Below are 72,089 nucleotides of genomic sequence, written 5' to 3' on the forward strand. Positions count from 1 at the left end.
AATTTCCTGTAAGTCATGATTACTTGATACTAATCGGTTTCTCTCACTTGCAAACGATGTAGGGACTGCAAATGGCTCGCAAGTTGAGAAGGAATGGAGTCGTGATGCAAGTTAGGAATGGTGATGGGATCGCTACTCAAGCCGTCGAAGTCATGTCTTCAGTTTATCTTCAAGATTTATCTTAGAACTAAATAATACTTATTTCATTCTGAAGTTGTGTAAAACATTATGTTCTGGGTTATGCGACGAATATTCTTATAAGTTTTAAACAATGCTTATTCAATTTGTTATAAGAATATGGTTTTGGATTTACCTCTATTATTGGTGGTTTATTCATAATGAATCTTGAATATAATACTTATAACATTCTAAACATCTGGAGAAGGCTGATAACACCACTTAAGTGTGGCACTGCTTGGTCATATCGGAAAATAACATAGGCAAAAGTTGCATATAGATGGAGTATTGAGATCTTTTGGTTTTGAATCAATTGAAAAAATACATAGTGATGTATGTGTTCCGATAAAAATACCAGGGAGCGTGAATACTTATACTTCATTTCACTGATGATTTGAGTAGATATGATCTACTTGATGAAACATAAGTCTAAAATATTTGAAAGGTTCAAAGAAATTCAGAATGAAGTTAAGAATCATTATGACTAAAGATAAAAGGTTCTTCAATCATGAAGAACTATATATGAGTCATGAGTTTAGCAAACATTTGAATAATTGTATAACATACAGATCTGCTTTTATTATCTTGGGGATATGCACTTGAAACAACAACATATACACTAAACAGAGCATAGTCAAATAGTCTGGCAAGACAACACCATATGAGTTATGGAATACTTGATCCGGATAAATGCTAATTTGTAGGTTATCCCAAAGAGACAATTGGGTATTCCTTCTACAAAAATTTTAAGGGCAAAGTTGTTGTCGCAAAGAATGAACGCTTTCTCGAGAAGGAGTTTCTCGCAAAGAAGTAAGTGGGAGGACATTACAGCTTGACGTGATTACTGAATCTTCGACGAAAGTAAGCAGGACTAATGAACCGAAAGTTGTCTGGATAACTAAACAAAACTTGCTACACCAGATGCACAAACTCCAGTCAAGACTGTAACTGAATCGGTAGGCCAGGAAGAGTTATCGAACCTTCTGAATAATTTCATAATGAAATATTCATTTTAGAAGAAGATGAACCTGCGTATTACAAGGAAGCTATGGCGGCGGCCATCTCAAAAGAATGACTCAAATCCGAAATAAAGTCAATATACAAGAATCAGGTTTGGAACTTGGTTAAATCCTCCAGAGGGTGTGGAACCCATACAATGTAAACATATCTTCAAGAAAAACAGACACTGATGGTAATCCTACCATCCATAAAGCAAAGCTAGTTGCGAAAGGGTTTTCGCAGATTGTGAGAATCGATAATGATGAATCTCTCTTAGTAGCAATGCTAAAGTCCGTGCGGATTATGATGGCAATTACTGCATATTTCGACTACAAGTGATAGCACATGGATGTCAAAACTTTCTTGAATAGAAATCTCCAAGAGAATGTATATCCGATACAATCGGAAGGTTTTGTCGATCCTATGGATGTCGTAAAGGTCTGCAAGCTTCAAAGGTCTATCTATGGTTTGAAGCAAGCATCAAGGAGCTAGAGTCAACGTTTTGATGAAGTGGTTAAAAGAGTTTGGCTTCATTAAAATAATGAAGAAGCTGGTGTATACAAGAAGTTTAGTGGAAGCTCTATAGTTTTTCTAATCATACATGTAGATGACATATTATTGATTGGACATGATTTAAAGTTTCTTAGCACACTAAAAAATTAATTGAAAATATGTTTTTTCATGAAAGACTTAGGTGAGCAGCTTATACATATATTAGACATATAGATCTATAGAGATAGATCAAGGTGTCTAATTTTGCAAAGCCAAAGCACATACATTAACAAAGGTTTTAAAGAAGCTTACAATGGAAAACGCAAAGAAAGGTTTTTCTCCTGATGTCACATGGCACAACACTTAGCAGAAATCAATGTCCTAAGCCAGTTGATGAAGCATGTTAAGATGAGTGGATGTGCATAGTTCTGTTGATCACTAGCCGGATGTTCATAGTTTTGTTAGTCACTAGCCGGATGTGCATAGTTTTGTTGATCACTAGCCGGATGTGCATAATTTTGTTGATCACTAGCTGGATGTGCATAGTTTTGTTGATTGCTAGCCGGATGTGCATAGTTTTGTTGATCCCTAGCCGGATGTGCATAGTTTGTTGACAATGTTTTTTTTGTAGCCTTCTTGTGCATGTACGGTGTTCAAGAAGTTGGAGAAGAAAAATTTCACCGTCATGCATTGTTGGTTGAAGTTGAATGGGAAACAGAAGTGGAACGTATACATAGCCAAGACCGCCGCCCAAGCCATCGAGGAAGAAACCGGTCACCCAACCGATCCAACAAAAGAACCATCCAAGAAGGTTAGAAGAGGGTTTCGGGGAAATAAGTGGGAGGAGGAGAGGGTGAAGCGAGAAGGTGCGGGGGGTGAAGATGACGGTGAGGTTTGAGGACATCTTGACCAAGAAGTAGGAGGCATACGTCAAGCGCTCGGACATCTAGTAGAAAAAGAAGACGGAGAGGTTCAAACTTCTGATGGAGGCGACCGAGAAGAAGCTAGAGCTGGAAGAGAAGAGGGCCATGATCGAAGAGAAGAAGGTCATGCCCGAGGAGAAAAAGATGATGCTCAAAGAAAAGAAGGTGAAGATCACAGCCGATACGGAGGACGCTAAGATGTTGTCATTGAATGTGGTGTCTTTGGATGTCGATGCAAGGATGATCGTGCAAGCTGTCCACTACAAGATATTGCAGCGGCATAAAGATGAGTTGGAGGCCGCGGACAAGGAGGAGGACGTAGCGGCGGAAAAGGAGGCCGAGGCAAAGGATTCATACGCGGCGGCGATGGCAGCGACACCTTGAGCGTGAGTTTGGAGGCTCGGATTACCGGTTCGGCGGGGCAGAATTTTTCGCACGGATTGTCGAACTGGTATTGTTTTGTGATTGAGCTTGTAAAAACTTTAAGCATACTTGTCTCTTTTTGGTTGTGATCAAACATGTGATCGAGAGGGCACTATGGATCAGACTTTATTTGAATATGAAATTGCCCTTTACTGCCGGATATATACAGGATAATATTGGATGGTCGCCTCTCGCATTCATGTCCGCGGACTGCTGCCGCTGTCTGTGGGCGAATGCCGGGGCAAATTTGCAGGTCAGCGTTGGAGACTCCCTTATAAAATAAAATGACTAGCTGGCCTAGTTGTGGATTGTATTACATATTTTAGAGTGAAACTCGGAAAAATACATGGATGAAATAGGGTATATTTGCACCCACCTAAAAATATATTTCTCAGTGCCAAAAAAATCCAAAAAAGTTGCACGCGTACATCTTCACATTATGTGCGCGTGCAGATAGTTTCGCGGAGAGGCGGCCTTTTTCGGGCCTTTGCAAAAATACAAAAAAAAGGGGCTCATGGAACGCTATTTTCCAGCACTAATATTTTTCTTTTCTGCAGATGCAAAATGAAAAGATAAATTTTCACAAAACTTTGTGTCATGCACATATTTTTACGGAGTTATACGCATGATTTTTTTCTGATTTTTTTGACATTTTAAAACCCATTTAAAATGCGTTAAATAAACGGGTATAGATGCACCTAGTTTCAGGACGTCCTCACTCATGGAACTTTTTTCTTTTTTGACAGGAAACTTGTTGCTATTTTGTGAAGAAGAAGAAAACCGACCTCGGCCCGGCCCCGACCACCTTGTGGCGTAAGAAAAACTTTGTCTTGCTCTCCAAACCAAAATCCCTCCGTATTAACACCCGATTCAAATCAAACGAAATAATGCCTCTTCCACCTCCACCGCCGGATGACAGGTGGGCCCGCGGAGGCTCCCGACCCCACGACGCAGCGACATAGCAGGCGACAAAAACGAAAGCAAAGCACTCCTTGCCGGATTCTATTACTTGCCGTCCTTGTCTCGTCATATAAATAGCCACGACCAACACGGGTCAAACCACCCAAGAAAATAGTTGTCGCCTCCCAATCTCTCCTCGCGTACGCACGTACCTCGATCGACCGACCTACCATGGAGACGGGCATCGGATCCGTGGACGGGCCCAAGGGGGCGCCGAGCGGCGCGGTGGCGTGCCCGGCGACGTTCCCGGCGTCGGCGCCCACCTTCGTCGGCTCCCCGCACGCCACGCTGGGGCGCCACCTGGCGCGGCGCCTGGTGCAGATCGGCGTGAGCGACGTGTTCGCCGTGCCGGGCGACTTCAACCTGACCCTCCTCGACCACCTCATCGCCGAGCCGGGGCTCCGCCTCGTCGGCTGCTGCAACGAGCTCAATGCCGGCTACGCCGCTGATGGGTACGCGCGCGCTAAGGGCGTCGGCGCGTGCGCCGTCACCTTCACCGTCGGCGGGCTCAGCGTGCTCAACGCCATCGCCGGCGCGTACAGCGAGAACCTCCCCCTGATCTGCATCGTCGGCGGGCCCAACTCGAACGACTACGGCACCAACAGGATTCTTCATCACACCATCGGCCTCCCTGATTTCTCTCAGGAGCTGCGGTGCTTCACGCCGGTGACGTGCTACCAGGCCGTCGTCAACAACCTCGACGACGCCCACGAGCAGATCGACAAGGCCATCTCCACGGCTCTCAAGGAGAGCAAGCCGGTCTACATCAGCGTCAGCTGCAACCTCCCCGCCGTCCCCCACCCCACCTTCAGCCGCGACCCCGTCCCCTACTTCCTCGCACCAAGGTTTGTATGCTCCCTTCGTTCTTTTCTGCTTTTTTTTTCTTGATGATACGTGTCGTGCCATGATCGATCATGCGCTGCATGCATGCATGGGAAGATATACATGACGGATGAATTGACGTGTGCAATGCATGCAGGATGAGCAACCAGATGAGCCTGGAGGCGGCCGTGGAGGCGACGGTGGCATTCCTGGACAAGGCGGTGAAGCCGGTGATGGTGGCGGGGCCCAAGCTGCGGGTGGCCAAGGCAGGCACGGCATTCGCGGAGCTGGCCGACGCGAGCGGCTACGCGGTGGCGACCATGCCGTCGGCCAAGGGGCTGGTGGCCGAGACGCTGCCGCGCTTCCTTGGCACCTACTGGGGCGCGGTGAGCACGGCCTTCTGCGCCGAGATCGTGGAGTCGGCGGACGCCTACCTCTTCGCCGGCCCCATCTTCAACGACTACAGCTCGGTGGGCTACTCGTTCCTGCTCAAGAAGGAGAAGGCGGTGATCGTGCAGCCCGACCGCGTCACCGTCGGCAACGGCCCGGCCTTCGGCTGCATCATGATGAAGGACTTCCTGACTGAGCTGGGAAAGCGCCTCAAGAAGAACACGACGGCCTACGAAAACTACAAGAGGATCTGGGTGCCGGAGGGGCACCTGCCGGAGAGCGAGCCCGGCGAGCCGCTGCGCGTCAACGTGCTCTTCAAGCACATCCAGAAGATGCTCACCGGCGATAGCGCTGTCATCGCCGAGACCGGCGACTCGTGGTTCAACTGCCAGAAGCTCAAGCTCCCCGACGGCTGCGGGTACGTATTCCGATCAATTAACTTGCATGCGGCTTTGCTAAGTTGATATGAGCAGCCTTGTGATCCGTGCGTGCAGGTACGAGTTCCAGATGCAGTACGGCTCCATCGGGTGGTCGGTCGGGGCGCTGCTCGGCTACGCGCAGGGCGCCACTGACAAGCGTGTCATCGCTTGCATCGGCGACGGCAGCTTCCAGGTGACGGCGCAGGACGTGTCCACCATGCTCCGCTGCGGGCAGAACAGCATCATCTTCCTCATCAACAACGGCGGCTACACCATCGAGGTCGAGATCCACGACGGGCCCTACAACGTCATCAAGAACTGGAACTACACCGGCCTCATCGACGCCATCCACAACGGCGAGGGCAACTGCTGGACCGCCAAGGTGACCTGCGAGGAGGAGCTGACGGCGGCCATCGAGACGGCGACCGGGGACAAGAAGGACTGCCTGTGCTTCATCGAGGTGGTGGCGCACAAGGACGACACCAGCAAGGAGCTCCTCGAGTGGGGATCAAGGGTCTCCGCCGCCAACTCCAGGCCACCCAACCCGCAGTAGACGACACTAGTAGATCTTGATTTTGATGATTTGAGCGAGGCATTTTCGATTTAGAGTCCAACGTACGTTTGATTACTAGCATGCGTGCATGCATGCAAGCTTCGCATACTATTTCTAGCAGGGTCGAATTAATAAGAGTGATTATTAATAAAGTTGGACGGTTCTTCTTCCAATTTTTTGTGCTTTTTGTGCTGCTGAGAGTTAAACAAATACGTTTGACAATCTTGTGCTCTTTGTACTTGAAATCTTCAAGTAAAACTTCTATAGACGTAGCATTCCTCTTACTCTTAAAATACATAGGGCTCTTGAGATCTAAAAAAAACAATTGATTCACAAAAGTATAACTTTCCGCCCAATTGCACTTTTGAGAAAAGCACGAGCAATTACCATAAGAAAAAAAAACTAAGTTGTACAGATGCTCACTTTCATGCACATCCTACTCCTATATGCCCACTGAGCAGATCTTATATTGACGGGACATCTCTCCCACTTAACGGTCATTGCCAGAAAGACCGAAAAAAAATAAAAAATGTGATCATCGGTGTAAGTATAGGACTTAAACCTTGGTGGTCAGTTCGCTTATACTTATCTGAATCAAAAGGAAAATCTATATTGTAGCGTGCCACCCAAGCCTTCTTGTGCTGCGGCACATAGTGATTCGTGTTGTCCTCTAGAAGATCTTTTGCCCCGAGAGGTGTGTTGTCACATTCTCCTCATCTCAGGGAAGCCTTCTTGTGCTGCGGCACTTAGTGATTCATGTTGCCCTCTAAAAGATCTTTTGCCACGAGAGGTGTGTTGTCCCATTCTCCTCACATCAGGGAAGCCTTCTTGTGCCGCGGCACCTAGTGATTCGTGTTGCCCTTTGAAAGATCTTTTGCCCCGAGATGTGTGCCGTCCCATTCTCCTCACTTCATGGAAGCCTCCTTGTGTTGCGGCACTTAGTGATTCGTGTTGCCCTCTGAAAGATCTTTTGCCCCGAGAGGTGTGCAGGTGAGGGTTAGTCCTTCTTCTCCATCATCTCTGTGCCCCACGCCTCTCTCTCTCTCTCGTCGGGGCTGATTTTGGGGTGGTGGGTCGAGCCATCGAGGGATGCGACGGCTTGTTGGGTCTATTCTCTCTTCACCAGAGAGATAGACAAAATAGGCAATAAGTTGAAGGAGCTGTGAGTGAGAAAATATTGGAATAAATGGTCTTGGCATGTAGTCCGGTCCAACCACAACACAGCTAACCCCCATACTTCCTTCTTTTGTTCGAGGGAGGCCATACATCTTTCTTCTTTGGTTGGGTCTAGGTCAGAAAGTTATAGGCGCCGTATAGGAGCAGTAAGCGCACGGTTTTTGTGGTGGTGGAGGGTGCATGGATGGCATGGGGTGAGGAGGAGGGGAGTGGCGCCGCCGGGAGGCGGAGGCGCACGGTGAATTGGAGCGGGGCGTGTGGAAGAAGGGAGAGGGGACGATGGTGCTCGTGGTAGTGTCTGGCTGTGCCAACGGCGTGCTTGACCGAGAGCCAGGTCCATATCATCCTGCCTAGTTTCCTACTGGTAGTCATTCTTCTCCTGCCAGTTTCCTACTTGCCATAGCACTGCACGCAATTCATTCAGAGTAGCATCAGAGTTAGGAAACATGTGTTTTGTGGCACTGCAGGCTGTTCATTCAGAGTAGCAAGAAGATTCAGATTGTTTTCTTTGTGGTACTACATGCAGTTCATAGAAGAGATTTTCACTCATAGTAGCAACAGACTAGCTCAGCCCGTGCGGCGGCACGCCGCACCCCATCGATATGTTATGTGTGTAAATCCTATTTTTTGCTCATGTAATGGAAAATATGGATGGGCAACATAGTTGGGCGTTGCCAATGATTGGAGACGGAGAAAATAAAGGTAGATTAATTTTACTTGTGGATTGTACAATAACTTTTTCCCCTTGTCTTAATAGTTGTGCTGATTGTTATGTTTTGAGGATCGCAGATATGGGGTATGTTGAATGAAGAGGTCACTCTGTGGATAATCCGAACACTATTGGTAAAAGAAAACTCGCTTTCGAAAAATAGACGTCTTGGTGAGGGGAAATATAGGAGTTGTTACATTTGTATTGTGAAAGTACATTTGTAGTGTGAAGGTACTCGTATAGGATGAGAACATGTTTGATTTGATAGAAGATATAGTTGATCGGACCGATGTGTTATATTTGACGGGAATACACATAGGAAGTTGTGGAGAGAATCATATGTTCACTTGGTTAGATGGCTAATTTGAAATGGAGGGTCTAAATTGGGAAAATAACGATTTTCTTTGATGCATAATATACCTTATAGTGTTGAACTACGAAATGGGATGATAGAAAGGCATGTAGATATGCTATCGCAAAGGCTGATTGGAACTAATTTGAAATGATATCTTAACTTTGTCATCTGGTTTGTGTTTGTTTGTGTATAAGTGAATATAGTCTTAAAGATCATCTGGTTATATAATAGTGTACTTGTGTGAATAATATGTTTATTGATGTGTATGGATGTTTTCTAGTTATTTTTCTGCTAATAGTCATATATCTAGGTTTACAAAAAATAATAAATTTAGTCAATTATTTTATTGTAAAGTTAAGGCAGTAGATGGTACATTTAGAGAAATACAATTCTTGAAGGTGATCCTGAGGTGGTTTAAGCCTGGTACATGGTACTATCGGATGGTATGGGCCGGTGTGGTGGGTATATGGAGTAGTATAATGTCTCAGAAATTGTTAGATGGGATTAGTACATCCATGTTGAGCCAAGTAAGTTCAAAAAACTGTGGATCCAACTGATGTACTTTTTAAATCAAAGGCGTTGCATATTTCTTTAAATCGAAAGCACTGCATATTTCTTGTAAACTCCATGTATGTGGTAATTTTACAATTTCTACAAATTGAGGATGGTAAGAGGAACGATTTTCAAAGTTTGGTCTAAGCCAGTCCATGCGTCCACTTTCTTCCCTAGATTTGTGTTAACCTCCCAGCATTTCTCGTGTAAAGCGGTTAATTACTGACCCTCAATACTCCCTGCGAACCGAACCCCAAGGACAAAATTATTTTCTGGTTTTTTATAGCTTATCACATAAGCCATGTCGTAAATTATTTTTCTTGTTAGCTTGTACTTCCTCTCTTTTTTTTACTCTACGCGTAAGGAAGGGCCCAAGGAAAGGCTTAGCAAAAATAAAAGATATACTCCCTCCGTTCGAAAATAAGTGTCTCAACTTTAATATATCTTTATATTAAATTTAGTATAAAGTTAAGGTACTTATTTTACGACAGAGAAAGTACAAAGGAAAGAATTGACCCGTTAAGTTAATTTAGGACTGATTTACCATCCTGGTTTGCATGGATCGGACGAATAGATGGAGGTAGTTTGCATGCAGCTGACTGGGAGTATTTAAAAAAAAACTACCACAATTTATTAAACCGTGTCTATAAACTACCACTTTACAAATTTGTGCCAAAACTACCACTTTTTCTGTAACCTTTAACTAAAAACTACCACGTCGACTAAATGCCTGATTAGCAAAAAATTAAACCCAATTATGACATGTTAGGCCCACTCATCTGGGCTGATATGGAATTGAGTTGTTTTTGTGTTGACCCTTAAGTTACAGATGAACATTTTATCGAACACTTCTTGATGTGCACCGGCGCCTGTGACCGCCCGCTCAGGAGCTCGACGGCCGTGAAGGAGGAGCTTGCCGCCGCCGACAGGATCTCTATGGGCTCGCAAGAGGAGCTCGTCGCCGTCGGCAGGAGCTCGACAGCGGCGACCGGGCGCCGCCTCCACCTGTCACTCCGCGCCGTTTATAGCCTGAATTCCCTACCCTACGTAAGAGCTCGCATACACGGGAACTCTCCCTCTCTCTGCGCATTCACCCGATGGAGTAAATAAGAAAATCGTCGAGGAAAGAAGAGATCGCCCAGGAAATCTAGAAGGAATGAATCGCTTAGTGAACTCAGAGTATCATTTTATTTTTGCTGTGTATCATATTTTCTTTGAAAAGCTTCTAGTATCTATTCAAGTATGATTTGCTATATACATGTAAAAGTAACGTATATACTCAAAAAGGCTTTCGTCCCGCTTTATATATAAAGCAAAGATCCACAGTGCCCGGTACAACCGCACACACCCATCACAAACACACACACGCACCCAAGGCAGGATACATAGGCGTTGAGCGCAGCAACACACACCCTAGCACTACAAGAGCCGCCGGGGGCTTCATCCGAAGAAGTGAAGCCGTATATGACGAACTGTGGGCTCCAAGGCGGTGCCTTCAGGAAGGATACGGCACCGGAGCGTCGCCACCGCCCGATCCGAGGATCAGAGCGACGACGCCTTCAAGAAGGGAGCGATCTTCGCCGTCGCCAGTCCATCCGAAGATAGAGAGGTTTTCACTCCGGCCAACATTCACCGCCACCGAACGCCACACCCGGCTACCACGCCGCCCACATGGCCGTGGTAGCCGGGCAGCACCGAGGCACGAGCTCTGCCCATGAGCACCGCGCCACCACCATCAGGACCGCCGCCCCGGAATCCAAGACCTTGACACCGAGTCCTCCGAGCCCCACCGCTACCCCCACCGTAGAGACGGGCGGAAAGGATCTGCCTTTCACACCCCTGGTCGGTCCCAACGCCGAGACCCAATAGGCCGGCCACAACAAGCCTCCATCGAGCCGTCCTGCTACATCGGGCGCGAGACGAGCGTAGTCCTGCCGCCGGACGCGAGACGGGCCGGTCCTGCTGTCGGGCACGAGACGAGCGCAGTCCTACTGCCGGGCGCGAGACGAGCCGGTCCTGCTGCCGGACGCGAGACCAGCTCGGTCCTACGTCACCGGGTGCGAGACGGATGATGGACCGCAGCCGGGAGAAGGCTAGCCCTCCGGTGAGAGAAGCGAACGGACGCCGAGGAGAGGGGTCGAAGGCCGATACAGGTAGCCTACAGACGGCCGACGCCAGGAAAATCTGGCCGCCGCCGCAATCAACCTGCCACCACCGCCGCCGCCATCAGCAGCAGCTAGCGCGCCGGCGAGGTCCACGGACATGGCCACGACCACACCAGGTCGCAGCCCGCCCCCGCGCCGCCCGACGCCCACATGCCCGCCAGACCAGAATGGTGCTGGACGGGGCCGCCGCCGCCAAGCACGCACCACCGCCCCGGACACCAGCCGAGGCCACACCGCTGCCACGGACAACCACCGCCGCACCCCACGGCGCTGTCCGCAGTCCTCGCCGCCCGCCGCCCGCGTCGCGACGCAGATAGATCTGGCGGAGCTGCGTTGACCCGCACCATCCGCCGCCACCGGCCGCCCAGCACGCTCCGCCACCACGACGCCCGTCGCGCAGCCAGCAAGATGCCGTCGCCACACAGCTCCGGCTCCCCGCCACGCCGCAGCGCCCGCCGCCAACGCCGCACCCCAGCCTGGTCGCCCGTCCCGCATCAGGGCCCCGCGCGAGAGGACGAGATCTCCCCGCCGCAGCCGGCGCCAGCCGCGCTTCGCCCGGCTGCGCCCCCCGGCAGCGGCGAGGGAGGGAGGAGAGGAGGAGGGGGCGCCCCGGCGGCGGCGGCGGCTAGGGTTCCCTCCTGGCCGCCCGTGGGGGGACGCAGGAGGGTCGCGAGCGAATCCAAAGTAACGTCTATATATTGTCAAGGTGTCAAGGGGGTAGCGGTGGGGCTCGGAGGACTCAATGTCAAGGTCTTGGATTCCGGGGCGGCGGCCGTGGTGGTGGTGGCGCGGTGCTCATGAGCAGAGCTCGTGCCTCGGTGCTGCCCGGCTACAGTATACCCTATCTTCCACACCTAGTGACCAGTGTTTAAATGCTCACAAAGTTCGGAAAAAAAGGTCGTCCATCGATGAGCAACTACCCACACAAACGCTTGTGCGCGCTACGCCAGCCAAGCCCGCAGACCCGCTGTGGATTTCCCTGCAGCTCGTCGCCGGCGGCGCGACGACCTTGAAGTTTGAGATGCTCTCGTACAGGCTCTGGGTCCCGTGACGACGTCGTCGTTGGTCAGCTCCCGCGACGTCATAGTCAGGCGCATCCACGCATGATTGTCATTCTCCACTGAGTAGCCAAACCCGAGCAGGTCGTCCATCTTGTGCACCCGCCACCGATCCCTAATCGACGGCCGCGTCCAGCAACGCGCGCAACACGAAGCCGCTGAGCACCCACGCCTCCAATGCGTTCAGGTAGAATCGCCCATTAGTCGGCGAGAACGCGTGCGCCAGCATGCCCAGGGCCCGGCGAATGCCCCGCCGCCTCATGGTCGCCGGCGTAGAGCCCGATAGCGGATACCGGACGTCGAATCCGCAAAGTTGAGTGTCGCGGCGACCGACCACGCCGCGAACAGCAAAGAATCGCCCGGGCAATGGTCGTTTGAGTCCGTGACGACGGCATACTCCAGGCCGTGGAGCACACGGCGGCACGGCCACGACGGCGACCCCGGGAAGCAGCGGAGATTCCTCCTATCCGGATCTTGCCTATCCAATCTCATTCCGCCGTTTCCCCAGCGCACCGCCAGCTCCCGCCCTCGAGCACAACCTTGACCGAGGTAGACCGTGGACCTTGGCATCATGAGCCCCGCTACCTTCTCTCTCTAAGAACCGGATCGGCTCCGACAGGTAAACGGGGCGAGAGCCGCGAGACAACAGTTGTCTCCGCAGGACTTGCGAGGAGCGGAGCTTCGCAACGGCCGGAGGCAACGACTAGAGTGGCGGCGGCGTGATAGCTCCAGCACCCAAGACGGATCACAGGAAACCTGCACGCAGCCACGCAGGCACCATTGAGCGGGCGACCTCTCGCCCCCAGGCTGCTTCGCCTCACGACGTATGCCATGTGCACCATCAAGAGTTCAATACCGCCGCCCCTACAGGCGCACCAGATGCATGAGCCACCTCCACGCGCAGCAGGAGCATCGTCCGTTCCACCCCCGCCACAGCCGCTTTCGTTGTAGCCGGGGCGCCGAGGTTGTGGCCGCCTGAATATACAAACCATCGGCAGACGAATCATTATAGAGATGTAGACCCAACCCCTAAAAAGATCAAGCACACAAACACGTAAACACTCAATAATCATACAGGAAGGGAAAAAAAAATCAAGAGAGAAGCAAGCAGATAGACCAAACCAACCAGTAACTACATGGCAGACAGGATGACGAACTAACTGCATGGCGACGCCGACGCAATGAGTGAACATCGGACAGTTGGCCACCAACGGCATCGTCTCTCATTAACGCACGATAACCTTGAGCAGCAGCTCGGCTCCGGCCATTACACACCCAATTAATGACGGCTGCTCGAACCCCAGGATGGCGGCCTGGGTGACCCAGGTCGCTCTCCGGCTCCGGGCAGAGGCAGGACGAACCATGGCAGCAGTCCGTAAGGCAAAGAAAACCAATGAGGAGAGCCACCTATATAGCGTCTCCGAGGAACAAGAGACGTAAAGCAAATCAACCTCAAGGATAGAACGATCCAGAAAATTGGTTTCTAGACGTGAGGCAAGGGCGGCACCGCCTGAAAGCCCAACACACGTCAACCTCTAAACAGAAGTACCGAATAACGTAAAAACGGATGTATCTAATACTAAAATGTGACTTAATATATTCGTATTTAGATAAATATAAGACAAGAATTTTGAAACGGAGGGAGTAACATCGTATGATGACCAGACTATCCATGCAACACGTGGATGGACACGCAAGAGCAAAAACTCAAACGGCATGCAACAGAAAAAAAATTGCAGTTGAATCAATTACGGCGACATGCAGACGCACATGCAGTAGCCGGCCCACGAACCACGGGGCCATGCAGCCGGCCACAAGCAAAACAGCAAACAGACAAAAACGATGTGACCAATCAAACACGCCGGCTTTCTCAAAAAGAAAAATGAAACACGCCGGCATGCATCCCATGTGCGGGCAGAAAGAATGTCCCCAGATCACAAACTAAATGCTAGGTTCACCCTGACCCTTACACGCCCATGTCCCCCCACAAAAGCACGTGGCATGCTCCGATTGGCTGACTTTTCACTGATAAGAAAAAGTCAAAAAAACAAGGTAAACTAAACCTATTAAGAATTTAGAACATGTGTATTGTGGCACTGCATGTAGTTCATTAGGAGTAGCAAAGAGATTCAAAACATGTGTTTAAATCACAACTTCAGAAATAATACAAGCATGGATGCTCAAAAGTTGCTAGTTTCTGCTTCTTCGCTTGTGAGATGACGATCTACGTTATTTTTCATCGGCGGCGGTTGCTGTTCTGGGGTGCTTGTCCTATGGGGCCTTAGCACGACGACTTCCCGACTGTCTACTGCAACAAGTTGTGCCTGGCTCCGGTGATGGAGGGGCGATGACGGCGGCGCGCCTTCGGCTCGCTTCGGTGCTTGTAGTCGTCGCTAGGTGGTCTACGGATCTGGATGTAATTTTCATTTCTGGTGTTCGTTGTACTGCCATGATTGAAGATGAATAGATTAAAAGTTTTTCCAAAAAAAATATGCTTCACTATTTTTACCATTTTTACCATGTTAACCATTGAGTGGTTGTCAGATTAATTTTTCACATAACTTCAGCATGCTTGTAAACCCGTAGTTTCCACAAATATGCTTGCTATCCTAGACAAGGCGGTGGGTTGCCAGTTTTCATAACACATGGTTATCGTGTTTAATCAAGCATAGTCGTCGGGATGTATCGCAATTCTTTTTTTCTTTCTTTTTTTGCGGGTGGGATGTATCGCAATTCGCACATGGTTGCCATGTTTAAGCAGGTTTAGTTGCCCTGTTTTAGGCAGGGTGTAGTTGTCACATATACAACACCTGGCTGCCAAGTTTAATAGAGGTAGTTGCAACATTTACAACAATTTTTACGGTCCAACTAGGCTTTTTGTGTAAATGCATGGCAAGTAGGAGAGATTTATAGTTACAGCTAGGTGTTTTTTCTTTGTGGAAAAACCCATAAAAATGTAGACTGTTTTTTCTTTGTGGCAAAACCCATAAAAATGTAGACTTCTTTAATCTGGAACATCATGGCAAGTAGGCACAATTATACTGACAACTAGGTCATTTTTTTTATCTTAGCAAACTAGTCCAATGCAAACCTTTTTTTTATTTCTCGAACATCATGGAAAGTAGGCGCAATTTTTTTGGTAACTAGGGCATTTTTTATCGGGCAATTTCTTTTTTTTTCCAAAAAACTTCCGATCTATTCATCTTTAATAATGGTAGTACAACGAACACCAGAAATAATAAAAATTACATCATGATTCGTAGACCACCTAGCGACGACTACAAGCACTGAAGCGAGCCGAAGGCGCGCCGCCGTCATCGCCCCTCCCTCGCCGGAGTCGGGCACAACTTGTTGTAGTAGACAGTCGAAAAGTCGTCGTGCTAAGGCCACATAGGAACAGCGCACCAGAATAGCAACCACCAGAATATCATTGCAAGCAGACACAATATTTATGGTAATTAGGGCATTTTTTATCTTGCAAAGTAGTCGAGTGCAAACTTTTTCTAAACTCCAAATATCATTGCAAGTTGACACAAATGTTTTTGGTAACTAGGGCATTTTTTATCTGGCAAACTAGTATAATGCAAAAATATGTTGATCATGTATTAAAAAATATTAAATTTGTATTAGAAAAATGTTAAACATGTATTAGAAAATATTGTTGACATATACACGAAATGTAAAATGAAAAAAAATAAACAAATAAAACCAAAAAAACATGAAAACCAAAAAAAACAAAATAAACCAAAGAAAAAATAAAAATAAAATCAAAGAAACAAATGCAGAAATAATGAAAAAAAGAATGAAAACAAAACAAAAAATCAGAGAAGAAAAAAAGAACAGAAACAAAAGAAAACGAAAAAAGCATTAAAAACGAAAGAAACAAATGAAAACGATTGAAAAAAGGGAGAATAAAAAAGAAAACAAACAAAAGAAAAACGAGAAAAAAGAAGAAAAAACAATAAAACAGAAGAAAATGGAGAAAGAAAAAAAACCTAGTGTAAAACCAGGGAAGTCGATGTTGTGCCCATGTAATTTGACACAAACTCGATGTTGTCTCAGTACCTATCAGTGCGACGAAGCTACCAGGTTCGATCCCTGACGTCCATACCTGATCGACCGGCTAAAAGAAACCAGCGTACGGTGCCAGGGTACACTATCAATCCGCTATCTGGCCTCCATGTGTCTCTCCAACTTCAAGCGAAGGTGATTAGGAAGAAAGGGATGTTGCTGAGGAAAAAATTGAAGTGATGGCCAGGGATAAGGCTTGAACTCGCTGGCATGTGGCATGCCAGCAATCAGTTGGAGGCGAGAAATTTGGCAATCACATGAAAAATACGCGGCCACGAGATCGTAAAGTTTCTCCGTCAGGGGTACTTCCTCTTTCACCTCCGACCCCCGAGCCGCTCCCGCGAGCGTCCTCGGGGGAAACCCTAGCCGCCGCCCCTCGTCCTCCCTCGTCGACTTCTCCCCCCGCCGCCACCGCACAGCGCCGCCGGGCAAAGACCGGCCGGCGTTGGTGGCGGCGGGGATCTTGCCCCTCTCCTCGCGGTTGGTGTCCGGCGCGGGACGGCGCTGGGCTGGGCGGGGCCCAGCGGCACGGCGGAGGGCGTGCTGGGTGGCGGCGCCCCTGCCTGGCGGCGGGGCTGCTGCGGCTTGAGGCCTCTCCAACGCGCGGCGGCTGCGGCTTCTCTAGTGGCGGCACGAGTTATCCCGGCGGCGGCTTGGCGGCGTGGCGCGGCGAAGCTCCGGCGATGACTCGGCGGCGGGCTAGAGGGCTCGGGTCCGTCCAGTGGTGCTGCCTCCGCGGCGGTTGCGGCTTGGGGCCCTGGACCCCGATTCGATCTAGATCTGGTGGTGTCGGGGTCTGGGCCATGGCGGCTGGCAAGGGGAATCGTCGGGGCTTGTCGGCCACTAGGCACCATGGGGGTGCCGGCGGCGATGCGTGCCCGGCGTGGTGACACTGGTGGACGTGGTGGTCATCTTCTTCCCGAGATGGCCGGCCAGAGGCTTGGTGATCGGATCTCGAGATCCATCATCTTGTCCCGGCTGCGAGTAGGGGAGACATGGTTGCCGGTGAAAACCGAGCTGACGGCAGGCGATGGCGGCGTTCTCGCCGTTACCTTGATGAAGGCATCGTCGTGTAACTATTGTCGACCCACTCGTGCTGCTCCGGGGGAAACCCTAGGATCTGGTGTTCCAGATCGGACGATGGCGGCACTGCGGTGCCGTTTCTCTCTTGAGAGCATCGTTTGCGGAGCAGCGCTGGAGTCAGAGGCAGGAGGTGGAGCGGCTTCGTCTTGCACGGAGCTTCGGTGGTGATGTCAAGTCATGCCTGACCGACAGGTGCTACGCCTTGTCATGCCTGGTCGGCAGGTGCTACGCACGACAGATCTTCCAAGGACTTCAAGCTGTGTCGGCTGGTGATACCTGGCAGCATGGCGCTGAGGTGTATCAGTGGCGACCGCGACGTGCTCAGCTGTTTGCGCGCAGGGAGGAGGTGCCGTTTGGCGCCGTGGTGGCGTCGACGTTAGCTAGACCGAGCAAGGTTGATGCATCAGGACAGTTCTGAAGATGGAGCGTTGGCAGTTGGCGGCGGCGGCATCTGAGTGCACGCCGGACCGGTGAGTCCCATGCCCGGCAGGCGTCCTGGATGGGTCCTCAGGTCTTAGATGATAGGTTTGGCAGCGATATCTGTTTGGTAAGGCCCAGGCTATCTGCGCCCCTTCATCAGCTGGATAGAGATGATTAGACGGCGGCTTTAGTCTTACTGTTATATTACTTTGTAAGGTCTTGTGAGAATAATTAATAAAGTGACCGTATGCATCGCCCAGACGCAGAGGCTGAGGGTCATCCTCTTTTTCTAAAAAACATGAAAAATACGCCAGGGCGACTTCTTTTGCGGGCTGGCTTGGGGCAGATGACTTTAATCTCATCTTGCGATCTCCCAGGGTGGTGCAACGTGCTGAAAAAATGGCTGTAATCATCGAATAGTCCACCTCTAGTAGTTTGTATTGAACACTTGGTTTGTGATAATGGAAATCGGAGATAGTGCTCTCTGTTTCAAAAAAAAACATGAAAAATACATAAATTCAACGATTTGACCATGCATGTGGGTAAGTAACGTAGGCTTAATCCATGGAGGTAGCGCCAAAGGTGAGCATGGAGCCCTCCAGCGCCTCGGCCACGATCCCGTCCAGCCGCGCCGCCATGGCCGGCGTCATGCAGCTGCTCCAATCCCCCACCGTGACGTTCCTGAAGAAGGCCTCGTTCTTGAGCCCCAGCATCGTGCGCCCGCTCCTGTTGACCTCAAGCCCCTTCAGCGTCCCCAAGCTACAGAGGTCCACGATGTCGCGCACCACCCCGGCCTCCTCCTCCTCCGGAGAGAAGGGGCACCCCATGAACACCGCCATCTTCCTCAGGCTTCCCTCCGGGTCACGCAGCATGTCCTCGTACCTGAGGAACAGCACCTGATCGGGGCTCAGACGGCTCGCCTCCCAGTACTCGAGCGCGTGGCGCCACTGTGGCCCCGCGATGCTCTGACCCTTCAGAAGAGCTCGAACGCCTCCTCGAACGTCGGCATGGCGGACGACGCGCCGCCGTCGTCGGCCATCCGCTGCAGCGTCGCCGTGGTTTTCTCGTGGAAGTGCCAGAAGGAGACAAGCGTGTCCTTGGGGTCCCGGCAGACGTACACGATCCGGCCGCCGGAGCCGTCCGTGATGCCGTGGGGCAGCAGGGAGTAGGGCAGGTGGGCGGCAAGCAAACGCGGAGAAGGGATCCCCTCGTAGATCAGACCATCATCGTCTTCCCCAGCGAGCTCGAGGAAGCCGACGAGGTCATGGGGGCTGATGCGCTGGAGCGGGTGGTCGGCCCCGACGGACGGCGGGTGGGCGCCACGGTTGAGCGCGGAGAAGCCGAGTGCCTTGAGCCAGGTGGTACCGGTCTTGGGGAAGCTCACGAGTAGCACGTCGGTGGGCCTCAGCCTGAAGCGCGCGTGCGACGCGCCGACGAACTTGAGCGTGCGGTCGGTCAGCCAGAACCCGGCGTACCGGCGTAACCCCGCACGCTCATGGCTTCTTTCTCAGTCATCCTACTCTCTTTTTCTTTATTATGCTCGCGAGCGAATATATAACTGCGCAAGTATGCAGTGTGCACCGGGCGTACCTACCGCCTAACCTCCTCACATGCGGACTACTGTGCATGCAGGTGAGAAGATTCCACCAACTTACTCAATGATTGTGGGTTTCAAATTTCAACCTAGCTAGCTACTCTTGCTTCATTTGTTGTTAAATGGATAACACGAGCTTTCTTTGTCCATGGTTTACAAACTTGCATTCATCGTGAGAACAAGTGCAACTCTATCAAGTTTTCCGAGTTTTAGAGTTTTTATTTTTGCGAGAAAAGAGATTTCATTGCTTAATCCAAGGGATTAGAATCGTTCTTGTACAGCAAATCAGTCTCACTTGGACCTTACCAAAGCCACACGGCAGTTCGCATGGTGTGTTGCCCTAGCGGGAAAATATCTGGTGCACCAGAGTTTGAGGTGCCGCCGGTGCACCGAACTCACATTGTGTTTTTTAAATGTTAAAAAAATTCTGAAAAATATTTAGCACACTCACACAACATCAATGTAGCTTATCACAAAATTTTAAGTCAAAATTCGAAACATAACTCGAAAAGTAAAAATGATAAATTCAACACTGAATAGTACATAACATAACTTGGGCTTTAGATTTGGACCATTATCACACTATTGTCAAATTTGTCATTTTTATATCTCAAAAAATATTTCAAATTTCTATACGAAATTTTATGACATCATACATTGATGTTGTGTTAGCGTGCTAGATTTCTTTTCAGATTTTTTAAATTATTCTATGGCATCCAGTGCACCGGATACATTCCTGTACCCTAGCTGAGCGAGACAATGAGGCACACTCTTACATGACCTCCGCACTGCCAAAACAATAATGCCTTGTACAATGCAAGACGCATAGAGGGGGTGCTTAGAGAAATAAATCGGTGGTTCTTTGAGCACCGGTGCTTATTTGTAGAGGGTAGACACTTAACTAGGTGTCTTTCATGTGAAATATGCACTGGTGTTTCAGAAAAGTTTGGTTTATTTTTCCAAGCACCTAGCATTGTATAAGCCCTAATATCTGGGTCTGGCGCCTCCCGTTGTATCATCGCTTTGGCAGCTACCTCCGAATCTGTTTTGACAATAAATGGCTTCGAACACCACTCGTGAGCAAGGGCTATATTCTCCATACAGGCCAAGAGCTCAGCTTCCACAGGGCTTGTACAAGTGTGTGCAACAACCGACATGAAGAGAACACGAGCAAGCCTTCTTCATCTCGGAGAACCATGCCGTCCCCTCCCGCCTCTACGCCCACATCAAAGGCCCTAGTTACATTGAGCTTGTGTTCTATCCAGTTGGAGGTCGGATTCGGTAATCAGGAGGTCGCGTGATGATCTAGAATGGAATTTTCTTCTCCTTCTCGTGTGCAGCGTTGTAGCGAGCGAGAATCATCTTCCCTCGGCCAATGTCTCCCATGGGGGATTTTTGTAAGCATAAGAGGGAGTAGATGTAGCTAGATATAAAGCGTTGTGAAGCATCTATCCGTGGTGGCCCCTTCTGATGTGTGATCTCGTTGCATACATGACATATTCTCCAAAGTGTCATCAATAGTGAGAGTTGCTCATTTATATCACAGTTGCGCAAAAATGTGAGCAGCCAATCAGCGCGGTGCCCACGACTTCTTCGACCCTCGTCATATGAAATTCTTCATGCATGGCACACCAAAACGCAACAGCCAGAGGGCAAATGCAAAATGCATTGAACACATCTTCTTTCTATTCCACATTACAAACATAAGTCAAAATCTCAAGTTAGCCAGAAACTTTATTTTCTATTGTGGCAAGAAAATTTTGTCATGTAGAGTCGCCACTGGTCTCGAGCGAACCAATAGCTCGCTCCCCCCGCACCCCAGGCTCAGTGACGGAGGCAGTGGGGGCGAGCTGGGGCCATGGCCCGGGCCAGCATTGGTAAAAATTACATTGTTAGGGGTACTAATATTACATTTTGGGAATAAATAATTGTATATTAGTGGTTCTGGCCCTCCCTAACCGTGGGAGCAATTCTTGTAGATCCTGCAACCGCTTGTCCCACAAAACGTGTATAAGGGCTCCCGTAAACAAAATTTACGGGACGAAACACATGGAGATAGAACAGGTCCCGCATTTGGATCGAAATTCAACACGATTTTGAAAGCTAGCAGTTCGCGCCATAATTAAACATAGTCATACATAGCCGTAGTTCGCCCGAGTTCCACACGTAGTTCATACAACATAATAAGAGCTCTTTTACGGTACCCTGGTACTCCAAAACCACATCAGGGAGTACCATGCAGACCTGGCCGTTCGCACGGAGGGGTAACAAAGTCATTTCCCAAAGGGCATCGAGGGGTGATTTTTGACTTTTGGACGCACACGCAGCCCATTGCCCAATACGCTCCATCTGTTTAGTATATATCCGATTTTTTGGGTGTGGGACGATGGAGATATGGACGTTTCGGGCTTTCCGTACCAAATTAGGGGATACTTTCCCAAAAAATGAAACTCGGGCAATCTGTTTAGTAGATCCGATTTTTATGGGCATGGTGCAGGCCATATTGGTGGGTCTCGTTCATTTATAGCTGAGATTTCTTTTTACGGGAAATAGCTGAGATTTATTTAGGAGAGAAAATAAAACTAATGTTGCATGAGCCTAGAACGTGGAGCGTATAAGTGAAACTCTCAAACCAGTTCCTTTTTTTTCCTTTGTGAAGCCACAGGGGGACGAACCTTGGAGAAATAAAAGGTTGTACTAAAGAAAAGGCTAATGACAGGTACGTCAAATTATCTTTCTGAACACACCCAACTTAATCTCAAAAAAAAAGAACACACCCAAGTTTTTTTTTGTTAAAGGCATTTACAAGTTTGAAAAAACATAATTTTGTGTATATATCTCATCTGGACGTCTCAGAGAGGTACCTATTGGTCCCGATAACTCGGAGTGGTACCTACGGGTTTGGAAGACTCATGCTAGTAATTCATACAAAAAAAAGACTCATGCTAGTACTTATGGGGGACCAGATGATTCGGAGCGGTACTTGTGGTGCTAGAAGAGTCGTACTGACACTTGTAGATCCCTATGACTCAAAATTGTACATATGAGGTATAACAACTCATGCTCGTACTTGTTGTGGGCCCAGATGACTCGGAGTTGTACTTCTATGTTCGGGATTCATACTAGTACTTCTAGGGCTAGATGACTTGAAGTGGTACCTGCAGGGCCAAACAACTCCAGCTTATGGGCCTTGTTAACTCGAAAGTTCTATGTGTGGGTCCGGATGACTCATAGTGATACATGACGGGAAAACGACTCATACTTCTACTTATGTGTCTAGATACCAACCTTGCAGTGGTACATTCGGACCAGAAGACTCATATTTGTACGTGTGGATCCGAATTACTCAAAGTGGACTGGAAAGGCTTAGTTGTTAGTCTGAACGACTCAGTGTGATATTTGTGGTCAAATCATACTGTACCAATGAAGATATATGTTTTTTTATTTGTTTACAAGAACAATTGCTTTGTTTAGTTCAGAAATAGGTACGGTTTTATACGATTGTGGATGGCGTTTCAGATGGCATTATATGTTATGGAAAAAACATCCGCACAATAAAACTGGGATTTGCACAACATTCGTCCGACAGCGTAGCAACAACACTCCATATTCATCTGTCGTCAATGTGTTACTTGGACATTGATGGAGAAATCCAGCTATTTCCCTACATAAAAGAAAATCTACAATGGCATCGCCACAACCGAATGAAAAAATTCTTTCATAAAAATAAATCTTCAATGGCATCGCTAGGATCGCCACAAGTCCACAACCTGATGAAAGAATCAAGGTTCACGTTAGTCAATCATCATCACCCAAACTTTTCTTACTTAAAACTAGGACGTGTACATCTCCATGTTGTATAGGGAACAATACAAGGGTGGATAACGAACATAGATTCAAGTGTTTTTTTGTTTCCAATAATTGCTGTTTACAAAACTCTTCTGAATTAAGCTAGGACATGTAGATCTATCATGTACAAGGAACAATGTGACACCTTTTTTTGGTTTCCAATAATCTCAATTACCCAAACTATTGTTATAATTAAATCTAGGCCATGTAGGATGGAATAAGAACATAAATTCGAAAAAATGATGGACACATATCCATTAGAACTAAAAAATGATGGACAAAACATATTTTGAAACATTGCCAGAAGTTCATGTTAGAGAAAATTGTGTCACATGGTATCTTTACGAGAACACAACATTATAATCTATTTCAGAGTAACTGATTTGATCCAGAACAGTTTGTCAGCTGGTTTGCTTATTCATGATCATGTACTCCATCACTGCATAATTTTCTCTTCTCCATACTTGATGCCTAGTGGTGTCCATTCATATATATGTCCTGAACCAATGCAGAGAAAAGCAAAAGCAAGTACCAAAGATAATGGGAAGGTCTCACTGATCTTACGACGTATTCAGCCGACATCTGGACAGAAAAACCCAGTTTATCGACCACCCACACGTACAGTCAGCGCCTGGGTACAGTACAAATCCCCTCTCCGGCCGGCTCTACTACCCGTATGTGGGGCACGCCCTAGATAGAGCACCTGCTCGACGAGCGGAGATGGAGGAGTAGGGGACGAGCCGGGAGGTGTGCGCCTCACCAACGCCGGCCGACATGGGCGCCGATCCGCGCCACGCCGCGTGTGCCTCGCCAACTATGGCTGCTATGGCCGCTATTGCAGATGATGTCGCCGGAGGTGGAGAAGGCGAGGCGCACCCTGCGCCGTTGGCCGCTTTTTGGGCTGGGCAGAGGCCGCCGCCGCAGGTGGATACGAGGGGACGAGCAGGAAGGCTACTAGGGTTAGGGCAATGTGTTTAGGTTACGTCGTTCATTTCCAGCCGGGAGAAAACAGAAAAGAAAAAGAAAATACTGAAATACTCCTCACATCACAAGAAAAAATCATAAATAAAGCTGGGGATTACCCTTTTGCCCCTCAAACGGAGGTACTCCACCTGTTTCCCGGTTAGTGCTCCGAGGGACTGATGCTGGAGTACCAGATCGCGCAAACCGTTGGATTGAGGAAAATGAACGGTGTCTATTCATTTGGGGTATAGTAAAAGAGCTCCATAATTAAACATAGTAAAACCTGAAATTAAAGTAGTTCATACACGGGGGTCTACTTCTAATTAAACATCATCGGGGTTCTATGCGTTGGAGTTGCTGTCGTCGCCCTCGTCGTCCTCGTCGCTGGAGATGACCTTGAGGGCAGCGGCTTTCCTCCGTGCTGTGAACCGTATAGATCAGCGAACCTGAGAGCCGGGTTTGGAGTTGGTACTCCTCCCAGAGCGCCAGCAGCAGTGTAGCCGCGGCCGCATCTCCGGTGTCGGCGGCGGTCCTTGCCGCAAACCACGCCCGCTCGGCCGCGCATTGCCACCGGATCGTCGGGCCGAAGAGCCGCCCGCAGCGCCGGAAGGTCTTCCACACACGCGAGCTTGCTCCGGCGCTGCGGGACTTGGTGTCGCGCTTGCGCGCCACTGCCCATTGTCTATTCGACATGGGAGGGCGGAGGCCAGAGCCGTCGGCCTTGTCGTCGTTCCAGCGCTTGCGGGCGACGAAGCCGCCTCCACCGCGGCACCCGAAGCCCCTGCGACGACCGAAACCGTCTCCGCCGCCACGCCCTGCACCTGCACATGACATCGCCGGAGAGATCCGGTGTCAGAGCCGCCGGAATGACTGCCAGAGGGGAGATGATTTCTTGCTGGAGGGAGAATGTTCACGGCGGAGGAGGGTTGGGGGTTTGTCGGACGGCAACCCTAAAAAGCGCCGGCACCTGAATATATAGCGAAAACGGTGGCAGTTTGCCGGAATTCTAGGGTAGCAGCAATAGGCCCACCTCATAGCTCCGTCCCCGCCCAAGCTGACGTTCGACAGCTATATTGGGGTCTTTTAAAATTTGTAAAAAATAGTTTTGGTGGGACATTGTACGGAAGCGCCAAAACAAGGGAAGCATCGGACATATGCATATGTCACCAAAATCGAGAAGCAATGTTAGATTTCTTTTGTGCAGTTGTTGGTTGTTGATGACAAACAACTTTAGAGCCCATAAATGTGAATTGTGGACCTGGTTAATGCCTTCTTTCAATGAATGGAGCCATGATGCAATCCCTGTTTTTCTAAAAAAAGGAAAAGAATTTCCTTTTGTTCTCTTAAGGGACCCATAGATTGTCCAAGAAAAACATATAGTAGATCTGAGAACATGCAATCTTTCTGAAGTATTTATTCTGGGTTAATCATGGATGTACGTAGCGTGGGAATGGCAAGGTGATGATACTAACAGGCATATAGGTCAGGGCATAACTAAAAATAACTTGGATATTTAGCAAAGAGGGGAACGTTTGGTTCCTAGGTACATATATATGGGAAAAAATAGCAATTCAACAAAAAGTCAAAAAATTCTGAAAATATGTTTGAAATAAACTTGACCTTTCATTGTACTAGTGAGAAAAGTTTCACAAAAAGAAAATTCCTCTTTGACTTCTTTTGAAAAAAGACAAATTTTCGGTCAAAATAGCATGAATAATGACCTATAATATCAAATAATTTTTGTCCTTTTTCCTGTGAAGTCAACGTTTTTTTTGTGAAAATTTATATACTAATGCACAAGTAAGTCAAGTTTAATCTAAAAATACTTTTGAACTATTTTGACTTTTTGTTAATTATTTAAAAAAAAATCCTTATATAGGGTGTATATGCATGCAGGAGCCAAAGGGTATTTCCCTATTTATTTAGCAGCTAGTAGGAAGCAGCCAAAATGCTTTATTCGAGAAGGGAGCTTCGTGAAGCCTCTGCGTCTCCATGCTCCCGTCCTTGACGTCGAAAACCTGCAGCTCCCTCGACATTGGGTGCACCACGTACACGCAGTCGCCTCTCAGCCGGCCGGCCTCGCATGAGGCGCCAACGTACACCGGCGCCATGACGAATGCGCGGCCGCCGAGATCACCCACCCTGCGCCACCGCGTCCTCTCGAATTTCATCACGTAGACGCTCAAGCCCGTGTACTTGTTCAGGTCGGCCTCGTCCATCAGCAGGTTTACCATGTAGAGCTCCCCCTCGGATTCCACCAGGAAAACCCTGCCCACCACGGCATACTCCCCTTCATCGTCGTCGTGGCAGCTGGTGAGGATCGATTCTGTCGACGTATAATGTGTTGCCTAGTCTTTTTCATCAGATCGGTCTTTTGGTTACATTGACTAGAGCATGCATTTCTACATGGTATCAGAGCCAAGAGGTCTTGAGTTCAAGACCCGGCTGGCGCAATTAAATTGCAGCTCACTTTCGGTCCACGTTTAGTCCTAAAGGAGCCACACGTGAGTGGGAGTGTTGACGTATAATGTGTTGCCTAGTCTCTTCCATCAGATCGGGGTTTTGGTTGCATTGGCTAGAACATGTACTTCTACAGATCCGAACGCCGGCGGGCCGGCAGGTGATGCGGTGAAATGCTCTGTAAATAAAGAGAGACTAAGATGCTTTTCTATACTACAATTTTGTAGAGATGTGGAGAAGGAAAGTGTTACTGTTCTTTCAATAAAGTTTCATGTTCTGAGTCTGCATGGCATGAAATACTCTGACTTTTTCCTTTTAGTTTCTTCAAAGGAACAAGTCGCCATGGACAGGTGCTCTTCCATCAGATCGTTTTTTGGTTGCATTGGCTAGAACATGTACTTCTACAGATCCGAACGCCGGCGGGCCGGCAGGTGATGCGGTGAAATGCTCTGTAAATAAAGAGAGACTAAGATGCTTTTCTATACTACAATTTTGTAGAGATGTGGAGAAGGAAAGTGTTAATGTTCTTTCAATAAAGTTTCATGTTCTGAGTCTGCATGGCATGAAATACTCTAATTTTTTCCTTTTAGTTTCTTCAGAGGAACAAGTCGCCATGGACAGGTGAGATCGGAAGATGGCACCATGGTCACGAGGAGCGGCGACTGAGAGGAGAGGAAACAAATACCTGCGGCTGCGACGGCCTGAGCGTTTGGGAGATGGGATGGAGTGGCGGCTGTGGGGCCGTGTCGACCCGACCAGTTGCGAGAGCGGTGGCTGCACGGACGCACTCGTGGAGGTGTCGGTATGCACCCTGGTTTTGAGCCTAGTAGGATCCTCACTCTGCTCTGGCCTCAAGGGTATTCGTCTACTTCGTGTTGTGCTCTTGAGTTAGGACGGTGCACTAATGAATGTTTGATTCTTTAGCTTCTTCTTTTCCTTTCCCTATCAATTAGTACGGTTCTTAGTTGATTGCATGATTAGGATTTAACACCGTATCTTAAGAAAATAAATAATGAATGAGCTCTGCTCCAGTTCGGTGGTAGCGGAAGAGAGGCAATCATGGAGGTGACAGGTGCAATGGCTTGAGCATGCTGGTAACCACACGACAGATGGTCATCCCAAGTTTGTAGGGCTGAGTTCATTGGTTGCTCCAGTATACCTCCCAGACAGTGCTTTAAATCATCAAAGCTTGACGTTGTTCCTTGTCATAGAGGAGGTCAGTATTTCAATTCATCCCTAGGCTCATTTGCAGATCTTAGGAGTTTGCTCTGTTTTTTGCTGTCCTTTCAATTTCTTTTTTTATCCCCCGTGCTTGAAGGATGATTGTACGATATATCTGTCAGTAGAACGAATCATGCTAAAATTTTCTTATATATAAATGATACATGAAACATTCACACAACTGCATCTATCCTTGATTTACTTTTTGGAGCATACACCTTTTTACTTTGAAATACACGACATTTATGAGGTGTAAAATTTCTCACAAGCACCATATATATGTAAAGGGCCTTCAAGACAATCTTATAGATTTTGTCCTATAAATATCATGTGTGTTTCAGCTACTTAGAAGGAGAGGTGGAGATGATGTATCAAGGGAGATGCCACCGCTGCTGGTTGGGGCACCGCTCTTCGCGTGTGTGTTTGTTGCCGATGCTCGCGTGATGGTATGTATGTTTCAGATAGTATTGCATTGAACAATAGATAAGTTTGTGATTCCATGGCAACACATGGGCATTCAACTAGATTTAGCTTCCTCAGATTAGGAATAGATCGGAAAGAAGGTGACGTGATAGGGCATTCAACGATGACATGGAAGCTACATGCAGATTCAAGGGGCAATAGATTGAGAGGTGAATGATGAGAGAAGGTGATGGACGACATGTTCAACGAGAAAGAGCGGCTAGAGGGTTGTGTGGTGTTTCCAAGAATATAGAGAAGAAGATGCTTGTATTTGTGTTTTGGTTCAACATCGCATGCAATATGCTCATTTGTGGGGAGGAAAATAATCATTGTTTACAAGTTCATTTGTTGGCCCGTGGCAACGCACGGGTAGCCTACTAGTTAATAATAGTGATTGATTAATAAAGTTGGACGATTCTTCTCTCCTTAATTATTCTGTTGGCAAATCATTCCACTGCTGCTGAGAGCCTCGAGGTCTCCTTTGTTTCAACCTGATTTTCTTATTTTTCAATCTTTCTACTGCATCGGGCCAAGCAGTGGAAGGCTGATGCGCTGACACTTCCGAATTTTCAGTGGAAGGCTGACAAAGCAGTGGAAGACTTATGTTGTCTATCGCGTATTGAAGTGGATATCCAGGTTGCAAACGGAGGTGGACTCGCGCCAGGTCCTGCACACGGCCCGCAAGCGGTTGTACTGCGCTGCCGGCCATGGAGAATCTGTGGACCACAGGCGGCCGGCGACTTCCCTGACAAGATCGGTCGTCAAGTTGGCCCAGTCCCTCCTGTCACAGGGTTACCACAGTCACATTGAGCTGTCAGCCTGCCAGGCAAAGAAAAACTACTGTACAAGGGAGGAGGACTCCGGACCGGCCGGACATACCATTCTTTCACTCGCCGCGGTCGCTTCCTCGAACGAACATCGCTGCCACTGCGAGTGCAAGCCAGCGGCAGAAGATCGGCAACTCCACAGCGGCGGCGGCGCGCTCGCGTCATCACGCCCTCGAATCTCGACAGATGATCGCTGCCGCCGGTGCCCCCGGAGATGCACCGCCAAGTCTCCGGCTCTGCAACCGTGTCCTCATCGATCTGGTCTTGAAGATGAGCAAGGGGTCTAGGTCTAGCTGATTGGACGTGATTGGTGAGTAGTAGTTTTTATTTCTGGTAAAATCCGATACTAGTTACCCTAACAAGACGTCCGATAATTTGAGAGCTTTCCATCCTCGACACAAAGCAAATGCAAGGGAAGGAAATCATGTAGGACGTGGTCTTGTTCTATTCCAAAATAGATGACCCAACAAGAAAGACGACCCCCTCCTAGAACATGACAAGTGGCACTGCTAATCTCCAAGCAGCCTGCCACATTAATCCATACCTCTATTCTAAAATAGATGACCCAACTTTGTATTAAATTGGGTCATCTATTTTGAAACGGAGGGAGTAGTCAGTAAATCCCCGTTCCCAATCACTGTTTATCCATTCCCGATTCGCACCTCTCACGATTTTGAATTGATTTTTTTGCCATTAGTATGAGTCTGCACACCGGCGGCCAACGACGGACCCTTGCTAGATGTGTGCTCGTGTGCTACTGCAGCCACCGCCGCCGCAAGGAAGGTGCACTGGCACGCTTCGTACTTGTCGTTCCATCGGAGAAGCAGTCACACGAGGACCGACAAGTTAGAGCCGCGTGCACGGGTGCAATCCCTGTGCCGGAAGCTCTTCCAAGTACAGAGATCCAGAATACTGAACGAAGACATCAGGTTCAGTGTGAAGACATTCAGAATACGGAATGAAGACACAAGTTATTCAACAGGGGTCTCTCTTTAACTTACTGATCACAATTTCAGTTGACGATGATGAATGGTGAAAAGTTAACGAACACTTCTGGTTTTGGTCAAACTGAAATAGGATAATACTCCAGCTTACACATTTCCTGGACACAATCTGGACAATATATAACATCATAAAAAAATCGACATGTTCTTGTGCTCCAGCTGATGATGGTGAAGATATCTCACACATCAAATAATGATGTACTAGTTCCTTCGTTGAATCTAATCAACTTACAGGAGGCAGCATTTGTGGAATCTTCCTGAGCTTGAAGTAACAATCTTGTAAATTCTCCTTGTATAGGTTGAACAAACCATTGCAGGATATGCACTAAATGGAGTATTTAACAAAAAAACTATCACAGTTGGGGTTTTTGTCCCACTGAACTGCCACTTTCAAAACGTCACAAAAAGCAACCAGTTGAACCTTAATTTTTTGCTAAAAACTACTACTTTCGGATAGTGGCCTGTTTAGACGATTTAAACGCGTTTATGACAGGCGAGACCCACCCGTCGGGGCTGACTTGACAGGGCGGAGACACCACGGCGAGGGAAGGGGAAGGAGAAGTGAGGGAGACAGCTACCGGAGAAGGAGGCGGGAAGAGGGAGGAGGGAGCCCGAGAGGGGAGAGCCATCATGTGTGGGACACGAGCACCCTTCTTCTAGTTATTCCCCTGTCCTTTATTCGAAGCAAGTCAAATTAAATAATAATAACACTGCAAATCTTGAACCAAATAAAACTACAAAGAATAAAAATGGTGGCCAAAGATAATAATGGAACACCAACGCCCTAAAATTTTGTTGAAAAACAGGTCATCCTGTAACTAAGATTTGAAAGACAAGCCTGACCCATGAAGCTTTTCCTCCACAATGGCATCGAAGCGTTGTGCCATCTCCGGCGTCATATGGTTCACCCAGTCCCCTGCCACCCCTTTCCTGAAGAAGGATGTGCGCGGGAACTTGACAAAGATCCCGTCCGCGACCATCTTATTGGCACTCACGCCCCTCAACGTCTCAATGCTGCACAGCTTCACGATCTCCTCTGGTAGCTCCGCCGCCTCCTCGGTCCCCGTGAACGGTACCCCGAGAAACTGGGCCAATTCCCTGACGCTGCCGACCGGGTCGCGCAGCATCTCCTCGTACCGCAGGAAGAGGATCCTCTCCGGGGTGACTTGGCTCGCCTGCCAGTAGCCGAGGATGTGGTCCCAGATGGGGCCGTTGGAGTGCTTGCCCTCGCATGCATTCTCGAACAAGTCGGAGAACGTGTACGTGCTGCCGTCCGTGGTCGCGGAGCTTTTGTAGAAGTGCCATAGGGAAACCAGCATATCCTCGGGCTCCCTGGATGCACATAGAGATTTTTTTTGAGAAATGGATGCAGATAGATATGACATATGATATGAGTAGCCAAAAATCATACTGAATGGAAGTAAAAACAAACTAGGAATCATTGAGTACCACGTTTATTTCAAAAACAAAAATGTACCACATGTATGAGTAAACTAAAGGCATATGGTTGCTGTGTACGCAATGCATAAGTCAATGGTGCTAGCTAGCAGCGTGATCTCCTCCAGCTCGGACTCTCTGAATGAAAAATTAGCGGAGAGAAATGGCAGGTTTTACGTAGATACCTACAGACGTAGACGATCTTGCAGCCAGGGCTGTGAGCGACGGAGGGAGGCAGCAGGGAGTGGTGCACGTGCGTGTTCATCAGCCTGGGCGACGGCAGCGCATCCAGCTTCGTCTCCTGCCCGGCGCTGAACAGGCTGTCGGCCAGAGGGACGCAGTCGTGTGGGTTGAGGCGGAGGAGCGGGTGGTCGCCGTCGCCGGGCGGGTAGGCGGCCCGAGCCACGTGGTGCCGCACTTGGGCGGGCTCGCGAGGAGCACGTCATCGGGGTGCGGCGTGAAGCGCCGCTGGAAGGAGAGCACCCCCGGCACCCTCCGGTGGGGCAGCCAAGCGCCCTGCCACTGCCGCATCAACTGGCCTGCGCGTACGGTGATGGCGGGCATGTCGGTGATGATGTCCGCGTACTCTTCTGGCGGGGAGACGACGTGGTCGCCGCCGTGGCCGCAGACGTCTTTGAACGGGACGGGGCCGACGAGGCAAGACGATGAGCCTGGAGTGGCGGCCATGGTTCTGGTTTGGTTTGGTTGTACAGTACGCAACTTACAATGGCGCTAGCTAATAATCAACGAGCTAACAATGGCACTAGATCTTCAAAAAATAACAATGCACTAGATGCATTCCACAGTGTTGACATCAGTGAATCCACTTGAAACAGTTAAATAAGGAGTGTGGTTTTTTAGATCCAGCCTTGGATTGCTGCAATTTCAAAATGAGATGTGTGACAAAGTGCTGTGTTTGCGGGCTGACTACCGTATTAACAACCATGGGTCAATAGCGCACGGAATAGTTCTTCAATTTCTTGGGCTGAACAATGCTTCCGCTGTCGAGCCTAAGAGCAACTCCAACGGACCGACCCAAACGGACGGCGATTTTATCCGTTTGGCTCGGCCAGGCGGACATCCATATCCGCTTTCGCGTTTGGGTCGGCGCGTGCGCCCAAAGCTGGCCTGACCCATTTTGACGGCGCTAGAAAAATAAATAAACACATGCGTATTAAAAAAGAGAAACAACATTAATTAAATATTAAAGCCGGCCACGAAGGCCGGCGAGAGTCCACGCGTCCACATTTGCATTTAAAAAAAATAAAACAGCCTAAACTACGAGGCGGCGCGCTGCCCTAGGCGGCGTCGTCGTCGTCCTCGGGGTCCGTGAGGTCGATGAGCGTGGGCCCGGCCCAGGCGAACGTCGTGTTCCAGAGCGCCGTCATGTCGGGCGCAGGCAGTGCCGGCGCGGGGGGGGGGGGGGGGGGGGGTGCGGCCGCCTGTGCAGCCGCGGCCTGGCGCGCCTCCTCCTCGGCCTCGCGCTGCTCCTCCTCGAGGTCGCGCTCGAGCATCTCGAGGTACTCGCCGTCGCGGCGCTCCTCGGCCACCTGGATCTGGCGCCAGCGCTCGAGGTACGCCGCCTCCTGCGTCAGCGTCGCTCCCATCCAGACCGGCGGTGCGCGTACCCACTCGCGCACTACTCCCGTCCAGGAGTAGCGCTCGATGGGGGACGGCTCCGGCTCGGGCTCCGGCTGCGCCTTGATAGGGGACGGCGGGGCCACCGGCGGCACCACGATGTCGCCCGCCACCGAGAGGGCAAGTGCCTGCGCCATTGCCGCCTCGTACCGAGCCTCCTCTTCCTCCGCCGCCTCCGCCCTGCGCCGCTCGTCCTCCTCGCTCTCCCGGTAGACGGCCGCAAGGGCCGCCTGGTAGGCGTCCTTCGCCGCCTGGTCCTCCTCACAGACGACGAGCGCTGGCGGCGGCGAGCTCCGGTCGACCTTGCGCACGCCCCGTCGCCTCGCCTCCTCGTGCTCGAAGGCGAACCACCTTGCCCAGTTGGGCGAGTCGGATGCGTAGGCGGCCTCGCGGCGCTGCTCCGCCGTCAGCAGCGCCCGCCAGCCTCCGCGTGAACCCGAGCCGTCCGCGGCGCCGCCGGCACTGGGATCCTATCTGGATCCAGATGCCAGTCGTGCGGCAGGGTCACGTCGGGATACGGCAGAGGTTGGCGGTGCTGCCAGTGCCACTCCGCCTGGTGCACTGGCACGTTCACGCGTTGCCTCTGCCGGCGAGGCGCCGGCGCCGGCGGAGGCGGGAGGAACTCTGAGGGGAAAGGGGTGGCGGGGTCCTTGCCCTTGCCCTTGCTGCCGCTGGCGCCGGAGAAGAGGCCCATCTCGCTGTGGTTATGGTGGCTAGGGTTTGCCGGCGACAGGGGAGCAAAGCTTGGCAGATGTGGACGGCAAGTTTGGATGAGGACGGCCCCGCCGCACGGTCAGCTTAAAAAAGGACGAGCGCCGTCGCTGACGCGTGGGCCCGTGGTCATAAATTAAGCTGACCGCGTGGGCAGCGGGTAGTTGGACGGCCGCCATGTGGGGACGCGGCGGACAGCGAGAAGGCGCGCGAAGCATCCGTTTGGCGTCCGCCCCGACGCATTTGGGGCGCAAATTTGGGCCGCAAATGCGTCGGCGCAGACGCGACGCGGACGTGATTTGGGTTTGGGTCGACGCGTTGGGCCGCCACTTTTTTCCGCGCCGACCCAAACAGACGCAGGCGGACGAAATGGGTCGGCCATTTGGAGTTGCTCTAATTTGTTTCTGTTTTCTTTTAACAACGAAAGGGGCTTGAGGCGCCAAATATATTAACTGTTACATTTTACAAAGAGAGTCGCCCTCGATTCAAGCCGTGTCGAGCCCCCTTCCTCTCCGACGACAGCAGCCGATTGCAGTGGGACTGGGTGGAGAGCGCGTGTGTATGTGCAGCGTAACTTTAAGTTTGTAATTTCCTTAGTGGAGTATGGCGTTATGCCAGCGAGATGGGTGTTGCCGATGCATGCGAGCTGCATCCGACGGCTAGCGACGACAGTGTTTCTTCTTGCGGTTCTCCGGTGGTCGGAGAGACAGAGGCAGGAGATGACTACTTCGTATGCCCTCTCTTTAATAAGTTCGCACGCCATCCAGATCTGGAGGTCATTGCGTCGTCCCTTAGGTGTGGCTGGTGGAGTGTGGGCTCTCCATCGATGATTACGAGACAACTGCTATAAAGAATATAAAACTAAACAATAGAGGATCATTACATCAATTTTGTCCGCATAGAGAAAATCAACTATGAAGTATGCAAGACCGTGTGGGCAAGTGGACGAGTAAATTTTTTTGATTATCTTTATCCAGTTCATTGTCATTATAGTATTGTTTTTGACTTGTTATCATGAGATCTTATATGTATGCATGTAACATGTGGGGATTTCGCTGAGAAGGCTATGCGTACTAATGATGTTACGTGAGTTGTACTCTAACGCGTACATCTATTGTATTATATTTGAATTATTGTTGTGGTAAAATATGTTGTTTGTTATGGTAAATTGTGTTGTGGCTAATCTGGGACACGTCTATTGTAATGTGTATGATCACACATACGCTAGTTTTTGTTGCTATTTAATGTTGGGTTTGTGTTGGCGGCTGGACATGTAGTCGTGGCCGGTGCCTCAGACTGCCTGCCACAACTAACAATATATTTCAGTGGCGAGCGCCCGCCCGTCACTGATGTCATGTTAGTAGTGACGGGTGCCCCTGTGAGCCTCGCCTGTTACTGCTAGACATTCCTGCGGTGGCGGCAGCATGATAGTGTAAGTATTTCAAATATAATAATAGCTATTAGTTGAGTGTCTTTCATATGCTATTTGCTATATGGAGATAGACTCCAAAGATATGCGGACCGGAAGACATTGAGTGGTGCAGTTTCTACAAAGTCAAGTCAGTTGACTCTGGGGGCGGCGGCCAGTGCTCGCGCGACCTGAAATCGGGGCGGCGGCCCGGATCTTCGTGGGTGAGGTGGCGGCGGTGAAGCAAGCACGTTCGTGCAGGCGTGGTGATGGCTGCGGTGCTGGGCGCGGCGGGGCTCGCATGTCCACGGCTGCAGTGCTGGACGCGACGGATCTGGGGTCCTTTGCCCAGATCTAGCACCGATGGATGGTGCTCACGGCTGGGGCTCTGGACGGATGGCAGTGCTTCTGTGCTCGGAGGCGCGACGGGAGGTGCATGCCGGGGCGGCGGCCCCGGGATGGTGGCAGCGGCGGCAACGACTGTTGCAGTGGCGTGGAGCTCATTATGGCATGAGGTGCTGTGATGGGATTCGTGCAGTGGTGGATGGCGGCAGGTGGTGGAGGTGTTCTTCGGCGGTCTGGACGCCCTCGGGTGCTCTATTCTGCATATCATGTCTGAGTGATGAGGAGCTCCGGCGAAAGCATTGCCCTGGCCGTGGTCAGGCCAGCGACGGCGGCGCCTACGGGCGCCATCTACCTTCTTGGAGGCTCGTTGTGGAGCTTCTTCGTCATGAGGGATTTGGCTTTCCGGATGTAAATCCTAGCTCCGGTTCTCCGTAGCGGGCGGCGAAGACGTTTACGTCGTGTGACCTCCTTGGAGGCGTCGCTTTTGGAGAGCCAGTTGTGGCCATTTCATGGGATCTCTCTACTGCTAGGGTCAGTGGATGCCGGGGCAGCGGCTCCGGGATTGTGCGCCGAGACGGCGGTCTCGGGAAGCAACGCGGTGACGGCCCCATGAGGTAGGGCTGCTACTCGACATGGCTTGGGTGGCGATCTTGAGCTGCGAGGGCGGCAAGGTCTTTGGCTCGGTCTACGCGTTCCAGTGGGGACGGTTGGACGATATGTCAGGGCGGCGGCCCCGGAAGTGGTACGACGGTCGTGGTCTGCGGGCAGTCACCCTGTGCATCGTGGGTTGCGGGTAGCTGGGTCGTGCGGCGTTGTAGCTCATGGGTGAGCGGTGGTACGTCAGGGCAGCGGCCCCGGAAGGTGGTGTTGGCTGATTGAGCAGGGGCGCAATGGAGTGATGGATGTCGGGGCGGCGGCTTCGAGATTTGGCAGCTTCGAGGGCTTTGACTTCGTGTCGCGTGGGTGGCGAGGTTCCCTTCAATGTTGGTATTTGGCAATGCCAAATGATGCAATTGGTGCAGGACCTGTGGAGTGCATGCCCTTCATTTCTGCGGGGAAGTCCCGTCGCTATTCCTTTCATAGTAGTCATGGATTCTTCTTTCCGGCAGTGGTGGAAGGCCGGCTTGTTCGGTGGAGCGGGGTTCCCGTTGCTTATGTATGTGTGGTGGGTGTTTGTTGTGTCATTCGGCATGTTGTTGACGAGAGTGGTTTGACACCGAGTGCTTTGACACCGAGTGCTTTGGTGTTCAAGGGTGGGCTTGGCCCTCGATGTATCGGTTTTCGTCCGGTTTTCCCCTAATTAACTGGGCAGCTCTCTTCTGCTTAATTAATGGATGAGGCAAATTTTTTACCTCCGTTTTAAAAAAAAAAACAAAAAATCAGTTGAAGCGTCTTCCGAAGAAAATCAGACAAGTCCCTACTTCCTGCCTCGGTGATCTTTGCCTTCTGCGTTGGCGGTCTATGGTGTTGGTCGTACTGCTGGAGTTGGTGCAGGGATGTAGATTTGGATAAACAAAAAGATCAAAGGTACGATCCTGTATGTCATGTGCGAATCCTGTAGGAAACACTTTACCTTAAGAAAACCACTCTTTCTAGAAATTTGAGATCTTGGACTGCACCATGGGATGCATATCTATTTTGCTTCATTGATCGTGTTTTCTCACATACCGTTACTTTTTTTTAATTGTTGCATGCAGAGGATGCCGATGTTGTCTTGGAGATGGGCAAATGATGGTCATGCGTCTTATGTTTCTGCCATACTCACTCTGCCGCTTAAGCTGAAATTAGCATGGTTTTGTTGTTTCAGACTATCTACTAAACTTGCTAACAAAAACAAAAGAACTGTTTTTTTTTCGTGTAATGGACACAATCTTGTCCATGTGTTTGGTTTGCTTGTACAAGCTGTGGTGATCCTTCAAAGTTTATATTAGGCAAAAAAGGTGAAAATACCTGACAACAACAAATCTGTAGTTGTTATTTGGTTAGACATAAGCAGTACTGCACTGGTAAGCATTATCTGAAAATTCTTTCATTTTTTTTATATATCACTAGGTCTGCGCAAATCATGCCTTCCCCTGTAATATTGGCAGCCAAAAGTGTTTGGTTAGCCTTAAGCTATCTGTGATGCTCATTTGTTTCATTTATGTGCGATGTTGCTACTTTTGCAATCATCCTCCTGTTATGCAGTCTTTTTGACAAACGCCAAATGGGAAGCGTCTGATTTATTGTTTATCAGTTGAGAAGCATTCGAGAAACTTGCATTTATATACCAGTTCAGGGCATATACAGTGGAACCTGGCCATTTTCTCCTTTTATTTTCTGATGGAACCAGACCATTCCTGGTGGCGTGGAGAAAAAACCAAGTGTGCATGCATGTTTTTCTCATATCAGTGACATATATAGCAGCTTAGCTATGCAAGGGTGGTGGTTTGGCTCCAGGTGTTGTACCTCAGTACTTTTTTTTAATATATTTCAAAGACTTCAGTTATCTTAAGAAAATTCCACATAAAGTTAAAAAGGAAAAAAAGGAAATTCCACATATACATCAAGATATGATATACATAACTATATGATCTTATATTGACGTTTAGGTTTGTGCCCACTATTTTGTCGATAGCCTTTTATGCTTGCTTCCTTCAAAAATGGGAATGTGTTCATTCACGAGTCGAAAACTAAACAAACATAAAAAAAAATTGGAAAAGGCTTATGTTTATTTGTCCTACTACTATTACTCGTCCATTCTTGCCATACAAAAAGAAAAATAATACACTACTTTTCCTAGTGGGAAATTGACTGGGTGTACATTAAAGAGCTGAAGTATGCCCACGATTTGGGTTACCAGATTATACCACTCAAGGGTTACTAGCTTGAGGAGATGATTAGTCCTTTCGAAAGCTTTGTGTTAGATATCATCAGCTTCTTTTACTGTATAGACCAAATAAAAATGATAACTAAGTAGGTTTGGACCCATTAAAGGGGCCAATGGCACACGCACAAAACATGAGGAAATTGGTACCCAGCAAGGTTGGCGAAGTCGGCGCAAGAAGTAGGTGGATGTGTTGAAAGCAACAAAGTGGCAAGCTTTTTTGCATTGTGGGACAAGAAATTCCCAGCCAATGCTAGGTTGAGACGTGTTAGCAAAGAATGGTTTCTCCAACAATATGAGGATGAATATTGAGAAAAAAAATCCTAATAGGCTATATTTTTGTACGTCTTAATGTTGAACCAAAAATTTGGGATTCTTTTCTACACATTGTAATCTAATACTCTCTCCGTCCCAACTTGCTTGTCTTAGACTTGTCTAGATACGGCATCCGTATCTAGAAAAATCTAAGACAAGCAATTCGGGACGGGGGTAATATTTGTTAGTTTGAAGTTTGTATGTTGTTTTTAGACAAAATAATAATATTTTCACATGGATCTTGATGGAATAATGGATGATTGGATATAGGGTGTAGGTGCATTGGGGCGAAGGGTAGGAACGTGAGGGTTCGGTTGCCTTCCAACAGAGAATTCGCCCGGATGAGATCATTAAATGTGTGACGACTATGAGTAGACTTTGTTACCTTTACCATTGTTAGGTAGGAAGCATTATGTTTCATCACTCTACAAGCCAAATATTCATGTAAATTTGGAGAACACTAAAGAGAAATCTTAGATTACATTTTGAAATTGATGCAAGAACAAAGAATGGCTTACTAGTTTGATGTATGTCCCATGGCAGCATGCGTAGTGCAGATTATCAAGCAGTATGAAGTCTTTCAGCTAAAGGTGAATAGGAGAACATATTATACATGTAAAAAAAATCAAACTAAAAAGTAGGTGGGACATTGTGTCAAGATTCATCCTATATTTTTTTAAATGTACAAGATTGATTGCAGTATGTTGAGTTAGACATCTATATATTGCAATCATGTATTTCTTTAGGCCACCTCGGGCAGTGTGGCGACAGTTCTTTGATGTTTTGCTCGTACTCGGTGGCCATCGTGTAATTTCCACTGCCACAGTCGGGCTTACTGATGTGACTGTCGTAAGGAGAATCAAAGCCAGTGCAACCATGAATGGTGCTCCTCCCTTCATGGTTGTAATGGTGTGAACTGAAAATAATACTCCCTCTGTATATAAGGCGCATCAATTTTCGTGCAAGTCAAACGGTCGTATTTTTGACCAAGATTATAGAAGAAAATTTCAACATCTCCAATTCCTAATAAATAAAGTATGAAAATACTTTTCATGATGAATCAAATGATATAAATTTGATGCTGTAGATATTAATATTTTTCTAGAAAGATGCACAGGTTTGAAAAAAAATTAAACTATAATACATCTTATATTTTGGAACGGGGGAGTAGACAAATCCCTTACAAAAAGTGTTAAGCATATAAGTACCTTCGATCTGATTTGTAGTGGTCAGTTACGCAAGACAGAAAGAGAGTCCTCCTTCAGAGTCCTTTTGTCCCAATATTAAGGATAATGGGTGGGCCTTTACTGAAAGAAGGTGGTTGATCCCCTACTTGTAGACAGATTTGATCGATAAATCTAAAAAAGATGCCAAGCTTTGCAAGGTCTTCTTCTTGAACAACAGCAAGTCAGCACTAGGTCCAACTCCCAATTATGGTAGTATACCATAAAAAATCATCATATTTGTCCATTTTATTAGCGTGGCCCAGAAATCAATATATTTGTTTGCCAGAGTGTACATGCAGGTAGTGAGCATCTATATACACGTATGAAAAATAATAGAATTTCAGAATATGTTTAAAAAAATTCTTTCACTAATTCATTTCTTTTGTACCAAGGCCTAAACAACGTTGTTCCAGGCCCTGTCAGTTTTCCGGTTGAATCGTAGCCAGGCCCAGTCATATTGTTGTCCTTCTCCTCACTCCTCACACCCACTCCTCACTCTTTTTTTTTTGAGGATCAATGTCGCTTTATTACTCAAGTGTAGCTAGGAATCTCGTCCGAGATGGACTGAAGGATACAATCAGGTGGCACAGTCCACCACACATTACAAATCTCATCACCTAATCCTACTTTAGCTAACTTATCCGCGGCTCCATTAGCTTCTCGCTTGGTCCACGTGACCTTTACCTGCATGAACTGCGTTAGCAGATGCTTGATCTCCTGAATGCATGGCCCCAAGCTAGAGAGATCTTCTTCCCTTCTGTTGATCGCCGCCACCACTGCCCTGTTATCAAGTTCAACGTGTAGATTCTGCACTTGCACTTCCCTAGCAAGGGAGATAGCTCGTCGACATGCTAGCGCCTCCGTCTTCTTCGGGCAAGACGCATGATCGAACACCTCGCATGCTGCAGCTATAAAGGCCCCATTGTGGTCTCTCAAAACAACACCCCCACCTCCCTTTCCACGGACTTGGGAAAAAGCCCCATCGGCGTTTACCTTGATCCATCCCTCCTCGGGCGCCTCCCATCTCACTCGTATACTGGCCTGGCGAGGAGCTACAGGTTTGTCATGTATCCCCTTCCACTCGTCCACAAGCCTTACTACCCGGTTCATTATGTCATGTGGATCCTCGATCCGTTTGCTATCCCTCGCCTCATTTCGAGCTAGCCAAAGGACATAGATGGATTGGATCATCACGGCTCGCTCCTCCCCTCCTGCCTGCGCGAACCAATTGAGAAGCCACCGAGCAACTGCACTCTGAGCTGCAGTCAGAAAAGGGAATTTCGGTGGCGAACCCACTCCTCACTTGGTGTGAGTTGGTGGCGGCATTTGCCTAAAAAAAGTTGGCGGCCTGTTTTGCTTTTGAGGCCACCGCGTGATCGAGCGAATCGAGCTTTCCAGGGAGTCGCTCGTTATTTAGTCCCACACTGCTTGTGGTGCTGATTCGGTGTCTAGCGAGGTGTATAAGAGGGCACCCAGGGTCAGCTGTAGGAGGCACGCAGCTGTGTGGTGAGCACAAAGCGAGCTATTCTTTCGCCTTTTACTAAAGAATACCGTGTAGACGTCACAATGAGCAGCATACCATAATTTTTAATGGGTCCTTACTCTTTTGAGGAGGGTCCCACAATGCAAATTAAGCAAACATTGAGTTTCGCCCGAATCTATTCAGTGATCTGATTGTCGACCCTTAAGGTATTTACTATAGTAGAAGGTCCCTTAAGTCAACTTCTGCAATGTGCGGGCAATTCAAGAAAATATATATTCCAGAAGCTCTCTGAACTTAACCCACCTCGTTGTAGGAACGTCTTATATTTTGGTACAGAATTAGTAATTTTTAAAGGGCCCCTCCCCTCTTCGGTGAGGGTCCCACATTTCAAACTTAATAAATTTTCCAACGGTTGGATTAATTTCAACAACATTCCCAGATTCCAAATCTGAGGTTGTAGAATTCTATTATTTTGCTCACTATATTTGATTGGACAATTTGAACTAGCAGTGCTGGGTTTCTTCAGTATTATGGTACTTCATCGCATGCAGGCTGCTCATCAGATGTTTTCTTCAAATCAGAGGTACAGACACAACATGAGCCACACAACCTTCACGCTTACTTTAGTTTAATATAAATCTGCTGGCAGGACACCTCATTACAATGCCAGTAACCTACTACATGTTCAAGCCCAAAGCCCCAACCAACTTTTCAGGATTAGGAACAACAAATCAAACCAAAGAATCCATGATAACAACAGATTTCACCATCAGGTAGCTTCAGCGGACATGATCTCAATCTCCGCGCACCCACCACAGTGGCGAAACCTTCAGAGTCGCGCCCTCAGGACCCACCGCCGTGATCTCCTTCATCCGAGCCACCACCTGTGCCATCCACGGTCTCTTTCTTTACTTGGTTCCGGGTCAACACCTTGCAACATTGCACAATGCACGCGTAGTTTCTTTAGGGAAGGAGTCCAGGCAGGCGATCAGCTCTGCAAGAGCCACCTTACCTTCAAAATATAGAGATGCCCACTTTTCAAGTGGCAAGTCTTGCTGAGGGAAGGGCACTCTGGCAGTTAATATCTCCAGCAATATAATGCCATACTGATGCACCATGCTATCTGTGTCCAACATGGTACAGTCTTCGCTGACGGAATAATCAGATCCCTTGGTGCCATTCCTGAAATCAAGATCTAAGACCTTTGCAGCAAAATCATCGGTGAGGTAGATAGTTCTTGAGTCGAAGCTCCTTGGCGCAACGGGTGGATTCAGCTTATGCATTTGCTCGAGACAGTAAGTTATCCTCATCGATATTCTAAGTCGGGCCATCCAGTCCAAGTACTCAGCTTCTGTAACTGCAACATGATCAAAAGCATTGTGTATTCATTGTATTTGTTTTAAAAATGCACAATTATTAAAAAAATGACAATGTGCATGTTGAAAAATTGTGAAAGTGTATTAAAAATTATATTGTGTAATAATAATAAGTTTTAGAAATGTATTAAAAACGTACAAGTTTTATTAAAAAATCAATATTATTTAATACACGTGAAATGCTTGGCGAACATTTTTCAAAACGAGAAAGCTATTCTCCTACCGACTGTAATTTTGCAACAGATCCTTTGACCTGGGAGGATGCATGTTTTAATATTCCACTAAGTAACCATCTGGACCGACTCCATGTTTTGATTAGGTATGGGCTAGGTTATTTTTGTACTTATGTAATGATCAAAGAAAATTCTACTTTCTCCGAGCCATGCCATTTACAAGTGGGGATTTTTATGAGGTATTTTTTTGCACTCATGGTGGAGATTTCTATGAGGTAATTTTACACCCACAAAAAAATCAATGGTAATTTTTACCCAGGGAAAAGTTTTTGAAACACACCCGGTAACTTTTCACCCTGGGATGAAAATTATTTAAAAACATACCCTGACAATTTTTATAAAATATTATGATAATATAGGCATAATAGAGCTGATAACTCACATACAAATATCATGATAACCTTTTGAAAAGGAAAAAAAAGTTGTTAAAAATATATGGTGATAACTTGTGTGTATGTAGCATGCATGGTAATACATAAATAACAGAGCTGATAACTCACATACAAACACCTTGGTAACTTGTAACGAAGAAAAACTTGTTGGACAACATACCAGGATAGCTTGTGTGTAAGTAGCATGATAATACATACACAAGAGAGCTGATAACTTACATACAAACAACACGATAACATCAACTAATTTCCAAATGTTCGGTATGAAACCCCTAAACCCTCCAAAACCCTAAACCCCTCCTTAAAAAAATAAAAAAACAGTGCCTAGCAGCTGCTGACGCGTGGCTGCCTTTTAGTCCCAGGCGGTGTTACCAACCGAGACTAAAGGTCCTCCTACCTGGGCGCCCCACAGCGGCCACGTGAAGCTCCTTTAATCCCGGTTCGTAGCACAGCCTGGACTAAAAGTGAGGCCCTTAGTCCCGATTGTTTAGTCCCGGTTGCAGAACCGGGACTAAAGGCCCTTAGGAACCGGGATTAATGCCTTGTTTTCTACTAGTGTATACTTATAAATTGATTTCAGTCTTTTTTGTATGTTATAGTTTGAGACACCCTGAGAACACTTATGTACCTCGGTGTTGATAATTTTCGCGGCGCGGCGGGGGGGGGGGGGGGGGGGGTGATGAAGTATCCCCCGGTAACTATTGTGTGAATAGCATGATAACTCACACACCACAAATCTGATAACTTATGTGCCTCGGCCCTGATAATTTTGGCGATGTGGGGGGGGGGGGGGGGGGATGAAGTATTCCCCAGTAACTGCTGTGTGATTAGCATGGTAACTCACACACCGCGGATCTAATAACTTATGTGCCTCGATCCTAATAACTTTGGCGATGTCGGGGGGGGGGGGGGGGGTGATGAAGTATTCCCCAGTAACTGTTGTGTGATTAGCATGATAACTCACACACCGCGGATCTAATAACTTATGTGCCTCGTTCCTCATAACTTTGGCGAGGGGGCAAAATTGTTGAAACATACCCCCGGTAATTTCGATGTAAATCGCATAGTAATTTAATTGACGTAGTCATAAGAAACTACGTACAAATACCACGGTTACTTTGACTCGGGAGATTTTTTATTTTTTTATTTTATGTAATCATGCGATGATGAGGATTCGTAAGAAATAATCTTAGATCAAGGAAAACAATGTTCAATCAATTCTGAAAACAATGCTTCAGCTTGTACTTGATTTTGGAGGAGTTGAGTAGATTGGGAGTGTCCACCGGCCGTCCTCTCCTGGACCAAAATTTTGAAGATTGCCAAGATGCACCTGTTGGGGAACGTAGCAGAAATTCAAAATTTTCTACGCATCACCAAGATCAATCTATGGAGTTTACTAGCAACGAAGGGAAGGGGAGTGCATCTACATACCCTTGTAGATCGCGATGCGGAAGCGTTGCAAGAACGCGGATGAGGGAGTCGTACTCGTAGCGATTCAGATCGCGGTTGATTCCGATCTAAGCACCGAAAGAACGGTGCCTCCGCGTTCAACACACGTGCAGCCCGGTGATGTCTCCCACGCCTTGATCCAGCAAGGAGAGAGGGAGAGGTTGGGGAAGACTCCATCCAGCAGCAACACGACGGCATGGTGGTGGTGGAGAAGCGTGGCAATCCCGCAGGGCTTCGCCAAGCACCGCGGGAGAGGAGGAGGAGGGAGAGGGGTAGGGCTGCGCCGAAAGAGAGACGTTCTCATGTGTTGGGCAGCCCCAAAACCCCAATATATATAGGGGAGGGGGAGGGCTGCGCCCCCCATCTAGGGTTTCCCCCTCAAGGGGTGCGGCCAGCCCTAGATGGGGCTTGGGGGGCGGCCAAAGGGGGGAGGAGTGCCTCCCAAGTCAAGTGGAGGCCCTCCCCCTTAGGGTTTCCCCTCTCCCATGCGCATGGGCCTTGGGGGGGCTGGTGCCCCTGGCCCATTAAGGCTAGGGCGCCCCCTTACAGCCCATGCTGCTGTATTGGACGTGGTGGAACATTTTCCGGACCTCCGGACCCCTCCGGAATCCTCCGGAACCTTCTGGAAGCTTCCCGGTACAATACCGAAAAAAAACCCGAACTTTTCCCGGAACCCGAACAACAACTTTCCATATATAAATCTTTACCTCCGGACCATTCCGGAACTCCTCGTGACGTCCGGGATCTCATCCGGGACTCCGAACAACATTCGGTAACCACGTACATACTTTCCCTATAACCCTAGCGTCATCGAACCTTAAGTGTGAAGACCCTACGGGTTCGGGAACCATGCAGACATGACCGAGACGTTCTCCGGTCAATAACCAACAGCGGGATCTGGATACCCATGTTGGCTCCCACATGTTCCACGATGATCTCATCGGATGAACCACGATGTCGGGGATTCAATCAATCCCGTATGCAATTCCCTTTGTCCATCGGTATGTTACTTGCCCGAGATTCGATCGTCGGTATCCCTATACCTTGTTCAATCTCGTTACCGGCAAGTCTCTTTACTCGTTCCGTAACTCACATCATCCCGTGATCAACTCCTTGGTCACATTGTGCACATATGATGATGTCCTACCGAGTGGGCCCAGAGATACCTCTCCGTTTACACGGAGTGACAAATCCCAGTCTCGATTCGTGCCAACCCAACAGACACTTTCGGAGATACCCGTAGTGCACCTTTATAGCCACCCAGTTACGTTGTGATGTTTGGCACACCCAAAGCATTCCTACGGTATCCGGGAGTTGCACAATCTCATGGTCTAAGGAAGTGATACTTGACATTAGAAAAGCTCTGAGCAAACGAACTACACGATCTTGTGCTAGGCTTAGGATCAGGTCTTGTCCATCACATCATTCTCCTAATGATGTGATCCCGTTATCAACGACATCCAATGTCCATGGTCAGGAAACCGTAACCATCTATTGATCAACGAGCTAGTCAACTAGAGGCTTACTAGGGACATGGTGTTGTCTATGTATCCACACATGTATCTGAGTTTCCTATCAATACAATTCTAGCATGGATAATAAACGATTATCATGAACAAGGAAATATAATAATAACCTATTTATTATTGCCTCTAGGGCATATTTCCAACAGTCTCCCACTTGCACTAGAGTCAATAATCTAGTTCACATCACCATGTGATTAACACTGACAGGTCACATCACCATGTGACCAACACCCAAGAGTTTACTAGAGTCAACAATCTAGTTCACATCTCTATGTGATTAACACTCAATGAGTTCTGGTTTGATCATGTTATGCTTGTGAGAGAGGTTATTAGTCAACGGGTCTGAACCTTTCAGATTCGTGTGTGCTTTACGAATATCTATGTCATCTTTGTGGATGCTACCACGCGCTATTTGGAGCCATTTCAAATAATTGCTCTACTATACGAATCCGGTTTACTACTCAGAGTCATCCGGATTTGTGTCAAAGTTCGCATCGACGTAACCCTTTACGACGAACTCCTTTCCACCTCCATAATCGAGAAAATTCCTTAATCCACTAGGTACTAAGGATAAGTTCGACCGCTGTCATGAGATCCTTTCCCGGATCACCATTGTACCCTCTTGACCAACTCATGGCAAGGCACACTACATGTGCGGTACACAGCATAGCATACTATAGAGCCTACGTCTAAAGCATAGGGGACGACCTTCGTCCTTTCTCTATCTTCTGCTGTGGTCAGGTCTTGAGTCTCACTCAATACTCACACCTTGTAACACAGCCAAGAACTCCTTCTTTGCTGATCTATTTTGAACTCTTTCAAAATCATGTCAAGGTGTGCTGTCTTTTGAAAGTATCATCAGGCGTCTTGATCTATCTCTATGGATCTTGATGCCCAATATGTAAGTAGCTTTATCCAGGTCTTCCTTTGAAAAACTCCTTTCAAACAACCCTTTATGCTTTCCAGAAATTTTACATCATTTCGGATCAACAATATGTCATTCACATATACTTATCAGAAATGTTGTAGCGCTCCCACTCACTTTATTGTAAATACAAGTTTCTAACAAACTTTGTATAAACCCAAAAACTTTGATCACCCCATCAAAGCGTATATTCTGACTCCGAGATGCTTGCTCTAATCCATGGAAGGATCGCTGGAGCTAGCATACCTTTTAGCATCCTTAGGATCGACAAAACCTTTCTGATTGTATCACATACAACCTTTCCTTACGAAAACTGGTAAGGAAACTTGTTTTGACATCCATCTGCCAGATTTCATAAATGTAGCTAATGCTAACATGATTCCGACGGACCTAAGCATCGCTACGGATGAGAAAAACTCATCGTAGTCAACTCCTTGAACTTGTGAAAATACTCTTTGCCACAAGTCGAGCTTCATAGACGGTAACATTACCGTCCACGTCCGTCTTCTTCTCAAAGATCCATTTATCTCGGATTTCATGGTTTCTAACCATTTGTCGGAATATGGGCCCACCATCGCTTCTCCATAGCTCGTAGGTTCAGTATTGTCCAACAACATGATATCTCAGACAGGATCACGTACCACTCTGAAGTAGTGCGCATCCTCGTCGTCCTACGAGGTTTGGTAGTGACTTGATCCGAAGTTTCATGATCACTATCATAAGCTTCCACTTCAATTGGTGTAGGTGCCACAGGAACAACTTCCTGTGCCCTGCTACACACTAGTTGAAGCGACGGTTCAATAACCTTATCAAGTCTCCACCATCCTCCCACTCAATTCTTTCGAGAGAAACTTTTCCTCAAGAAAGGACTCATTTCTAGAAGCAATTACTTTTGCTTCCAGATCTGAAATAGGAGGTATACCCAACTATTTTTGGGTATTCTATGAAGATGCATTTATCCGCTTTGGGTTTGAGCTTATCAGCCTGAAACTTTTTTACATAAGCATCGCAGCCCCAAACTTTTAAGAAACGACAACTTAGGTTTCTATAAACGGTGTCGTCTCAACGGAATTGCGTGGTGCCCCTTTTAAAGTGAATGTGGTTGTCTCTAATGCCTAACCCATAAACGATAGTGGTAATTTGATAGGAAACATCATGGTGTGCACCATATCCAATAGGGTGCAGTTGTGATGTTCGGACACACCATCACACTATGGTGTTCCAGGCGGTATTAATTGTGAAACACTTTCCACAATGTCTCAATTGTGTGCTAAACTCGTATCTCAGATACTCATCTCTATGATCATATCACAGACATTTTATCCTCTTGTTACGACGATCTTCAACTTCACTCTGAAATTACTTGAACCTTTCAATAATTCAGACTAGTGTTTCATCAAGTAAATACACTCAGCATCTACTCAAATCATCTGTGAAGTAAGAACATAACGATATCCACTGCGTGCCTCAGCATTCATTGGACTGCGTACATCAAAATGTATTACTTCCAATAAGTTGCTCTCTTGTTCCATCTTACTGAAAACGAGGACTTTCAGTCATCTTGCCCATGTGGTATGATTTGCATGTCTCAAGTGATTCATAATCAAGTGAGTCTAAACGATCCATCTGTATGGAGTTTCTTCATGCATATATACCAATAGACATGGTTCGCATGTCTCAATCTTTTCAAAAATGAGTGAGTCCAAAGATCCATCCACATGGAGCTTCTTCATGCGTTCTATACCAATATGACTCAAGTGGCAGTGCCACAAGTATGTGGTACTATCATTACTATCTTATACCTTTTGGCATGAACATGTGTATCACTACGATCGAGATTCATTTTAGGTGCAAGACCATTGAAGGTATTATTCAAATAAACAGAGTAACCATTATTCTCCTTAAATGAATAACCGTTTTGCGATAAACATAATCCAATCATGTTCAACGCAAACACCAAATCTCGATAGTAGAGGGAGCATGCGATGCTTGATCACATCAACCTTGGAAACACTTCCAACGCACATCGTCATCTCACCTTTAGCTAGTCTCCGTTTATTCCGCAGCTTTTATTTCGAGTTACTAACACTTAGCAACCGAACCGGTATCTAATACCCTGGTGCTGCTAGGAGTACTAGTAAAGTACACATTCATACAATGTATATCCAATATACTTCTGTCGACCTTGCCTGCCTTCTCATCTACCAAGTATCTAGGGTAGTACTGCTTCAGTGACCGTTCCTATCATTACAGAAGCACTTAGTCTCGGGTTTGGGTTCAACCTTGGGATTCTTCACTAGAGCAGCAAACGACTTGCTGTTTCATGAAGTATCCCTTTTGCCCTTGCCCTTCTTAAACTAGTGGTTTTACTAACCATCAACAATTGATGCTCCTTCTTGATTTCTACTCTCGCGGTGTCAAACATCGCGAATAGCTCAAGGATCATCATAACTATCCTTGATATGTTATAGTTCATCACGAAGCTCTACTAGCTTGGTGGCAATGACTATGGAGAACTATCACTATCTCATCTGGGAGATTAACTCCCACTCGATTCAAGCGATTGTGGCACTCAGACAATCTGAGCACACGCTCAACGATTGAGCTTTTCTCCCTTAGTTTGCAGGCTTAAGAAACTTGTCAGAGGTCTCATACCTCTTGACGTGGGCACTAGTCTGAAATCCCAATTTCAGTCTTCGGAACATCTCACATGTTCTGCGACGTTTCAAAAATGTCTTGGGTGCCACAATTCTAAACCGCACCGAACTATCACGTAGTTATCAAAACGTGTATGTCAGATGTTTTGCAACATCTACAGACGATGCTGAGGTTCAGCACACCGAGCGGTGCATTAAGGACATAAGCCTTCTGTGCAGTAATGAGGACAATCCTCAGTTTACGGACCCAGTCCGCATAATTGCTACTACCAACTTTCAACTAAATTTTCTCTAGGAACATATCTTAACCAGTAGAACTTAAGCGCAAGCTATGACATAATTTGCAAATACCTATTTGACTATGTTCATGATAATGAAGTTCATCTGATTATGAACTCCCACTTAGATAGACATCCCTCTAGTCATCTAAGTGAAACATGATCCGAGTTTAACTAGGCCGTGTCCGATCATCACGTGAGACGGACTAGTCAAGATCGGTGAACATCTCCATGTTGATCGTATCTTCTATACGACTCATGCTCGACCTTTCGGTCCTCCGTGTTCCGAGGCCATGTCTGTACATGCTAGGCTCGTCAAGTCAACCTAAGTGTATTGCGTGTGTTCCGAGGCCATGTCTGTACATGCTAGGCTCGTCAACACCCGTTGTATTCGAACGTAAGAATCTATCACACCCGATCATCACGTGGTGCTTCGAAACGACGAACCTTCGCAACGGTGCACAGTTAGGGTGAACACTTTCTTGAAATTATTATAAGGGATCATCCTACTTGCTACCGTCGTTCTAAGCAAATAAGATGCAAAACATGATAAACATCATATGCAATCAAATAGTGACATGATATGGCCAATATCATCATGCTCCTTTGATCCCCATCTTCGGGGCACCATGATCATCTTTGTCACCGGCATGACACCATGATCTCCATCATCATGATCTCCATCATTGTGTCTTCATGAAGTCGTCACGCCAACGATTACTTCTACTTCTATGGCTAACGCGCTTAGCAATAAAGTAAAGTAATTTACATGGCGTTATTCAATGACACGCAGGTCATACAAAAAATAAAGACAACTCCTATGGCTCCTGCCGGTTGTCATACTCATCGACATGCAAGTCGTGATTCCTATTACAAGAATATGATCAATCTCATACATCACATATATCATTCATCACATCTTCTGGCCATATCACATCACAAGGCACATGCTGCAAAAACAAGTTAGACGTCCTCTAATTGTTGTTGCAAGTTTTTACGTGGCTTGTATAGGTTTCTAGCAAGAACGTTTCTTACCTACGTAAGACCACAACGTGATATGCCAATTTCTATTTACCCTTCATAAGGACCCTTTTCATCAAATCCGTTCCGACTAAAGTGGGAGAGACAGACACCCGCTAGCCACCTTATGCAACTAGTGCATGTCAGTCGGTGGAACCTGTCTCACGTAAGCGTACGTGTAAGGTCGGTCCGGGCCGCTTCATCCCACAATGCCACCGAAACAAGATAAGACTAGTAGCGGCAAGAAGAATTGACATAATCGACGCCCACAACTACTTTGTGTTCTACTCGTGCATAGAAACTACGCATAGACCTAGCTCATGATGCCACTGTTGTGAACGTAGCAGAAATTCAAAATTTTCTACGCATCACCAAGATCAATCTATGGAGTTTACTAGCAACGAAGGGAAGGGGAGTGCATCTACATACCCTTGTAGATCGCGATGCGGAAGCGTTGCAAGAACGCGGATGAGGGAGTCGTACTCGTAGCGATTCAGATCGCGGTTGATTCCGATCTAAGCACCGAAAGAACGGTGCCTCCGCGTTCAACACACGTGCAGCCCGGTGACGTCTCCCACGCCTTGATCCAGCAAGGAGAGAGGGAGAGGTTGGGGAAGACTCCATCCAGCAGCAACACGACGGCATGGTGGTGGTGGAGGAGCGTGGCAATCCCGCAGGGCTTCGCCAAGCACCGCGGGAGAGGAGGAGGAGGGAGAGGGGTAGGGCTGCGCCGAAAGAGAGACGTTCTCATGTGTTGGGCAGCCCCAAAACCCCAATATATATAGGGGAGGGGGAGGGCTGCGCCCCCCATCTAGGGTTTCCCCCTCAAGGGGTGCGGCCAGCCCTAGATGGGGCTTGGGGGGCGGCCAAAGGGGGGAGGAGTGCCTCCCAAGTCAAGTGGAGGCCCTCCCCCTTAGGGTTTCCCCTCTCCCATGCGCATGGGCCTTGGGGGGGCTGGTGCCCCTGGCCCATTAAGGCTAGGGCGCCCCCTTACAGCCCATGCTGCTGTATTGGACGTGGTGGAACATTTTCCGGACCTCCGGACCCCTCCGGAATCCTCCGGAACCTTCTGGAAGCTTCCCGGTACAATACCGAAAAAAAACCCGAACTTTTCCCGGAACCCGAACAACAACTTTCCATATATAAATCTTTACCTCCGGACCATTCCGGAACTCCTCGTGACGTCCGGGATCTCATCCGGGACTCCGAACAACATTCGGTAACCACGTACATACTTTCCCTATAACCCTAGCGTCATCGAACCTTAAGTGTGAAGACCCTACGGGTTCGGGAACCATGCAGACATGACCGAGACGTTCTCCGGTCAATAACCAACAGCGGGATCTGGATACCCATGTTGGCCCCCACATGTTCCACGATGATCTCATCGGATGAACCACGATGTCGGGGATTCAATCAATCCCGTATGCAATTCCCTTTGTCCATCGGTATGTTACTTGCCCGAGATTCGATCGTCGGTATCCCTATACCTTGTTCAATCTCGTTACCGGCAAGTCTCTTTACTCGTTCCGTAACTCACATCATCCCGTGATCAACTCCTTGGTCACATTGTGCACATATGATGATGTCCTACCGAGTGGGCCCAGAGATACCTCTCCGTTTACACGGAGTGACAAATCCCAGTCTCGATTCGTGCCAACCCAACAGACACTTTCGGAGATACCCGTAGTGCACCTTTATAGCCACCCAGTTACGTTGTGATGTTTGGCACACCCAAAGCATTCCTACGGTATCCGGGAGTTGCACAATCTCATGGTCTAAGGAAGTGATACTTGACATTAGAAAAGCTCTGAGCAAACGAACTACACGATCTTGTGCTAGGCTTAGGATCGGGTCTTGTCCATCACATCATTCTCCTAATGATGTGATCCCGTTATCAACGACATCCAATGTCCATGGTCAGGAAACCGTAACCATCTATTGATCAACGAGCTAGTCAACTAGAGGCTTACTAGGGACATGGTGTTGTCTATGTATCCACACATGTATCTGAGTTTCCTATCAATACAATTCTAGCATGGATAATAAACGATTATCATGAACAAGGAAATATAATAATAACCTATTTATTATTGCCTCTAGGGCATATTTCCAACAGCACCATCTCACAACATAGTTACTATGTGTAATAGTAACCAATAAGGTTATTTTGTAATTATCAGACTAGATGTATTATAGTTACCAACCTGGTTACTATGCAGTTATCGGGCTAGATGTAATATAGTTATCAACATGGTTAATTTTTGAGGTAATTACACCAATGGTGCCTAAACTTGCCACCAATGTTCAGTTTGGTGCACGAACTTGAAGAATACACCGATTTGGTGCAAAAACTTGGCTTTCTGGTGCAAATACGGTTGGAATCACGTTTTCATACGTCCGCGCTGCTGACTAGATGCCAGCGTGGCTGCGCGATCCAATGTCAGCGAGTGCCATCGCGCACAGAGGCATGTGGCTGGGTGAAATATTATGAAAAACCCCTTCGTTCTGTTTATTGTTCGCACATAAGCCCCTGAGCCGGTGGGACACAGCAGCCCGCCCATATCCTAACATCCCGCCTGTGTCATGATCTGCCTCGGGCTCTTCTCTTCGTCTCTCTCCTAGTTCGATCGTTCGGTGCCGCCACCTGGGTGGATCGTGACGGCACCATTGATCGTCGCGGGCGCGAATGGTGGCGCCTCGTCGGCGAGCTCCCGGCGATGCAGCTCCTCCATATGGTGAGAATTGCGTCGTCTCCTCTGCCCCTCTGTCTCCTGGTTTCTGTAGGGTTTTAGATGTATGTGTGGCGCGACAGGAACTAGGATCTGTATGTCATGGTGCTGTTGTGATGATTCTTAGTTGTGTTTAGGTTATTACCCTAATGCGCAATGACACTTTAGGATTTGAAACTGATGTTTGTTCTTAGGTAATGCGTGGGTTACAAAGGCACCTCTTTTTTGGTATTTGTGATGGACAAAAGATGCAGATTTGATGACATAGAGGATAGTCGATTTGATTTTATTAGAAATAGGAAGTAGGTATACTGAAAATTTAACAGTAGCATTACAGAACTTGATGACAGTAGCATTCCTGAACTTTTTGACAGATGCTTAACTGAATGTTGGACGCTTAACTGAATTTTTTGACACTTGCTTAACTGAATTTTGACTAGTAGGTGCACACTCAATTTTGATCACTGACCATGTGTATGCGTGCATAGTGTAAGCTAGTCAGTACTTGTTGGGTGAGTTTCTGTAAGCAGCCAGCAAGGAAGGGCATTTGTTGCCTGGACAGTTTTGTAAGAAACAAGCGAAGTGTATGTGTGCTCTGTTTCTTACTCTGCTAGATCTTCCTTGTTTCTTCTAGAAATTCCACCGAGCAACCTGTGTGCGTGTGTGAGTCTATCGTACCAACACAGCGGGAGACTCTCTGCCAATAATTTGTTTGTTTTATCAATTTTGGGTTGTTTACTGCAAGTGTTTTATGAAGTGAATTCTATGCTGTTAAGATAATGTTCTTACCACTTATTTATCCATATTTACTGATGCTAAATGAATTATTAACTAAAGTTAACATCATTCAGAGTTAACTGAATTTTGTTTTGTTTACTAAATTGTGTGTTATAAGCTGAAGTAAGAGTGAACTAATTACTTCTTATTTGCATTGCAGGTGCTTTTGATGGTCTTTTCTCAGTTCAGATTCACCACAGAGGCTTCTTTTGTGGAACTGACAGCAACAACACATACAAGGATTATGAAGTTGACTGCTTTGACAACTGTGACAGTGATACTTGGTCCATTTTATGGATTGATGATTTTCTGCAGCAGCTAGGGTATGACAGAAAGAGTGTAAAGCTTGATGTGTTTTGGTGTCAGCCGGGAAAGACATTGGGTGATGGACTAAGAGAGGTAAAGTGTGATGCCGACATCCTTGCAATGATAGCAGCAACTACAGAGCACAAGAATTTGTTGCTGATTGTAGACCATGGAGAGACACTTAACAGAGTTATGAGAGATGACATTATGGTAAATGATAAAAATATCCAGGATGAGGAAAGAAGTGTGCCAAATGATAGGAGGGGAAGGAGGTTATTTGGGGAAGGATCATCATCAGGTTGTGGTGATGAAGAAATAGAGGAGGAAGGTGGAGTAGATGCAGCAACAGTAGATTCAGAGACTGATGAGGATTTCTATGATAGTGACTTTGATATAGAGGATGGGGACGATGATTTGTTCGAGACAAACATAGATAAAGAAGTGGATGATCACAAAGAGAAGGATACATCATGTGACTATGAAGCGGAGCTAGCTGAGGATGCTCTAGATGATTCCCACCTAGACTTGTCATATGTGCAACTAAACTGTTGTAAATGCAGAACATAATGGCACACACAGTACATCCAACCATGGATCCAACTCAGACCTCAGGATCAATGGTTTATCTCTTGCAACAAATGGTAAAGTTCTTAATCTGCTATGTTTCTTTGTTTGAATCTTGTTCATTATCACTTCAACTGAATGTCTACATTTTCCTTTGCTTAATTATTAGGAGAGGATGTCATATCAACCAGTCATGGATCATGGCCCTCTTCCTGAATCTGCGTTTGTTGCACAAGCCAGAGCTACCGTGCCTCCACCTAGAGTGACAACAGCTATGTTAAGTGGCAGGGTTAGAAGGAGGGGCGTTACTGAAGATATTCATGAAGATGTTCCTCAATCAAGCCACCAAGTAAATCAAAATGCAAGAGGAAGGAAGAGGCAAGTTACCGGAAGAGGTGGAAGAGGAAATGGGAGAGGCAATGCTACAGGAGGTGAAGAGGAGCTGGGAGAGGCAATGCTACAGGAGGTGCAAGAGGAGGTGCTGGAAGAGTAGGTGCAAATGGAGGAACGACAGGGGCTGGACCATGGAACTTGATGTTTGGAGCAGATGCAGATAACTCACATGTGGGAGCAAAGGAGGAGCCAGTCACACAAAATGCACCACAGGGGGATGAGTGGACTGATGACTTCCTCTCCATGTAGATGGGAAAAGAAATACACAAGTTCATGTCTGAACTTGATGAAAATGCACCTAAGTTCATCAATGAACTTGATCTTTTGCTTCGAGGCCTATTTTGATTACCAGACTTGTTCTTATTAATGTAATGAACATTTGGATGTGATGTACTGATGTTATGTACCTTGAACTTAAGTATTTGGCTATCATGTTATGTACTAGACCTATTTATAGTGTTGCCGTCAATAATTTGGTACTGAATATCACTGTCTTGCTGTCAAAATTTAGTTGTGATGACCACAAAAATCTTGTCAAAATTTGGCACTGAATATCACTTTCTTGCTATCAAAATTTAAAAATTTTGCACCGAATATCATTGTGTTGCTGTCAAATTTTAGCTATGATGTTCACACAATTGTTGTCAAAATTTGCCACTGAATATCAAGTGGTGCTGTCAAATTTTAGCTATGATGTACTACTATAGTACATGAATCATTCGGTTCAAATCATGTTTGATGTACAGGTACATGAAACAATAATTTCAATTCGGTACATGAGATTGATTCGGTACAAGAGATTGTTGTACATGAAATTGACATTAATCTGAAACTGCAGTACAGGAAACAAAACATCTCGAATTGCCATTTTCTTTCAATACACAGACCAAGCATTTCAGTAGTACATCTCATTGAGTTCATCAAAATACTAATTTTGTCTCAACTAAACCAAAATACATTAAAACAAAATGCATCAGGACCTGCCAGCCATTGCAAACATGATTGCGACTAAACCAAAATACATTAATATAGCAAAACATTATCATCCTATCTCTGGATAGCAACTGATCTCCATTGCAATCATTCTCGTCTCCATTATTTGCTTCTCCTTCACAGCTTCTATGTCACCATCTTTCTCCTTCGGCTTCTTCTCCAAAACCTCTTTCTTGCTAGCAAGATTAGCAATTACACTTCTCTCCCTTCCCTACCATGGTTTGTCGATCCATTTGTCATAACCACAAGTCCTCTCATCATGTTAATAAACAATTCACACACTAATAAGAGGCTCCAGTAATAACTGATGTGATCTACTCAAATTATCACAAACCACAGAATTAAGAGCTTCTGAATTCAGACCCAATGTTACCTCATACCGTCACACCAAAAACCATGGCCCTGTGTCACACCTTCATTGCATACACGTTGAGCAAGCACATCTCTGTGCCCACACAAGTCTCCCTTGGGACAGGAGGTGTAGGAGCGCTGTGAGTAGCAGAGGAGGACCAATGGCCGAGCGGCGGGAGGATGAGGAGGAACGGAGGAGGTACCTTGCTCCGTAGAGGCTGGAGGTACTGCAGCAACTGGAGCCGTGGGCAAAGGCGCACGTGCTGTCGCTGCACAAGCCGGCGTACGAGCTGTGGCAGCCGGCGGACATGCTCCCGGACGCGCTGGCGCTGGGCATGGACGGCTTCAACGCGGCGTGCCTCGAGCACCGCGGCAGGGCGTAGGGCGTGCCGGCCGCGCAGCTGGTGTGCCTGGTGAAGAACACGGTCACGGAGGAGGCCCTCGCCGCCGTCCTACTTGAGCACGCCGCCGCGGTGGAAAGGGGATCGAGGGTTAGGGATTTGGGAGGGGGCAGGGGCGGGCTGATGTGTCCCACCGGGTCAGGGCTTATGTGCAAAAAATAAACAGAACGAAGGGGGTTTCTGTAATATTCCACCCAGCCACGCGGCCACACGCCTCTGGTGCGCGATGGCACTCGCTGACATTAGGTCCCACGACCACGCTGACATCCTGGTCAGCAGCGCGGACGTATGAAAACGTGATTCGAGCCGTATTTGCACCAAAGAGCCAAGTTTTTGCACCAAATCGGTGTATTCTTCAAGTTCGTGCACAAAACTGAACATTGGTGGCAAGTTTAGGCACCATTGATGTAATTACCTCTTAATTTTTGTAGTTATCAGGCTACATGTGGGATAATACACCTTTCAATAACTTATGCATAAATAGCATGATAATTTTACACACCATAAACCTGATAACTCATGCACAAACACGGTGATAACTTTGACCCAGGATAAAAAGTTGAAGACATCCCCCTACACCTTTTGCGTAAATAGCATGATTTTTTACACACCACAACCCTGATAGCTGATGCAAAGACACCGTGATAACTTTGACCCGTGGAGGAGCACTAGTGCAGAACCGGGCTTTACCGCCGGTTCGTAAGGGCCTTTAGTGCCGGTTCCACAACCGACACTAAAGCGTGGGGACTAAAGGCCCCCCCCTTAGTACCGGTTCATCACGAACCGGCGCTAAAGTGCCACCACGTGGCACGAGCGAGGCCCGGGTGCGTGCAGGACATTTGTACCGGTTGGTAACACCAACCGGTACTAAATGTTTGGGGGTGTTTTGGTATTATTTTTTATTTTTCCTTTAATTTTGTGTTTTCAATTTAATTTAGTGATTATTTTAGTTGTTAAATCATTAGGTGAAAGTACCGCAGATTAGTTTCGACTGGATGCATGTGGATCCTAGCTAAGTGATCAAGTATATGCCATATCCATATTATACTTGATCACCTATAATTAAGTGATCAAGTATAATATGGATATGGCATATACTTGATCACTTAGCTAGGATCCATCCAGCTGAAACTAATCTGCGGTTTCTTTTATAAATGATATAATAACTCATCATCATAATCATCATATTATAAGCGTTCATAACATTCACTATCTAATCAGCACCAACACTAGCTTAAAGAAAAAACATTCACTTGTACCAGAAGCAAAGATATCATCGAGTTCAACATGGTCATCATATTATAAGCGTTCATAACACCACAAAAGCAAATCACTCTTTGAGATTAAGTTCAAGACGAAGAACACGGACATGAGAGGACAAAAGTACTGAGAGCATGAAGTAGCTAAATCACTCCTGCTGCTCTCTCTCAGGTAAAATAGCATAGAACATGTATAGCTCTCCTGATTCATCATACTGGAGCATGCAGATGAACCTGTCTCCTAATCGTGGGCTGCGCTTCTCATTGCTGCCCCCTAGTACTTCTCTGCTGGGATCGTTAACAATTTTGCTTCAATCTTTCACTATTAAGCATTCATCGCTTTTAGAAATCCTGAATGCACTCATGTGCAATGTAGGATATCTTGGCCGTAAGCTAACCATTGACATGTGACCTTTAGTCTCGATCCACTGAGGCACAACTGTCATCGGGAGTCCCTGTTGAAGAACATCGTATAGTAATTAATATACTTAGCAATGAAAGTTTAGCAAAAAAATAATGTATTCAAAAGATGCACTGAGGACAAATAGTAAAAATCTTACCATCTTTCGTAAATAGATGTGACCGTAGTTCAATACGATCACTATTGGTCGCACGTTTTGAGTACTAACATTTCTAAGTGCAGGAAGAAAATTTGTCTTAACATTATGAAGATCATCAAGCCATGAAACATAATGACTTATCTCCTCGCAGTTTAGTTCAGCTCTGGGATAGTAGTAGGTCCTGTCTACCAAGCGCCGGACATGTTTGCTTGAATGGAAATAAGTTGTCAATAGAAATTAGTTGTCAACTATTTTTGAATAAACAATATCAAAGACATAAATATGGTTGAGAAACTCACATAATGGTAGAACTGGAGGCGTCTGCACATCGACCCAGATGTCTCTATTACCTTCAATATCATCTTCCGGACAAATATCAAAGGTGATAACCATATCAGGCTCAAATGCATAAGCCTTGCATAGTGCTTGCCAAGTTTTGCATTCAAAATAGGTGTACGTGTCTGCATTGTATAATTTGACGTTGAAAGTATAACCATGCTCGGTCTTCAGGTAAACTCTCTTTACCTCCATAGTCTCCATAGCACTGAAACCTATCTTATCCAAGACAAAAATTCTTGCATGGCAGGGGATGCGCTAGTAGAATAGTGAAATTTTAAAATTATAAGTTCAAGCAAATGAAGCATATATAAGTCATGCTTAATTACGAAAAAAGACTTGTCGTTGTGACTTACTGTATCCACTTCGAAGGTCTCATCCAGCTTGATGCTGAAGCGCCTATCATCAACAAGGAAATTTCTGTCGCAAAGGCCGCGCTGGTCTTCACAGTATTCGCACTTAATGAAATCTTTTTCGTCGTCAGACGACATTTCCTATGTTCATCTAGGTGAAACATTAAACACTTACTAGTTCTATTAATTCAACTAATTCAACTACTTCTATTAGTTCAACTAGTTCTATTAATTCAACTAATTCAACTAAGCATTTAATAAAAATAAACTTGTTCTATTAATTTTCTTACTAAAATAAAGTAGTTAGTTCTATATAGTAATATTTTAATTAGATCATCAAATCTCAGATATCTAAATTTTCTTACTAAAAATAAACTAGTTCTATTAATTCAACTAGTTCAAATAATCTGATATACCTAAATTTTCTTACTAAAAATAAACTTGTTCTATTAATTTTCATACTAAAAATAAACTAGTTATATTAATTCAACTAGTTCAAATCTCATATATATACCTAATTAATATCTAGCTAATTCATCTAAAATTGACATTAATATTTAACATCTTTTCCATATAATTCATCTAACATTAACATTCTAACATTCTTATCTACGTAATTTATCTAACATTAATCTAAACAACAGAAAACAGAAAATAAGTAAAAACAATATGTGTGTGTGTGTATGTGTGTGTGTCTATGTGTGTGTGTGTGTGTACGAGCGGGGGGCGGCGGCGTACGGGCGGCGGCGCGAGACGGCGATGCGACGGGGACGGCGCGACGACGAGCGGCGGGCCGGGGGCGACGGCGCGATCGAGACGGCGACGTAGTACGGGGCGGCGGCGACGGGCGGCGGAGGCGACGGCGGTGACGGGCGGCGGGGCCGGCGGGGCCTGCGAGGGGCGGCGACGATGTCGCGCGAAGTAGTTGGAGAAGAAGTGGTGGTCGATGAAACTGAATTTTTCGTAAGTGCCATATATATTGGAGGGGCCTTTAGTACCGGTTGGAGCCACCAACCGGTACTAAAGGCCAATTTTCGCCAGGCCAAGGGGCGGGAAACTGCCCCTTTAGTACCGGTTCGTGGCTCCAACCGGTACTAAAGGCCCACTCATTAGTACCGGTTGGAGCCACCAACCGGTACTAATGGTTGTGCGCTGCCACCGGTGGTGCACAATGTTTAGTCCCACCTCGCCGAGCGAAGGGCAGCCGCACTGGTTTATAAACCCAGCCGCGGCTGCTCCTTCGAACTTCTCTATATAGCAGGCTTCTGGGCCTAACTTAGGTGCGCTGCCCTGTGAGCCTGCTGGCCCTTCTGGGCCTGTATTTGCAAACCCTAGGTCTGGCAGGCCCACTGGGCAGCGCCCCAACAATTTTTTATATAATTTTCTTCTATTTATTTCTGAGTAGTTTTTTTGCTGTATTTAGTTTCTTTGTGAATATAAAAAAATTTATATAGTTTTTTTTCTTTTCTGCATTATTTATTTTCTGCTATTTATTTTTGAGTAATTTTTTATATAGTTTTTGTCTTTTCTGTTTTATTTATTTTCTATTTTATTATGATGCATACTGAACGCAAAAATAGGCTGGAGTTCAAATAAGTTTAAAAAACATTGAAGTGCCCGTGTAACAGATGAGTTCTCATCCAAAACCCTGATGATACCATGCCAAGTTCCAATATTTTCAGAGTTCATTTTGTAGTGATTTTCAATTTCACCGTCATTTAGCTCTCTAAATAAATCGGTAAATGATTGAAAAACAGCAAATGATGTCAGAACGTGTTGGAAATTGATGACGTTGTTGGAAATATGCCCTAGAGGCAATAATAAAATGGTTATTATTATATTTCCTTGTTCATGATAATTGTCTATTGTTCATGCTATAATTGTGTTGTCCGGAAATCGTAATACATGTGTGAATACATAGACAACAACGTGTCCCTAGTAAGCCTCTAGTTGACTAGCTCGTTGATCAACAGATAGTCATGGTTTCCTGACTATGGACATTGGATGTCATTGATAACGGGATCACATCATTAGGAGAATGATGTGATGGACAAGACCCAATCCTAAGCATAGCGTAAAGATCGTGTAGTTCGTTTGCTAGAGCTTTTCCAATGTCAAGTATCTTTTCCTTAGACCATGAGATCGTGCAACTCCCGGATGCCGTAGGAGTGCTTTGGGTGTGCCAAACGTCACAACGTAACTGGGTGACTATAAAGGTGCACTACGGGTATCTCCGAAAGTGTCTGTTGGGTTGGCACGGATCGAGACTGGGATTTGTCACTCCGTATGACGGAGAGGTATCTCTGGGCCCACTCGGTAATGCATCATCATAATGAGCTCAATGTGACTAAGGAGTTAGTCACGGGACCATGCATTGCGGTACGAGTAAAGTGACTTGCCGGTAACGAGATTGAACAAGGTATTGGGATACCGACGATCGAATCTCGGGCACGTAACGTACCGATTGACAAAGGGAATTGTATGCGGGATTGATTGAATCCTCGACATCGTGGTTCATCCGATGAGATCATCGTGGAACATGTGGGAGCCAACATGGGTATCCAGATCCCGCTGTTGGTTATTGACCGGAGAGTCGTCTCGGTCATGTCTGCATGTCTCCCGGACCCGTAGGGTCTACACACTTAAGGTGCGGTGACGCTAGGGTTGTAGAGATACTAGTATGCGGTAACCCGAAAGTTTTTCGGAGTCCCGGATGAGATCCCGGACGTCACGAGGAGTTCCGAAATGGTCCGGAGGTAAAGAATTATATATAGGAAGTCCAGTTTCGGCCACCGGGAAAGTTTCGGGGGTCACCGGTATTGTACCGGGACCACCGGAAGGGTCCCGGGGGTCCACCGGGTGGGGCCTCCTATCCCGGAGGGCCCCATGGGCTGAAGTGGGGAAGGGAACCAGCCCCTGGTGGGCTGGTGCGCCCCCCTTGGGCCTCCCCTGCGCGTAGGGTTGGAAACCCTAGGGGTGGGGGCGCCCCACTTGGCTTGGGGGGCAAGCCACCCCCTTGGCCGCCGCCCCCCCTTGGAGATCAGATCTCCTAGGGCCGGCGCCCCCCCCCCCCAGGGGGCCTATATATAGGAGGGGGGAGGGAGGGCAGCCGCACCACAGCCCCTGGCGAAGCCCTGCCGAGATCCCCGCTACTTCCACCACCACGCCGTCGTGCTGCTGGATCTCCATCAACCTCTCCTTCCCCCTTGCTGGATCAAGAAGGAGGAGACGTCGCTGCTCCGTACATGTGTTGAACGCGGAGGTGCCATCCGTTCGGCGCTCGGTCATCGGTGATTTGGATCACGACGAGTACGACTCCATCAACCCCGTTCACTTGAACGCTTCCGCTCGTGATCTACAAGGGTATGTAGATGCACTCATATCTCTCGTTGCTAGATGACTCCATAGATTGATCTTGGTGATGCGTAGAAAATTTTAAATTTCTGCTACGATCCCAACAATGGCATCATGAGCCAGGCCTATGCGTAGTTTCTATGCACGAGTAGAACACAAACTTGTTGTGGGCGTAGATGTTGTCAATTTTCTTGCCACTACTAGTCTTATCTTGTTTCGGCGGCATTGTGGGATGAAGCGGCCCGGACCGACCTTACATGTACGCTTACGTGAGACAGGTTCCACCGACTTACATGCACTAGTTGCATAAGGTGGCTAGCGGGTGTCTGTCTCTCCCACTTTAGTCGGAACGGATAAGATGAAAAGGGTCCTTATGAAGGGTAAATAGAAATTGGCATATCACGTTGTGGTTTTGGCGTAGGTAAGAAACGTTCTTGCTAAGAAACCTATAGCAGCCACGTAAAACTTGCAACAACAATTAGAGGACGTCTAACTTGTTTTTGCAGCATATGCCGTGTGATGTGATATGGCCAAAAGGATGTGATGAATGATATATGTGATGTATGAGATTGATCATGTTCTTGTAATAGGAATCACGACTTGCATGTCGATGAGTATGACAACTGGCAGGAGCCATAGGAGTTGTCTTTATTTTTTGTATGACCTGCGTGTCATTGAATAACGCCATGTAAATTACTTTACTTTATTGCTAAACACGTTAGCCATAGAAGTAGAAGTAATCGTTGGCGTGACAACTTCATGAAGACACGATGATGGAGATCATGATGATGGAGATCATGGTGTCATGCCGGTGACGAAGATGATCATGGCGCCCCGAAGATGGAGATCAAAAGGAGCAAAATGATATTGGCCATATCATGTCACTATTTGATTGCATGTGATGTTTATCATGTTTTACATCTTATTTGCTTAGAACGACGGTAGCTTAAATAAGATGATCCCTCGCAATAATTTCAAGAAAGTGTTCCCCCTAACTGTGCACCGTTGCGAAGGTTCGTTGTTTCGAAGCACCACGTGATGATCGGGTGTGATAGATTCTAACGTTCGAATACAACGGGTGTAAGCCAGATTTACACACGCAATACACTTAGGTTGACTTGACGAGCCTAGCATGTACAGACATGGCCTCGGAACACGGAAGACCGAAAGGTCGAGCATGAGTCGTATAGAAGATACGATCAACATGAGGATGTTCACCGATGTTGACTAGTCCGTCTCACGTGATGATCGGACACGGCCTAGTTGACTCGAATCATGTTTCACTTAGATGACTAGAGGGATGTCTATCTGAGTGGGAGTTCATTGAATAATTTGATTAGATGAACTTAATTATCATGAACTTAGTCTAAAATCTTTACAATATGTCTTGTAGATCAAATGCCCACGTTGCCCTCAACTTCAACGCGTTCCTAGAGAAAACCAAGCTGAAAGATGATGGAAGCAACTATACGGACTGGGTCCGGAACCTGAGGATCATCCTCATAGCTGCCAAGAAAGATTATGTCCTAGAAGCACCGCTAGGTGAAGCACCCATCCCAGAGAACCAAGACGTTATGAACGCTTGGCAGTCACGTGCTGATGATTACTCCCTCGTTCAGTGCGGCATGCTTTACAGCTTAGAACCGGGGCTCCAAAAGCGTTTTGAGCAACACGGAGCATATGAGATGTTCGAAGAGCTGAAAATGGTTTTCCAAGCTCATGCCCGGGTCGAGAGATATGAAGTCTCCGACAAGTTCTTCAGTTGTAAGATGGAGGAAAACAGTTCTGTCAGTGAGCACATACTCAAAATGTCTGGGTTACACAACCGCTTGACTCCGCTGGGAGTTAATCTCCCGGATGACGCGGTCATTGACAGAATCCTTCAGTCGCTTCCACCGAGCTACAAGAGCTTTGTGATGAACTTCAATATGAAGGGGATGGAAAAGACCATTCCTGAGGTATATTCAATGCTGAAATCAGCAGAGGTGGAGATCAAAAAGGAACATCAAGTGTTGATGGTGAATAAAACCACTAAGTTCAAGAAAGGCAAGGGTAAGAAGAACTTCAAGAAGGACGGCAAGGGAGTTGCCGCGCCCGGTAAGTCAGTTGCCGGGAAGAAGCCAAAGAATGGACCCAAGCCTGAGACTGAGTGCTTTTATTGCAAGGGAAGTGGTCACTGGAAGCGGAACTGCCCCAAATACTTAGCGGACAAGAAGGCCGGCAACACCAAAGGTATATGTGATATACATGTAATTGATGTGTACCTTACCAGTACTCGTAGTAGCTCCTGGGTATTTGATACCGGTGCGGTTGCTCATATTTGTAACTCAAAACAGGAGCTGCGGAATAAGCGGAGACTGGCGAAGGACGAGGTGACGATGCGCGTCGGGAATGGTTCCAAGGTCGATGTGATCGCCGTCGGCACGCTACCTCTACATTTACCTACGGGATTAGTTTTAAACCTCAATAATTGTTATTTAGTGCCAGCTTTGAGCATGAACATTGTATCTGGATCTCGTTTAATGCGAGATGGCTACTCATTTAAATCCGAGAATAATGGTTGTTCTATTTATATGAGAGATATGTTTTATGGTCATGCCCCGCTGGTCAATGGTTTATTCTTAATGAATCTCGAACATGATGTTACACATATTCATAGTGTGAATACCAAAAGATGTAAAGTTGATAACGATAGTCCCACATACTTGTGGCACTGCCGCCTTGGTCACATTGGTGTCAAGCGCATGAAGAAGCTCCATGCTGATGGACTTTTAGAGTCTCTTGATTACGAATCATTTGACACGTGCGAACCATGCCTCATGGGTAAGATGACCAAGACTCCGTTCTCCGGAACAATGGAGCGAGCAACCAACTTATTAGAAATCATACATACTGATGTGTGCGGTACAATGAGTGTTGAGGCTCGCGGTGGCTATCGTTATGTTCTCACTCTCACTGATGACTTGAGTAGATATGGGTATGTCTACCTGATGAAACACAAGTCTGAGACCTTTGAAAAGTTCAAGGAATTTCAGAGTGAGGTTGAGAATCAACGTGACAGAAAAATAAAATTCTTACGATCAGATCGTGGAGGGGAATATTTGAGTCACGAATTTGGCACACACTTAAGGAAATGTGGAATTTTTTCACAACTCACGCCGCCTGGAACACCTCAGCGAAATGGTGTGTCCGAACGTCGTAATCGCACTCTATTGGATATGGTGCGATCTATGATGTCTCTTACCGATCTACCGCTCTCATTTTGGGGCTATGCTTTAGAGACTGCCGCATTCACTTTAAATAGGGCTCCATCGAAATCCGTTGAGACGACACCGTATGAATTATGGTTTGGAAAGATACCTAAGCTGTCGTTTATAAAAGTTTGGGGATGCGATGCTTATGTCAAGAAACTTCAACCTGAAAAGCTCGAACCCAAGTCGGAAAAATGCGTCTTCATAGGATACCCTAAGGAAACCATTGGGCATACCTTCTACCTCAGATCCGAAGGCAAGATCTTTGTTGCCAAGAACGGGTTCTTTCTGGAGAAATAGTTTCTCTCGAAAGAAGTGAGTGGGAGGAAAGTGGAACTTGATGAGGTGATAGTCACCCCTTCCGAACCGGAAAGTAGCGAAGCGCGGGAAGATGTTCCTGTGGTGCCTGCACCGACTGGGGAGGAAGTTAATGATGATGATCATGAAGCTTCAGATCAAGTTACTGCTGAACTTCGTAGGTCCACAAGGACACGTTCCGCACCAGAGTGGTACGGCAACGCTGTCATGGAAATCATGTTGTTAGACAACGGTGAACCTTCGAACTATGAAGAAGCGATGGCGGGCCCGGATTCCAATAAATGGCTTGAAGCCATGCAATCCGAGATAGGATCCATGTATGAAAACGAAGTATGGACTTTGACTGACTTGCCCGATGATCGGCGAGCCATAGAAAATAAATGGATCTTTAAGAAGAAGACAGACGTGGATGGTAATGTGACCATCTATAAGGCTCGACTTGTCGCTAAGGGTTATCGACAAGTTCAAGGGGTTGACTACGATGAGACTTTCTCACCCGTAGCGAAGCTGAAGTCCGTCCGAATCATGTTAGCAATTGCCGCATTCTATGATTATGAGATATGGCAAATGGACGTCAAAACGGCATTCCTTAACGGCTTTCTTAAGGAAGAATTGTATATGATGCAGCCGGAAGGTTTTGTCGATCCTAAGGATGCTAACAAGGTATGCAAGCTCCAGCGCTCCATCTATGGGCTGGTGCAAGCATCTCGGAGTTGGAACATTCGATTTGATGAGATGATCAAAGCGTTTGGGTTTACACAGACTTATGGAGAAGCATGTGTTTACAAGAAAGTGAGTGGGAGCTCTGTAGCGTTTCTCATATTATATGTGGATGACATACTATTGATGGGAAATGATATAGAATTCTTGGAAAGTATAAAGGCCTACTTGAATAAGTGTTTTTCAATGAAGGACCTTGGAGAAGCTGCTTATATATTAGGCATCAAGATCTATAGAGATAGATCAAGACGCCTCATTGGTCTTTCACAAAGTACGTACCTTGACAAGATATTGAAGAAGTTCAATATGGATCAGTCCAAGAAGGGGTTCTTGCCTGTATTGCAAGGTGTGCAATTGAGCACGGCTCAATGCCCGACCACGGCAGAAGATAGAGAAAAGATGAGTGTCATCCCCTATGCCTCGGCCATAGGGTCTATTATGTATGCCATGCTGTGTACCAGACCTGATGTAAACCTTGCCGTAAGTTTGGTAGGAAGGTACCAAAGTAATCCTGGCATGGAACACTGGACAGCGGTCAAGAATATCCTGAAGTACCTGAAGAGGACTAAGGATATGTTTCTCGTTTATGGAGGTGACGAAGAGCTCGTCGTAAAGGGTTACGTCGATGCTAGCTTCGACAACAGATCTGGATGACTCTAAGTCACAAACCGGATACATGTATATTTTGAATGGAGGGGCAGTTGACTAAGCCTCTTCCACGAGCAAAACATGATCAGCACCAAGGCTCCATGGGTGTAAGAATCATTACTGTGTAATCTAGATTATTGACTCTAGTGCAAGTGGCAGACTGAAGGAAATATGCCCTAGAGACAATAATAAAGTTATTATTTATTTGCTTATTTCATGATAAATGTTTATTATTCATGCTAGAATTGTATTAACCGGAAACATAATACTTGTGTGAATACATAGACAAACAGAGTGTCACTAGTATGCCTCTACTTGACTAGCTCGTTGATCAAAGATGGTTATGTTTCCTAGCCATAGACATGAGTTGTCATTTGATTAACGGGATCACATCATTAGGAGAATGATGTGATTGACTTGACCCATTCCGTTAGCATAGCACTCGATCGTTTAGTATGTTGCTATTGCTTTCTTCATGACTTATACATGTTCCTATGACTATGAGATTATGCAACTCCCGTTTACCGGAGGAACACTTTGTGTGCTACCAAACGTCACAACGTAACTGAGTGATTATAAAGGTGCTCTACAGGTGTCTCCGAAGGTACTTGTTGGGTTGGCGTATTTCGAGATTAGGATTTGTCACTCGATTGTCGGAGAGGTATCTCTGGGCCCTCTCAGTAATGCACATCACTTAAGCCTTGCAAGCATTGCAACTAATGAGTTTGTTGCGAAATGATGTATTACAGAACGAGTAAAGAGACTTGCCGGTAACGAGATTGAACTAGGTATTAAGATACCGACGATCGAATCTCGGGAAAGTAACATACCGACGACAAAGGGAACAACGTATGTTGTTATGCGGTTTGACCGATAAAGATCTTCGTAGAATATGTGGGAGCCAATATGGGCATCCAGGTCCCGCTATTGGTTATTGACCAGAGACGTGTCTCGATCATGTCTACATAGTTCTCGAACCCGTAGGGTCCGCACGCTTAATGTTACGATGACAGTTTTATTATGAGTTTATGAGTTTTGATATACCGAAGGAGTTCGGAGTCCCGGATTAGATCGGGGACATGACAAGGAGTCTCGAAATGGTCGAGACATAAAGATCGATATATTGGACAACTATATTCGGACATCGGAAAGGTTCCGAGTGATTCGGGTATTTTTCGGAGTACCGGAGAGTTACGGGAATTCGTATTGGGCCTTAATGGGCCATACGGGAAAGGAGAGAAAGGCCCCAAAGGGTGGCCGCACCGCTCCCCATGGACTAGTCCGAATTGGACTAGGGAGGGGGGCGCCCCCTTCCTTCCTTCTCCTTCTCCCTTCCCTTCTCCTACTCCAACAAGGAAAGGAAGAGTCCTACTCCCGGTGGGAGTAGGACTCCCCCCTTGGCGCGCCCTCCTCCTAGGCCAGCCACCTCCCCCCCTTGCTCCTTTATATGCGGGGGGCAGGGGGCACCCCATAGACACAACAATTGATCTATTGATCTCTTAGCCGTGTGCGGTGCCCCCCTCCACCATATTACACCTCTATAATATCGTAGCGGTGCTTAGGCGAATCCCTGCGTCGGTAGAACATCATCATCGTCACCACGCCGTCGTGCTGACGAAACTCTCCCTCAACACTAGGCTGGATCGGAGTTCGAGGGACGTCATCGAGCTGAACGTGTGCTGAACTCGGAGGTACCGTGCGTTCGGTACTTGATCGGTCGGATCGTGAAGACGTACGACTACATCAACCGCGTTGTGTTAACGCTTCCGCTTTCGGTCTACGAGGGTACGTGGACAACACTCTCCCCTCTCGTTGCTATGCATCACCATGATCTTGCGTGTGCGTAGAAAATTTTGAAATTACTACGTTCCCCAACAGTGGCATTCGAGCCTGGTTTTATGCGTTGATGTTATGCACGAGTAGAACAAAAGTGAGTTGTGGGCGATATAAGTCATACTGCTTACCAGCATGTCATACTTTGGTTCAGCGGTATTGTGAGATGAAGCGGCCCAGACCAACATTACGCGTACGCTTACGCGAGACCGGTTTCACCGTTGCGAGCACTCGTTGCTTAAAGGTGACTGGCGGGTGTCTGTCTCTCTCACTTTAGTTGAACCGAGTGTGGCTACGCCCGGTCCTTGCGAGACAAACTATCGTTGTGGTTTTGATGCGTAGGTAAGAACGGTTCTTGCTAAGCCCGTAGCAGCCACGTAAAACTTGCAACAACAAAGTAGAGGACGTCTAACTTGTTTTTGCAGGGCATGTTGTGATGTGATATGGTCAAAGCATGATGCTAAATTTATTGTATGAGATGATCATGTTTTGTAACCGAGTTATCGGCAACTGGCAGGAGCCATATGGTTGTCGCTTTATTGTATGCAATGCAATCGCCCTGTAATGCTTTACTTTATCACTAAGCGGTAGCGATAGTCGTAGAAGCATAAGATTGGCGAGACGACAACGATGCTACGATGGAGATCAATGTGTCGCGCCGGTGACGATGGTGATCATGACGGTGCTTCGGAGATGGAGATCACAAGCACAAGATGATGATGGCCATATCATATCACTTATATTGATTGCATGTGATGTTTATCTTCTATGCATCTTATCTTACTTTGGTTGACGGTAGCATTATAAGATGATCCCTCACTAAATTATCAAAGTATAAGTGTTCTCCCTGAGTATGCACCGTTGCGAAAGTTCTTCGTGCTGAGACACCACGTGATGATCGGGTGTGATAGGCTCTACGTTCAAATACAACGGGTGCAAAACAGTTGCACACGCGGAATACTCAGGTTATGCTTGACGAGCCTAGCATATAACAGATATGGCCTCGGAACATGGAGACCGAAAGGTCGAGCGTGAATAATATAGTAGATATGATCAACATAGTGATGTTCACCGTTGAAACTACTCCATCTCACATGATGATCGGACATGGTTTAGTTGATATGGATCACGTGATCACTTAGAGGATTAGAGGGATGTCTATCTAAGTGGGAGTTCTTAAGTAATATGATTAATTGAACTTAAATTTATAATGAACTTAGTCCTGATAGTATTTTGCAAATTATGTTGTAGATCAATAGCTCGCGTTGTTGCTTCCCTATGTTTATTTTGATATGTTCCTAGAGAAAAATTATGTTGAAAGATGTAAGTAGCAATGATGCGGATTGGATCCGTGATCTGAGGATTATCCTCATTGGTGCACAGAAGAATTATGTCCTTGATGCACCGCTAGGTGACAGACCTATTGCAGGAGCAGATGCAGACGTTATGAACGTTTGGCTAGCTCAATATGATGACTACTCGATAGTTCAGTGTGCCATGCTTTACGGCTTAGAACCGGGTCTTCAAC

General features: G+C 47.0%; 1 protein-coding gene, 1 non-coding gene and 2 pseudogenes across 2 annotated transcripts; 2 read left to right on the top strand and 2 right to left on the bottom strand.

Moving 5' to 3' along the window:
- The first annotated feature begins 4,145 nt into the window (after positions 1–4,145).
- Positions 4,146–6,682, top strand: LOC109777039 (pyruvate decarboxylase 3). Its single transcript, XM_020335695.3, has 3 exons — positions 4,146–4,819; positions 4,954–5,604; positions 5,681–6,682. The coding sequence occupies exons 1-3, from the start codon at positions 4,146–4,148 to the stop codon at positions 6,156–6,158; spliced, it is 1,803 nt and encodes a 600-aa protein (XP_020191284.1). The 3' UTR covers positions 6,159–6,682.
- Positions 6,683–18,304: 11,622 nt separating this feature from the next.
- On the bottom strand, positions 18,305–24,987 carry LOC109777037 (cytosolic sulfotransferase 5-like; annotated as a pseudogene).
- A 5,958-nt stretch (positions 24,988–30,945) lies between these two features.
- On the bottom strand, positions 30,946–32,251 carry LOC109777038 (cytosolic sulfotransferase 5-like; annotated as a pseudogene).
- Positions 32,252–41,570: 9,319 nt separating this feature from the next.
- On the top strand, positions 41,571–41,687 carry LOC120975045 (U5 spliceosomal RNA). The gene has a single exon (XR_005770890.1). It is a non-coding gene; the product is annotated as a U5 spliceosomal RNA (small nuclear RNA).
- The last annotated feature ends 30,402 nt before the right edge of the window (positions 41,688–72,089 follow it).

Source organism: Aegilops tauschii, chromosome 2 (assembly GCF_002575655.3).
Source record: "Aegilops tauschii subsp. strangulata cultivar AL8/78 chromosome 2, Aet v6.0, whole genome shotgun sequence".
NCBI lineage: Eukaryota > Viridiplantae > Streptophyta > Magnoliopsida > Poales > Poaceae > Aegilops > Aegilops tauschii.

Excerpts from the sequence above, each read along its gene's own strand:
- LOC109777039 (XM_020335695.3), top strand. The coding sequence starts at position 4,146 with ATGGAGACGGGCATCGGATCCGTGGACGGGCCCAAGGGGGCGCCGAGC. Across the intron at positions 4,820-4,953 it reads CCCTACTTCCTCGCACCAAG|GATGAGCAACCAGATGAGCC; the intron begins GTTTGTATGCTC and ends CAATGCATGCAG. Across the intron at positions 5,605-5,680 it reads AAGCTCCCCGACGGCTGCGG|GTACGAGTTCCAGATGCAGT; the intron begins GTACGTATTCCG and ends CCGTGCGTGCAG.